The sequence below is a fragment of the Arachis stenosperma genome, chromosome 4 (genome assembly GCF_014773155.1).
Source record: "Arachis stenosperma cultivar V10309 chromosome 4, arast.V10309.gnm1.PFL2, whole genome shotgun sequence".
Lineage (NCBI taxonomy): Eukaryota > Viridiplantae > Streptophyta > Magnoliopsida > Fabales > Fabaceae > Arachis > Arachis stenosperma.
The window spans coordinates 9,813,317-9,884,556 of record NC_080380.1 but is presented as its reverse complement, the minus strand read 5'-3'; the positions used below and the strand labels follow the sequence as shown (position 1 = coordinate 9,884,556).

The 71,240-nt window shown below is 34.3% G+C and overlaps 6 protein-coding genes and 1 long non-coding RNA gene across 14 annotated transcripts in view; 2 read left to right on the top strand and 5 right to left on the bottom strand.

The window, feature by feature from the left end:
- Nucleotides 1-72: 72 nt before the first annotated feature.
- On the bottom strand, nucleotides 73-3,952 carry LOC130976379 (LOB domain-containing protein 4). The gene is made up of 2 exons (XM_057901228.1): nucleotides 3,625-3,952; nucleotides 73-792 (listed from the first exon to the last, which is right to left on the bottom strand). The coding sequence occupies exons 1-2, from the start codon at nucleotides 3,811-3,813 to the stop codon at nucleotides 460-462; spliced, it is 522 nt and encodes a 173-aa protein (XP_057757211.1). The 5' UTR covers nucleotides 3,814-3,952; the 3' UTR covers nucleotides 73-459.
- Nucleotides 3,953-10,810: 6,858 nt separating this feature from the next.
- Nucleotides 10,811-13,517, bottom strand: LOC130976380 (uncharacterized). Its single transcript, XM_057901229.1, has 2 exons — nucleotides 13,241-13,517; nucleotides 10,811-11,327 (listed from the first exon to the last, which is right to left on the bottom strand). The coding sequence occupies exon 2, from the start codon at nucleotides 11,318-11,320 to the stop codon at nucleotides 11,045-11,047; it is 276 nt and encodes a 91-aa protein (XP_057757212.1). The 5' UTR covers nucleotides 11,321-11,327; nucleotides 13,241-13,517; the 3' UTR covers nucleotides 10,811-11,044.
- A 2,347-nt stretch (nucleotides 13,518-15,864) lies between these two features.
- LOC130973148 (pentatricopeptide repeat-containing protein At1g02060, chloroplastic-like) lies at nucleotides 15,865-22,891 on the bottom strand. Of its 7 annotated transcripts, XM_057897566.1 has the most exons (6): nucleotides 21,571-22,028; nucleotides 19,696-19,837; nucleotides 18,856-18,996; nucleotides 16,695-18,773; nucleotides 16,461-16,572; nucleotides 15,865-16,300 (listed from the first exon to the last, which is right to left on the bottom strand). In XM_057897566.1, exons 3-4 carry the CDS (start codon nucleotides 18,987-18,989, stop codon nucleotides 16,700-16,702), a joined length of 2,208 nt encoding a protein of 735 aa, XP_057753549.1. In that variant the 5' UTR covers nucleotides 18,990-18,996; nucleotides 19,696-19,837; nucleotides 21,571-22,028; the 3' UTR covers nucleotides 15,865-16,300; nucleotides 16,461-16,572; nucleotides 16,695-16,699. The 7 variants fall into 7 exon arrangements, with proteins under 7 accessions (XP_057753549.1, XP_057753548.1, XP_057753552.1 ...); XM_057897565.1 differs by lacking the exons at nucleotides 19,696-19,837; nucleotides 21,571-22,028 and adding an exon at nucleotides 22,612-22,891; XM_057897569.1 differs by lacking the exons at nucleotides 19,696-19,837; nucleotides 21,571-22,028 and adding an exon at nucleotides 22,631-22,891.
- A 7,405-nt stretch (nucleotides 22,892-30,296) lies between these two features.
- LOC130974569 (uncharacterized) lies at nucleotides 30,297-32,038 on the top strand. Its single transcript, XM_057899440.1, has 3 exons — nucleotides 30,297-30,815; nucleotides 30,969-31,833; nucleotides 31,923-32,038. Exons 1-3 carry the CDS (start codon nucleotides 30,297-30,299, stop codon nucleotides 32,036-32,038), a joined length of 1,500 nt encoding a protein of 499 aa, XP_057755423.1.
- Nucleotides 32,039-35,869: 3,831 nt separating this feature from the next.
- LOC130973515 (CBBY-like protein) lies at nucleotides 35,870-40,407 on the top strand. 2 transcript variants are annotated; one of them, XM_057898077.1, is made up of 12 exons: nucleotides 35,870-36,217; nucleotides 36,329-36,378; nucleotides 36,523-36,586; nucleotides 36,797-36,845; nucleotides 36,971-37,039; nucleotides 37,531-37,592; nucleotides 38,285-38,365; nucleotides 38,899-39,053; nucleotides 39,134-39,218; nucleotides 39,522-39,665; nucleotides 39,757-39,875; nucleotides 39,966-40,407. In XM_057898077.1, exons 1-11 carry the CDS (start codon nucleotides 35,943-35,945, stop codon nucleotides 39,866-39,868), a joined length of 1,146 nt encoding a protein of 381 aa, XP_057754060.1. In that variant the 5' UTR covers nucleotides 35,870-35,942; the 3' UTR covers nucleotides 39,869-39,875; nucleotides 39,966-40,407. The 2 variants fall into 2 exon arrangements, 1 of the variants encoding a protein (XP_057754060.1); XR_009084163.1 differs by lacking the exon at nucleotides 39,966-40,407 and having other exon boundaries at nucleotides 39,527-39,665; nucleotides 39,757-39,833.
- Nucleotides 40,408-47,327: 6,920 nt separating this feature from the next.
- Nucleotides 47,328-48,594, bottom strand: LOC130973186 (uncharacterized). Its single transcript, XR_009084047.1, has 4 exons — nucleotides 48,478-48,594; nucleotides 47,954-48,050; nucleotides 47,677-47,845; nucleotides 47,328-47,591 (listed from the first exon to the last, which is right to left on the bottom strand). It is a non-coding gene; the product is annotated as an uncharacterized LOC130973186 (long non-coding RNA).
- A 21,263-nt stretch (nucleotides 48,595-69,857) lies between these two features.
- Nucleotides 69,858-71,240, bottom strand: part of LOC130974184 (protein ROOT HAIR DEFECTIVE 3 homolog 2-like) — a 9,431-nt gene continuing 8,048 nt past the window's right edge. The window contains exons 20-22 of the mRNA XM_057898956.1: nucleotides 70,940-71,034; nucleotides 70,683-70,779; nucleotides 69,858-70,455 (exon numbers count right to left, since the gene is read on the bottom strand). Coding sequence (XP_057754939.1) covers nucleotides 70,168-70,455; nucleotides 70,683-70,779; nucleotides 70,940-71,034 — 480 coding nt within the window. The 3' untranslated portion in view covers nucleotides 69,858-70,167. The remainder of the gene's footprint in view (nucleotides 70,456-70,682; nucleotides 70,780-70,939; nucleotides 71,035-71,240) is intronic.

Below are 71,240 nucleotides of genomic sequence, written 5' to 3'. Positions count from 1 at the left end.
AAAGGCTCAAATATTTATAAATCAATGTTATGCAAGTTGGTGTATCATTCACTTTGCTAAAGGCAAATCCATCAAGGAGCAACTCAACAATTCCAAACAAGACAATCACACCATAAATTTGTCTTTCATATAATGTCAAGTGATAGTATTAATATTTACACAAAATGTGGCCAATGAAGAAACCACTTTAATTTCTCCGGATCAAACTAATTCAAGCGGGCGAACGGCCTCCGCCACAGCTCCTCCACAACTGCAGTACCCCGGTCGCAGCCGCCACAACTAACCCTAACCGCCACAAAAATATAAAAAGCCAATTTTTTTTTTCTTTTTCTTTCTCCTCCTAATGCCTCAACTATATAGATACCATAAGAAAATTTTCAAATAACATTTGAGATTCTTCCCATACTATAAACTATAGACTATATAATATGTAATTGCAATATCATAAATGAGCAAGAATTATGACCACATTGAATCATCATAGCTGGTCTGGTCCACCACCATGTCCATGCCAAAAATAGGCTTGGCCTGTGAGTCCATAACTTTGGATGGTGGGGACCCACTATTGGTTGGGCTATTGGGGCCCATTCCATTAGAAATGTAATTGGGTTGGCGCATCTTAAGGTGGACCACCTCAGCTTGGGCTATGGCCAATTGGGCTTGTAGCACATCAATTTGTTGTTGAAGAGAAGAAATTGCACCTACACAACCATAAACAGGGTCTCGGACTCTAGCATTGGCCTCATACACCATGCTACTCACTGCATCCCTTCTTTGATGCATTGGAAGGTCCTGCAAAGCATTGTGAAAAATTTTGAAATTTTAAGTAAATTAAACGCATAAAATATAAAATCGTAATTAGGTTTAAATGATAAAATTATATGATTTAGTAGAAATTTTTAAAATTTGATTGATTCGTTTAAAATTATAATATAAAATAATTTTAAGAATTAAATTGAAATTCTATCACGTTGTAAAATCTACTATGGTGATTTAATGTGAAAATACAAAGTGATTAATAAAAAAAAGGTAAATATGGATACTCTATAGTTCTTATGTCTTCCTAGAAGAGAGATGTTAATGACATATTCTATGAATTACTTATAAGTAGTAATTATATAACAAAAATCCAAAACAAGTTATTGTATAGTTTTACAATTAGAACCACATTATTGAGACTATTTTCAATTGTAGCTACCAAGCTCCAAAGATTCCACTTAATCTCTTATAATTTTTTTAAGTAACCACTAAATTAGTATTTTAATTTGATTATCCATACTGAATTACAACGATGGTTAAACTCATTTATATACCTAATCCATAATTAATATCAACTACCTAATGGACTTATTAATGGTGAGTCTATAATAATATCACATAATTATTAAAAAGTTAATCTAATTTACTTTGAGGGAAAAATAAAGAAAGAAAAGTAGGGTAGCAAAGAAAAAAAGGACAAGAAGATTGAATTGATTAATCCAACATGTTTTTTGATAAGGAAGTAAGCAATTTCATTTACAAATTGCTGTTTATTTTAATCTAGATTAGATATATTGAAATGATTTGAGAGACAGGTTCACGTGGTGTATCAAGGGGGATGTAAACTCAAATTTCTTTTCTTTAATGATGATAGAAAGTGAAGACTAAATCTTTTTTAATTTGGTGCACGATGATGTGAATTACAAAATATAAGTTGGTTGATATGTCATATTTGGGGTTCATTATAAATTTACAATTGGTGCTTGATCTTGACTTTGGATACGAAAATCACATGTTCAAGGTCTCATTGGCTAATCCAAATGACTATTTATATGGTGATGAAATAAATTGTTATTTTAAGATAATAGGTTAATCTACTTTATATAATTTAACGTGTTACACGTATTACATATCTTGGGTGACACGTATTACTATCATATCATTACATTTGACAAAACAAAAATTGGGAATACCCTCAAAATAAAAAATGTGAAGTGATAAAGGCAAATACAATGAATAATAGTGACCTTTGTTGAAATATGAGAAAAATACAAACAAATTAATAAAGAGATGAAGATGTATGATAAACCATCATGAAATCTTCTCTGTCTTTACAAAGTTTTCAACCGTTGCTTAGAAAAAAAGTCACCTGGTTGTGACACTTGCTCCATTGAGATGAGAATTTTGTAAGATAAATATATTATTATTATTTATTATTACTACTACTTATCTTTTGTGTATTTACTTTGTATTTATTGTTTAATTATTATAAGATTTTTTTAACTTTTAATATGAGTAATATTCTTTTAGACAATAATTAAATTTTTATTATAGTGGCAGGACAATATTGGTTAATCTTTTGTGTATGTTATTTAAATATGAAATTTCATATTCAATTTTTTTTGTTCTCTCTTAATAATACATAATAATAATAAAAAAAAAATTCTAGCTTTACTATTTTACCCTTTTTTTTTAAAAAAAGGCCAATGTTTAATTATAAAAATATTCTGGTCAATAATAATATGACATGTTATTACTATTCTTGCAAAAGTACTTGCTTATGTATAAGACCCCTACAAGGTTGTTTATATTTTACCATTAAATATTTAAAGTTGTATGTCGTGTTCAAGAACTAGATGTAGTAAAAAGCACCACGCGTTGTTGATATTATATTGTCCAAAACAATTAGCACTCAATTTCACCTCTTATTTGATGTGTGCCCTGAACAGAGTTTTACTTTTTCTGAGAAAGCGACTTCAAATAAATAATCAATGTTTGTAAGAACTAAGAAGTAACAGCCCTTTGTAAAGTGGAGGTGGAAAAGAAAAATTAAGGTTAATGTGTTAATAAATAAGATTGAAGAAATTTATAGTTCAATCCACAATGTCTGAAAATTAAAGTTCTATTCTTTGTGTTGAAGCATATTATTAAAAAGACTTAGTAGTATCAACATAATTAATCAACATATATACATACATAAATAAACATTACAAACCAACCAAGTAAATAATAAACACTACTAAATCCTTCTGAAGAGTCACTATACTAACTCCGATCCTTTTTTTTAATAGTCATAAAATTTGCAAGAGTATACTTGCCAAAATTACATGACATACTAAAATTTGATATGATCAGTTTATAATCTTTCAGATCATATTTAGGTCTATAGTCATATACCAAAAAAAAAAGAAAAAAGAAAAAGAAAAAAGAAACCAGGTTAAGCAAGTTCAATCCAGAGGTGAAAAGTTATTAGAACAAGTTCAGAATATACAGCAAAAATAGAAAACTCAGATGATAACTAAGATCTATTAGATGATAATTTAATCAAACTTATTAAATTATTTAACGACTCTTAATTATTAACTTCACATAAAGTTAACTGTACATGTGTTTAATTTCTACCGTAACAAAATAACAAACACATTATTCTACCCTATAATAATGTTAACATCTACTTGAAGACATAATTGGGAAGAAGATTAAAAGAGTAGTGAAGGATTTAGCTAATATATCCACGAAATTTTAGATTCAAATAATCATAACTAAGGGAAGTATTAAGGGGTAACATTTTGAGTGTAAAAAGGTGGAAATTGACTAGAATGGATTAAAATATAAAGGAAAAAAAGGTTGTTAGCAGTTACTTACCTGAAGCATCTTGTTGACATTGCTGGCACCAAAGACTCTATGAACATTAGCAAACTTGTGGGGTTCATCAGCTGGGAAATAGGGAGCAAATACACAATCTTGTGCACACCTTCTCCTTAGAAGCTTGCATGCTGCACATGGTGATGCTGCACCCTGCTTCCTCCCTCCACCACCACCTTGTTCCTTCATCAATTCTCAATTAAGGGGGGTTCTTGTTTTTGGAGGGAAATTTGAGAAGAATAATAATGGCTATATATATGTGAAGATGCAATAATAAAAGATATATGGAACTTGGAAGAAGAAAAACACTACTTAAGAAAGAAAAAAAAGTGAGAAGCATGTGGGGAAGGAAGGAGGGGTGGCCTGCATTATAATAATAAATAATAATAATTATGTTAATATAATAAAATTTATTATAAGGTAATGCCAAAACAGCATAGAGCCAAAGGGCAAAAGCAAAGAGCACGAATATGGTACAAAATATATTAATATACACAAATATTTAAGTAAGACTATTCTTTAGAAAAATATATGCTTATAGACAAAAGTAGATATTGTATGAGGATTTTCTTCTTACCAAAATAATGATAGCCGTTGAAGTTAATTGTAATTTTCTTCTTACCAAAATAATGATAGCCGTTGAAGTTAATTATAATTTACAATACAGTTAAAATTTTTTATTAAAAATCCACTTTATTTTTTATTATTTGAGCTCCATTTAAGAATCTGTTTCTGACTAATAAGTTGTTGTATGTACAAAATGAAATTTAAACTTTCAAAAGCGGACAAATGAACTAACCATTTGACCAACTCAAGTTGATTAACAACTCACTTTATTTAGTTCTACTATTGTGTCTTCTTTCTGTACAAAAATCTCTCTAACCTCTATCAACTTTCTTTTATGAGGTGACATTTAGGGTGTCATTACATTTTATAATTTTTTTTTGGGGTAGAACTTAGGAATGTGCTTTACAAATTAAAAAAAATAGAAATATGCTTGTTTGAATTTATTCTTTAAAATAGAAATCCTAAATTTTTATTTACCGTTAGTTATACCTACCAAGTACCAACATAACAAACTTAAGCACATTGTTATATCTTAAGTCAACTCGGGGGTGTACTATAGTAGTTACACTTAGTCAATAACTATATATATGCTTTAGGGTTGACAAAATAAATGACTTGACTTTAGGGACACCAACTATAATAAGATTTGAGTACCCTGATTTAGGGACATGCATCCCCCCAAACCCTTATATATTTAACGGTTTATCTATCTTTTCATATCCTTAAGAAATTGATATGTGAATAGAGTCATAAGGAGACAACATTATTGAAATGGCATATATTCATTATTCACCGAGAGACAATAGATTTTTGCAAAAGCTAACTAATGATATTTATTTATTTAAATAAAGTTTCTCAAAATCTTTATTTGAAGTTGAGGTTAGTAGTGTGAAATGGGTGAGTGTTTTGTTGTTGAAATAATGAGAGGACAATAATGTAATGCTTTTGTTCAAAGGAGAGGAGGTTAGGATGCTATTTGAAGCAACCTACCATCAATAATGAAGAGTGGCATTGAACGAATGGAATGATTGCAAGCCTTGTGAACTTTAAAGGGACCAAAAGGAATTCTTAGGCAGCTGAGTTAGGTAAAGCAATGATTTCCCAATTCTGATTTGATATAGAGAGATAATGAATTTAGTGTATAATGTGTAGAATAAAATTGAAATTAAGATAAGTTAATAATTAAATTAATTAATTTTTAATGATTTCTAATTTTAAATTTAAAAAAATAAGAATTTAGAACAACGGCAGTTACGTGCACACTCTCTTCTACGCACTAAAAATTTCATCAAAATTTTTCACTCACCACTGTCTATTTTGACGCTGTAGCAACCCCCTTCCGACCATTTAAGGTTGCCGCCGCATGTTGTCGGATGTTGTCTCGCCGGCGTTATTTTTTGTGACTGCTAACTTTCTATCTTTCTTTTTTCTTTTTTAATTGGCAGAGCACAGTAACTCACAAAATGCAATGGCAAGCGGAAGCGGCGATGCCATTTCTGTTTCTGCATCTTCTTCCTTCTCGAGTTTTAGCACATATCTACACACGCTCTCTCACACTCTTTCTCGCTTTGCAACCCGTGCTGTCTTAATCTCCACCTCTTACGGCGAGATGACCCACCTCCACACCCGATCCGTCTCCCACATGCACCACACTCTCCGCTGGTACGACCTGGTCGCCCTCGGCGTTGGCGGCATGGTCGACGTCAGCGTCTTCATCACCACCGGACGCGCCGCTCATCTCTACGCTGGTCCTGCCGTTGTCCTCTCCTATGCAATTGCAAGTTTCTGTGCTCTTCTCTCCACCATCCTGCGCTTGACAACTCCCGCAACATGGGAATCAAATACAAAAGTGAAAGCCTTTTTTTTTATGCAGATGTTCTACATTAGGTCGGCGGATGGTTATTTTTATGTCTAGTGCGGATGATTATTTATGTAAGTATAATTAAAATAATTTGAATGTTCAATGTAGGAGATATGCATATGATTGTTTTAATGAGCATTTGGATGATTAGTTTATTGGATTTGGTTGAAGCATACAGACTTAACATTTTCAGGGTGATCAGTTTTATATGTAATCGGATGGTTATTTTAATTGGGGGAGTCACAACGCTGTTTGGACTGCTGGGGTGAAAGAGCCTAGCAGCGGAAACAACACAAATATCCAACACAAGAACAATATGGAAGCACTCACAACACAATATGAAAGCAACTATGAACAAGCAAATAAAGCAAGTAAAGCAATAATAAAAACACATCGAGATTTTAACATGGCAAACCCCCTCAATGTGAGAGGTAAAAACCACGAATCGTCCAAATGAATGAAATAGCTCCACTATAATTAAAAACCATGAATCGTCCAAACCAAAGCAAAAAAACGTGCATATAACCAGCCAAAATATCAAAGCACCAAAGCTTACAGATGAAAAGCAAGAAGATGAAAAATACCCAAAAAATAGAGCTGCTGTTTAAAGCCTATTTCTCTCTCTACAGACCTCCAATTAAAATCTCCACCGTTCATAATAAAGAACAAGATAAGAAGAATCTACAGTATAAATTTCACGTCGATCCAACGGTGAAAGAATGAGAAATTGCTGTTCAAAGAATGTTGCTCTGTGTAAAATCGGAAACCTATTTTCTCTCTTGCGAAGTCAATTTCTCTCACTGCAGACTTTCAATCAACATTTTCACTGTCCAGAATGAAGAGCAAAAAGTTCAAATTTCAAGTCGATCAAACGGCGAACGAATGAGAAAATACCATTTGAAATTTATTGCTTTGCATGAAAATGAGAATCCTGTTTTTTCCTCTTCTCTTTCACTTTGTGGCTACACTTTCTACCTCTCAATGACCCCCAAAATCTGAATTAGGGTTGTGACACAATGGGTATAAAAGAGATACCAAAAAATTGGGCTTACACCTCACAAAGGAGAGAAAAAAGTCCAACAGGGATGGATGACGGCGCTGCTAGGGTTGCTAGAGGGGTGGTCACAACGTTGTTGGGGTTGCTGAAGGGGTCAGACGCTGCTAGGGTTTGGTAGTGGAAAGGCGATGGTTTAAATTTGAAATTGAGGGGTAAAAGTTGCTTGTTACTAGAGTTTAGGGAGTGTTTCTTATTCTTTAATCCACCGTGGACCAATAAACTAGTCCATTGTACACATTGTCAAGATTTTTTATTGTCTTTCTAACGAAATTCTTCTACTTTTTCTCAAAGATGTGGTATATCCATATATATAAAAATAAATTAGAGGTACTAGATTAATATATATCTCATGAGATACAATATAGATTTAGAATAAATAGATAAAAATACACATGAAAGAGTTTAGAATGAACAAAGATATATAGTAAAAATTCGTAAATATTAAAATACACATCAATTTTTTTTTTGGACAAAAATGTTATATCATTAATAAGGAATTTGATATTGACAAATCTTTAATGTATATTTTTATTCATCAAAAACAATCTCTAAAATGCATTTTGATATTTATAAATCTTAATATGTATTTTTTCCATTCTAAATTCTTTTATGTATGTTTATGCGCATTTACTCTTCTAAAATGAACTATGTAACATAACAATTCTAACTCATTTAGAACTCATATGCAATATCTACCATTAAAATGAGTAACACCTCTTTTTAATTATTTTTAGTAGCCATAAAGCTTATCTTGAGGATTTAATTTTGTATATGCACAATTCTACTACTTTACATTACACGCACTAAAAGAAAAGTGAAGAGTACTAACTTTATTTAAGATATGTTTATGTATTTGTTTGTTTTCACTAATTTTTTTATGTATAAATATTTCTATGTAGAATTTGCTACATTCAGTCAAGAACTTTTTGTATATCAAGAAGTGTTTCAAAAAAGAATAATTTCACATATTTTTTCAATATAAATTATTGTCTACAATTAATTTAATAATAAATAAGATGTGGATCAATTTAGTGTCTTACACTCATTATATAGCATAATATTTTTTTTGTTAAGAAGCCTTGGTGCAGGACAAAGTGATTGGGAGTAATTTATGAGGTCAAGGGAAATGGGATCAAGTTGATGTGGAAATGAAGCACCTCTTCATTATCATGTAAGCATACAAAGTGGCAATTTGATGGTCAAATAAAAGAAGGGCAATGCTCAAGACCGTTTGAGAGAAAAAGCACAGCTTTATTTTTTCTTTCGGTTGTTTTGATTTGATATATTTCAGAAAAACAAAAGTTTGAAAACAGAAAGAGCAAATACCAAATTCAAAGCAAAGGGGGCCCATTTTGGGAAGATGTCATCAATTTTTTTGTCCCCAAAATATATACTTTGCACCTTTGGTATCTCTTACTTTTGGTAAATTTTTGTTAGAAACGAGGGATTAATCGGTGCAGAGTTTATGTCACATAATTAGCATTGTCTTTCAAATGATAGTAGCATTCAAAGAGAGTAGTTAATAAGTTAGTCAAAGAAATACCAACAAATGTTAAAAGTGTAGTGCTAAACGACTTACACTTAGAAGGCATTATTAAGAGAGTTTCTTAGTTTTAACCATGATCAAGGGTAAATTTAGTAATAAAAATTTAATCTATTCAATAGTAATTTTCTGTGTTAAAGGAAGTCATCCTATTTTTTTATCCTCTTCCTAGCTTCGATTTGTAAAGGGCTAAAACAGAAGCAAAGCATTTTATGTAATATATATTCAACCTTAGATCTAAGCAGTCAATAAAGAAGTTTTTTTTTTTTTTTTTTCTTGGTAAAGAAGCTTTGTGACGCTTAACTAAGGATCCTAAACGCATCAATGGAGTATTAACCAACAAAATGAAGACAATTTGTAGTATATATAATCATGACCCTGTCAAATCATAATTTCTCAATGTACTTTATTTTCATGCTCGTTCTTAGAGAGGTTGGGCGGCATGAAGGGATAACTATGCTGATGGGGAACATGATTTTGACTTTTGGGAAATCTGATATTGCCCAAGGACATAGAGAAACGGTTTATTGAAAAATAATAAAAAAAATAAAAAGAAAAAGAAAGGAGATCTTACACAGTTCACGGCCATTGATGAGAGAAAGAAAGATGAGAAGGGGAAAAAAGAAAAATAGTGGTAATTAAAATTTTATATATATCAATAGTAAATATTCAAAACATATAAGGGTGGAAATTTAACGTAAGTACTTTTCGAATCCAAAAGGTTGTTCTAATCTACAAAATCTAGTATACTTTTTATATTAAGAAAAAAGTTTGACAAGAAAAAACTAATTGGTCCTGGTAAGAAGGAACAACAGTAATTGATTAGTAGTCCCTTTACTTTCAAAAATAATTCCTAGCTAGACTATCTTTTAACTTGTTGAAGCAAAGTGAATTCGGTCGTGTTGGAAAGATAACTATCGAAGAAATTTAAGGTTGTGTTTAGTCTGTGCTTTCATTTTCGTTTTTTTTTTTTTTTGAATTTATTGTTTTACAGTTTTTTTCCTTCACAAATCCTAAAAACAGAAGATATTAAAAATAAAAAACAAAAAATAAAAACGCAAACCAAACGCATTTAATTTTCACAACCGAAATGATTTGCTTATAGTAGGAGAAAAAAAGCAGAGGAGGGATTCACAATAAATAGGAATAACAATCAATTGCTAAAGGTCTCAGATTTGTTTGCACATAAAAGGTGCAATTGGTGGGCATTTACAAAGTAATGCAGAGTGACTTTTATCTTGATTACATTGTCATGCATGAGGGTCCCTATTATGCCTTTTTGCTAGGCCCTTAACAGAACAAACAAACAAAGCATGGCCAGCAAGTAGGTCAAGTTTTTGTCACCAAGGACCACGGGGAAGGGAGAGGAAGCGTGTTTGTGAGATAGCATACTCAATGAACAATCTAGGAATAATGTGCCAAAAAATAAATACACTATATAAAAAGAGCCAGAGCAGATGTAATAAGGTTGTCAGCAACACAAAACAGAGCAGTATGTAGCAACTAAAACTAGAAGCATACAACTACTAATTGAAACTCCCTGTCTATCTTCTGCATGTTCCAGTTGAAAATGTTTCCTATAGATCCAGCCATGGCAGCAAACCCCCTATTTACAACGATGATTCATCACTCTAGACACCGGTGTCATGGGGACTCTAGAAAGTCTCAGGCACAAGTTTGTTTGAACTGATCAAAGCCTCATTGTGAAGATTATCCACTTTCCATAATTACCATGATTTGAATGATGGATAAAACCTACTACCTGGTTTATCATTGTTTGAGGATATGTTAAATCATAGGTGCACCTTCATAGTCCTTGGAGATAAAAACAACCTACTTGCTGGCCATGCTTTGTTTCTTGTTCAGTTAAGGTCCCCTAGCAAATGAAAAAGATGATCCAACCTCTAAATCCACATCCCCACTAAGTAGACAATTGTGAATACTACCTCAGAAATTGAGAGAATTGTTTTCAAGTAGATAGTCAACAATTTAGTTAAGTGCAAATCCAAATCCTTCTCCAGCAACAAAAATGTCAGATAATAAGACACATTTGTACCTATTATTAGACATTTAGACCGTAGCCAGTAAGCTATATTTGGTGGTTTATATATTGCTTATAGTAGTTGTCACTGTGAAAATACACTTTGCACCCCAGAAAAGAGAGAAAAGCTTAAGCTAACTTGGCTTTGCTAGATTGACTTTGAAACTGCAATCAACAGAATAATAGTCCTCCAACTCAAGGGCCAGCCTAGAATTCTAAGTCATGACAGGGACTAGGAAATTCTTAATTAACTATCACATGATCATTGAGCAATATATCCTTTTTAGTTCCCAACTACTTTGCACAATAACAAATGCATAACAAATAAATTGCAAAAAAGGAAAAAAAACATTAGGTGATGTAGCGAGGAGGAAGCTCGCCTTTCTTGAGAAAGGAAAGAGAGTACTCTGCGGCATCAATGAGGTCAGCAATATTGTGCAATGAGCGCTCGTCCGAACCTACCCAGAACATTGCACGAACCTCTGCTTTCTTCGCTAATCTAGCTGCAAATGTGAGTGGCAACTTTGGCGAGTTAAGGCTTCGCAGTATCTGACGGTACAGTGACAAGACTCGCCCTCTGTTCTTAGCTAAATCCTCAGCTGTAGCCCATATCAGACCACTTCTCATTTTTTTGCTGTAACAACACAAGACAATCATAATGAGCAATGAAACTAAATCCAAACTATTGAACTTTGTACATAAGTATGTTTCCTTTTTTTTTACTTTGCTAAATGGTAATTTTAATGCTTCCAAAGTATTCACAATGCATTGAAAACTTAGGTTTGCATTTTCAAATGAAATTTTTTCCGCTCCTTAACAAGTGCTGCAAGAGTTCTCATTAGCACCCCCCACCCAAAAAGAAAACCCTCATACACACCCTTTTTTTTTTTTAAACTTATTCCATATCCAAAATATTAAAGAGTTGAGCAAATCAGATTCAAATACTTAGGCATAAAAGAAAGTCAAGCACCCCTTAAAAAACCAGCATGTTATATATAGTCTAACTGCAGTAACTAGCGTTTCATATGATAACCGAATAATCAAGATTATCCATGGGAATACATAAATTCCTGTCAGCAAATCCAAATATTGTGATGTAACAACCAAAATTTTATATGATAAGTGAGGAAATATCACCTTCAACATGATAGAAGACACAAATACAATGCATAGGAGCACCAACCAGCAATTCCACACACAAAAATTGCAGCAAACAAAATCGATGAAGACAAAACTAGAACTAATTCAAAATGGAGATTAACACAAACCAAACAACAACAAAAAAATAGTAGCAAATGACATAATAAAAAGGAGGGGGATGCTCCTCCAGAGCGTGGAATTCACTAACCATGAAAGGAAAGAGATATACAGAAAACGCCAGAGAAGAAATCGACAAATTCGCTGCTGCTTTCGTAATATTTCTTTGGGTTTTAGGAGGCTTATCATTTGGAGAATATAGCGATCGTTTCCCTTCTTAAAGCAATACGCTTGTTTTTATTGAGAATAAATACCAAATTATACTTAAGAAGTTCATAACTAAAAGAAAGATCAAAATGGACATAAATCATAGCGTAAATGCTAAATCCACCCCCAAATTCATAGAGTTCCACCACCAAATGAAACAAGGTAAAGGATTCGACGGTACCATAGTGTTTGAACTATTAAATGGTCACAGTAACAAAATATCATAGTTATCAAAACCAAACCGGTAATCAATCCAGTTATACGACCAAGTCACCGGGTCACTGGTTCAACCAGTGAGTCACTTGTTTACCCAGTTGACCCGGTCATAATTAAATAAAAATATAAAATTATAAAAATAAAAGCAAAGCAAAGTTTCTTGGTAGAATATATGTATTCAAATTGAGGTACATTTTGCATAAATGAACAGAGAGCTTATCTCATACAACATTTTGAGTATATTTGTCATTCTAAAATGAAACATTCAAATGTTTTTAAAGCAACACAACCCATCAAATGTAGGCAAAATTGGTCTTGCTATGGATATCATCAGAGGACTTGAAACAATTCATTTAAACATCCTTCTAATTTTAAGTTTGAGAATGCCTATTAGATCCAACTGAGTTGCAGGCTCAAAATGCAATTTTTCCATGTTGCTTAATTCCAAATTTTACACTATAACAATGTTTAATAATGAAGTGCAAGATGTAATCACAGAACTCCCACAGAATTCAGAGTTTTGTTTATATTCAGGCCTAAAAAAGCTTTCACCTGCAATAGAATCCACCAAGGATTCTGCATAGTATATTTCCTCTATTATCCAGCAAATTCAACTACAAATTCAACTATGCAAGTATTCAACTCTGTTATCCAGCAACAAAATTAAACTCAATGATGTTATCCAGCAACAAAAAAATTTGCTCAGGTTCAGCAACAATTCTAAAAAACCAAATACAACAGCAAGAACCACCAGATTCAACAACAATTCTAATTAAAATTTGCTCAGGTTCAACAACAATTCTAATTTCACCGAAATTGACACTGAACTAGTGAAAGAACAGGGTCGAAAACTCGAAGGGAGCTCACCTGGTTGACTGGTTCCGAGAGGGCGACGAAACAAGAAGACGACCACAACCACCACCCAAAGGAGCAGATGCTGCTTGATTGGTTCCGTCTGCTTCTGCCGCCGACGAAGCGAACGCAGGGGCACGAGATTGCGACGACGACCTTCAGTCTCAGATGAGTGCGAGACCGAGAGTGATGAGGTGATGAGGCCGTGAGAGACTGAGAGTGACGATTGACGAGGTGAGGGGAGAGACGAGAGAGTGAGGGACTGTCGAGAGCGGAGAGACGAGGCTGGGGGTTGGGGGGTTCCATTCAACAGAGAACCCGGGAGGACCAATGAACCGTGTTAAATGAACCGGCTGAATCACCAGTTTTACTGAAAAACGGCTGGATTGAACCGGTTTCCACAAGGTCCAATGCTTGTCCTGTTTGATGAATGGCTCGGCCCGACCAAATAACCGAGTTTTCGGTCGAACTGATCGGATCGAGTAAGATTTGATAACTATGCAAAATATGTTTTTTAAATTTTTTTATAATTACTAATTAATCCTTATTTAATTTTAATTTTAATTATAAATTAATTCTTTATATATTATTTAATTATAAAATATATTTTTTATTTTATAAATTAATATTTTATTATTTATCTATCATGTTTATTAACAATTAGAAATAAAAACAACAACAAAATAAATCTTCCATTAATCATGACCTCCATAAATATTTTGACAATGCGAATCAATGAGTTTTTTATCCCTTCGTTACTTCCGTAAAAATTAGGGAAATCGTATTTGTTGGTAATTCAATCAATTGGAAGTACAACCAATCGAGTGAATTTCTCATGACAATATGGATTTTTCAAAATTTAATCGATTAAACAAATTGTATTTGTTGAAAGAACATTGTTAGTGCCTATGAGCATCTCAAGGAAGGGCTTCATTGGAATATTGGGATGTCCACAAATCAGTTTGGTATGATGAGTTGACTCCTTTTGGTAAGCTTTGTAACCTTGCTCCTTATGTACATATTTTTGAATCAGATTTCATAGTGGCTGACTTGTGGAAAGGGGTGTCTTGGGAGGTTGATAGTCTTACCACGCCTATTTCGCATGAGATTAAACAGTTTATTTGTGGTCTGAGATATCCTAGTTCGACTGAGTTGGAGCCACAGTGGAAGTAGTGGCCTGCAACAAAAAAGTATAGTGCAAGGGAGGGTTATAGATGATTATTAGAAAAACATTAAATTGGAATGCTAATAATAACTGGAACTGGTTGTGGAATACAAACATTCCGGAGAAGTTCAAATTTACTATGTGGCTTGGTTTACATGATACTCTACCAACTGAGACCTCTCGATTCAAGCGGCATTTAGTTTCTTCAGATATGTGTAAGAGATGTAACAAGGCGCAGGAGACTATGAAGCATTGCCTTAGAGACTGTGAATGATCAAAGGCAATTTGGCATATGTTGGACCCTAGTATCCTGGACTAGACGGCTGGTACTGCTCTTGAAGAGTGGTTTCGGAAGGCCTTGGCTAACAATGAGGCGTCTTTTGGTGCAGGACTTTGGTGGGTATGGAGACATAGGTGCAATGACATATTCAATACTGACAACCCTTGGACAGACCACAAGGTTGTTGCCTTGGCCAGAATTACCGCCAAAGACTTACAGGTTTACAGGAATCGAAACAATGCCTTTAGGTCTCTCCGAAATTGCCTGTGTTGGGAACCACCGGTAGGCAACAGTTTTAAAGTTAATTGTGATGCAAGCTTGTATATGGATTCAAATTTAGCGAAATTTGGGTGTATTATTAGAGATTCTAAGGGAGATTGGATCTCGGGCTGCTTTGGAAGCATTCCCCCTTATCTATCATCAGATGTGAATTATTTGCTGCTTGGAGGGGGCTAGTTTTAGCTTGGAATTGAGGTTTGAGAGATATTATATGTGAAACAGATTGCCTTGACATTTTGCCCATCATGCATGAGCTTACAAGTGGGTATTTATCTGAAGTAACAGATTTAGTTTACAAAATTCAGGAGTTTTTATCTCGTCCTTGGCTTGTTCACGTTGAGTGGGTGTCCTGAGAAGCAAATAGAGCTGCGGATTGGATGACTAGATATGGTGTCAAGAGTAATTCTAATCATGTTATTTGGTCTGAACCTTGTGTTGATCTCCAACAAATCATCCGCTTGGATATAGGATAGTATTTGCATTATTTCTTTCCATATTTACTTATTTAGACACTAAAAAAAAATTGTATTTGTTGATACTTGATTGAAAGTACAACTAATCAAGTGAATTTCACATGACAATATGGATTTTTTCAAAATGCAATCAATTAAAAGTATTACACAATGAATTTTTTCATATCAATCGATTAAATTTCGTACGATATGCATTTTGAATCAAAATGCATTTTGAATCAAAATTCAATCGATTGGAAGTATGCACTGCGCTATATATTATTACGCCATTATAATTTGGCTCCAATACTTTTGCCTGTTTCCAATTAAGTAGTTAAATATTAAAACAAAACTATCAGCAAATAAACCAGCTTAAAAAAAAGCTTCGTTGGCCTTCTTAGTATATTAATAACACGTTCACGATGAAAAATTTTATCATCAATATAGGTGTCCAAATGATAGATTGTGCGATTGGAGATTACCTGTATAATATGGATCTACTACTACTAGAGCATGAAGCCCTGAAATCAGCAACTAAACCTGAACTAGCCTTAACAACCAATAATTTTCTATTTTCTATTTTGATCAATTTGAAGGCCAACTCATCTTTAGTTAGCAAACGGGTCAATTATATAGATAAAAAAAATGTAGTTACTTTCTATTATATACAAGTCATATTTACAAAAAATTAAATAAGTCCTTTCTTAGGTTTATGTGTACAGGTCTTATTCCTGCTGAATACCAGTTAACTTCACCAAATTATGGGAAATAAGTACATCTTGTTCTACTTCAATCTTGAAGAGAATATCACCTTAACCCTTTCGGCTTTCAGCAGAAACGGGCAGACATGGCTTCTTCTCACAAAGAAAAAGGTCCTACCACTATGTACTTTAGAAGACCTGTAAACACAACAGGGGAAATGGAGTAAGTTTTCAACAAATTGGATATGTTTTAAAACTTTAATATCTGCCACAAACTTGGCTTGATTACAACAATTAACATGAACAGGTTAATCAAGAAAAAGAAACAGAATAATGCGTAAAGTATAGTGTTACTTGCCATTACAATTGATCTATTGGACACTGGGCTTATCTGCTTCTGCGCAAAAGCTTCTCCGATCTATATTCACTCAGAAACTACCATCCACAAATAACTGTCCCTAGCATCTTATCTGTCGAATGTTTTAAATCAATTTTGTGTCAAACAAAAATATTCTAAAGATGAAACAGAGATAACTATGCAGCATCAGAAGCTTATTATGCTATCAATATATGAAAAAGAAGTGAATTTAACTCGCTTTAGGTCTGGACTCTTGGCATTCTCTTCGATATAAATGCAGCTTCCTTTAATCTCCCTCCTGCCTCTAGAGCTGCTATCAGATCATTTAGGCATGTCAGTTCCTGATGTAAACCTTTCTCCGCTAATTCATAGCATAAATTAAATGCTTCTGAAACCTTGTTAATTTTACAAAGGCCCTCAATAACTGAATTACACAAGTCAATATCAATATTTCTATGATGTTCCATACTAAACAACAACAGCTTGCATGCTTCTGGTAGCTTTCCTCTTTGGCAAAGGAATTGAACCACTTCTTCTATTTTAACACGGTATCCATTCTTATAGTGCAACTCAATAATCTGAAATGCTTTATCTCGCAGTCCAGAGCCAAAAAGGAGCAGTAAATTCTCAGTTGACAGGTTTATATTTTGTCTAATATTTCTCTCCAGCATCATGACAATAAGGGAGGTAGACTCATGAACACAACCTTTTTCCAAAAGTCTTGACAATATAGAATGCAAGGTAGATGTTTTAGGTTTATAGGAGCTCTTTAGCATTTTCTCTAGAGTCTCCTTTGCAAGAAGAGGCTTATCCTTCAGAAGAAAACCATCAATCAAACAATCATATATCTCAAAATCAGGAACAAAATCTCTTCTTAGCATCCATACCAAAATCCCATAACCATTTTCATATGCGCCTTCTTTACAGTGCCCCATAATCACGGTCTTATATGATAGGTGATCTTGTGTTCCCCTTTTCATTAGCTGTCTAAGTAACTTCTCAGCCTTCTTAGTTTTCCCATGTTCACACAAATATTGAAAAATAGGACTATATGAGGCAGCAATCGGCTTGGAACCATAATTACTTAACAAGGTTTCATTCTCATATAATTCATCAAACAGCTTCTCTGCTGCATCATAGTCACCTCTCTGACACAAACTCCGAATCAGAACACTGTACGAGGCTGAATCTGCTGGGACTTGAAGGTTTTTCATGTTTTCAAACACCTTAAATGCTTCATCCAGGTTTCCTGCAGAACAATGTGCATGAATTAATATATTGAAGGTATATGTATCCGGTACGAAAGTCCCATCTCCCATCATTTGGCCCAAAATATCCTTTACCTTGTCCAACTTTTGTCCCTCACATAATCCTTTTATCAGAGTATTGTACGTAATTACATTTGGCTTTAGCCCCCTACTAGTCATCTCTTCAAGAAGAAACAATGCTTTATCTACTTCTTGTTTCATACAATACCCTCTAATCAAAGTTGTGTAAGTCACAATATCAGAATTCAATTCTTTGCATTTCTTATTCATACCATTCACTAAGTTATGCGCTATACTAACCTTCCCTGCTTTACACAAGCCATCAACGAGTGTATTATATGTAACAACATCCGGATCGCAATCAGAGCTCGTCATCTCTTTAAAGAACCAAAACCCTTCTTCAATGTAGGAATTCTTGCAAAACCCTCTGATCAAAATATTGTATGTGTACACATCTGGAGTGACACCGTATGTCCCAAGCATTTCGTCGTACACAGCTCTTGCCATATTGGTCCGGCCCCGCCTTAGCAATATAGACAAAACACTGTTGAATGTGACCACAGATGGTGATACACCAATTGACTTCATAGTCTCAAAAAGCTTAATGGATTCTTTGAAGAGGCCGGCTGCACCATAACTTCTAATTAAGCTATTGAAGAACCTATCCTCAAGCTTGACTTCTCCATTGGACTTTTTCTCAATGGAAAACAGAAAATTCCTAGCAACATTGAGATTCCTCTGACGACCAAGGATTTCCAACATCATGAAGTAGGATTGAGCATTGTGCGGGAAACCCATTTCATGTGCCCACTTGAAGAACTGAAAGGCCTTGGAAGGTTCCTTGATATGGCGTAAAGTCTGAAGCACATTGGTTTTGGAAAGAAGGGTAGTGAATGAAGACAGCAACTGATTTGACCAACGTTTGTAATTGATGAGATTAGCCATGTCTTTGGCTCTTTTACACGAATTCCTTGATCTGGGTTTCTCATTTTGGTGGAGCTCTTGAACCCTAGTATGATTATCTGTCTTCTCAGACCATAACTTCCTGAATTAAATAGATTATGAGAATATGAACAAAACAGGGACACACAAAAGTAGTTTTTAAAAAATTGTATTGGGAACAGCACCTGAGAACAGCACAGGGATTAGAGCTGAAGTTGGAGATTGTAATGAAACGCTCCTTGGTAAATACTTGTGATGAGAGACTCTGAGGGCCACTGTTTAAATCCTCAGCTGTAGCCCTTCTCAGACCACTTCTCATTTTTTTGCTGTAACAACACAAGACAATCATAATGTGCAATGAAACTAAATCCAAACTATTGAACTTTGTACGATTGAAGCATAAGTTTTTTTTTTTTTTTTTACTTTGCTAAATGGTAATTTTGATGCTTCCAAAGTATTCAATGCATTGAAAACTTGGTGGTGTTTAGTTTGAGGAAATGTTTTCTGTTTTCATTTTCAATTTTCATTTTCTAAAAATTGTTTTTGTTTTCAAATTTTCAGATTTTAGAAATATATTTGTTTTGATCATTGTTTTCAATTTTCAAAAAAATGAAAACATTGAAAACATGTTTGGTTTGATTGTTTTCAATATATTAAAAATCTTTAAAATAATATTATATGAACAAATTAAATAGTCATGCATAATGTCATGGTCATTAAAAATTCATTCTTCTTAAAAGGTCAGAGTCATGTATAAATTCATTCTTCTTAAAATGTCATAGTCATGCATAAATCCATTTCATTCTTCTTAAACTTCATGTAGTTCTTTTGTAAGTATAAATACAATTAACAAATAAACTAGAACTTTGACACAAAAAATGCAAACAATTTTCTAAGCTAGTATAAATACTAATAAAATAGCCAAAACACAATTGTAGATTATACTTTCCCTTTAGCCTAGCTACACCGTAATGTTCCCCAACAATTGTAACCAGTTCATTATTTATTTCTTCCCAAAATGCTACCTTAAATGTTGAACATTGCAGCTGCCTATTCTTCATTGGCTCACATAGTATGCCAATAAAAGCCTTTGTATTTTTATTGGACCATTCTTTGCTATCATCAGTTTCAGATTTTCTCCCATCTTATGCTAATAAATATCAACTACTATAAAATATGAGACGCAACAAAAGAAAGAGATATCAACAATGTTACATGTAACTGTTAGCAAATGGTAGTGGAAGTAAAACAAAACCTAGCTTCTTAACAAAAATCAACACAATGCTAAAAAAATTGGTAGAAACCAAAATCTCCAAAATGGCAATTTGAAAACAGAAGCGCATAGAAAAAAATAATGTTTCATTTTTTTCCGAAATAATGTTTCCTTGTTTTCACCTTATTTTAAAAAAGAGTATATACTCACTTTGGTCCTTAAACAATTTCAGACTGGACACTTTAGTCCCCAACTAAAATTAATTACTCGATTGGTTCCTAACAATTAATTACATCAGTCACTTAGGTCATTTATTCCCGTTAACTCTAACGGGAGACAAAATAGTTCCAGACAACTCTAACAGAGTCCCTGATAACTCTAACAAGGAACAAAACGATCTCTAACTCCTTTATTCGAAAACGACACTGTTCTTTCCCAATTTTTATCATATCTCGCATAACACTAACATTCATACTCTCCTTCTTCACCTTCGCAGTCCTTTTTCCCATCTTTTCCTTCCTCATCTTTAGTTCCAAAATTAAGTCATGGTGTAATTGTCACATGTGTCGCACCTACCTCGACATGTCATGGACCACACACTTCCTAAATCTTTGTGACTAGGACATCCACCTCCTCTGCACTTTACCCACCAAAAGCATCAACTTCCACGTCGATAACATCACATCCACAACATCCTCAAGACCAAGTTCCACAACTACTCCAAGGGTACGCCTTTCTCCACTCTCCGACAAGCAATATAGATTGTTGAACATTAGGACATCATAAGAAGATTCTCATTCGACATCATATGCAAATTCTCATTTGAAATAGACACCGAGTGCTTCATTCCTTCTTTTCCAGAGTCCAAGTTGGCAGACAGCTTCAACCTCGCATCCAAGCTATTAGTACAACGCGCAATGTCGCCGTTGCCGAATATATGGAAACTGAAGCGATTACTGAACATTGGTTCGGAAAAGAAGCTGAAGGAGGCGATTGGAGTGGTGGACAATGTGATCATGGAGATGATAGGGCAGAGGAGGAGGGAGATGGCAACGACAACGACGGATCTTAACAAATCAGACTTGTCTAGATTTATGGGATCCATCAAAGACGATAACTAGTTGAGAAACATAGGCATTAGTTTTCTGAGTATGAATTGGTTGAGAACAAGTTGAGAATTTTTTTCTTGTGAACATTAAATTTATAGAGTGTGCATTGTGTAGTTTGAAGTTACAGTGTTAGACTGCTAGTGTTATGCGAGATATGATGGAAATTGGGAGAGAACAGTGTCGTTTCCGAACAGAGGAGATCAGGGACCATTTTGTCCTTAGGGACTATTTTGTCCTCCGTTAAAGTCAACGGAATAAAGGACCTAAGTGACTGACGGAATTAATTGTTAGGGACCAATCGAGTAATTAATTTTAGTTAAGGACTAAAGTGTCCAGTCTGAAATTCTTTAAGGACAAAAATGGGTATATACTCTTTAAAAAACATTTCTATAGAAACAATTTTTATTAAAATCAAACAAACATGTTTTCATCTTAATTTTTCATTTTAAGTGAAAATGAAAATTTGTTAACTTATTCCATACCCAAAGAGCGGAGCAAATCAGTCTAACTCAAATAAGTGAGGAAATATCACCTTCAACATAATAGAAGACACAAATACAATAGATAGGAGCACCAACCAGCAATTCCAAAAGAGCAATGTTAGGGGGCCAGTAATTTTTGTGATTAGTAACCATCAAATAGCCATCAATGATGATTTAATGGTGTGAGATTTCATCTAATGGCTCACCTTTCTCTGCTGGTTACATGCTGGCCAAAATTCAATAAAATTGCTTGCCCCTAGACTTTTCCATTCCAAAAATTGCAGCAAACAACATCGATGAAGACACAACTAGAACTAATTCAAAATGGAGATGAACACAGACCAATCAACAACAAAAGAAACAGCAGAAAATGACATAAATAAAAAGGAGCGCGTGGGATTTACTGACCATGAAAGAAAAGAGATATCCAGAAATCGACAGAGAAGAGATAGGTGAAGATCCCAGAGAAGAAATCGACATAAATAATCTTTTTGGGTTTTAGGAGGCTTATTATTTGGAGAATAAAGCTATCCATTTCCCTTATTAAAGCAATAAGCTTGTTTTTATTTAGATTAAATACCAAATTGTACCTAAGAAGTTCATCACTAAAAGAAAAATCAAAATGCAAATAGATCATAGCATAAATGCTAAGTCCAGCCCAAATTCATAAGGTTCCACCATCAAATGAAACAATTACAAACAAGTTTATAATTTAAAAGAAAGACATCAGTCATAAAAAAAACTTGTGAATATTGATTGTTGATCACTGTTAACAACTTTGATGCTTTAACCGTTTAACAAGAACACATTATAGGATCATTCAACAGAACCACAACGAAAACTGTGTTACGTCATCAAGTGCAATGAGATTAAAACACTGACCAATGAGTGACAAGTAGAATACCAAACACTTCGACACGAAATGAACGCAGGAAAAAAGAGAAGCTTTGAGATACAGACTCATTTAGTAGAAACTAACATAGAACAACAATCAAAAATCAACCATGAACAAAATCATATTACTAATGTTATTATTAATTTTATTTTAGATATTTGTCCATGAATATATTTATTTGAGTTTAACATATAATTTAAAAAAGCAAAATAAATTAAATCATAAAAAAGGTGAAAAAAAACCTGGGAAGAAAGCACTGACGAAGTGAGAGGGGAGAAGCGCTTATCGTCGACAACGTCACTCGGCGGAGACCGGAGAAGCAATTAAGGACGGAGTAACGGCGATTTGGGTACCGACAGAGACGGAGTAGCACTGTGGCGGTAGCAAGTAGCAACGCATGAGAGGTGAGAATGGAGCAGCGACACCGGCTGCAACAACGCCGGCGACTGGGACGCTGGTGGAGCTGGCAGACGGAGACCAGAGGGAGGAAGGTGACTGGCTGCTGCAGCTTAGGTGGGTGGGTGTGGGTGACGAGGAAATGAATCCTCCAGTATTTTTAACACTTAACAATATAATCTCTCATTTTTTATTCTTGAAGTGGAATCAAAAATAAATAAAAGAGAATGTAATAAATATTTAGATTAAACATCGTATATTATCCAATTTTTTCACTGAAAAAAATCCACTCCGATCACTAGATCAATTTTATCCTTTACCTTTTTTTTTTCTTTTTAGCCTTGAAACGGCATCGTTTTTATTATTTTTTTTTGAATAATTATCTAAATTCATCTCTAATATTTAAATTTTTTATTTAATAGACATACAAAACAAATGCATTAAAAATTTAGCATATCTTTAATTTGTATTTTTATTTGTATTTTTTGTTTTTATTTCAGTATTTTTTATTTTTTAAATTTTATAAAAAAAATAAAAATAAAAAATTATTATTTTTATTTTTTCTTTCATAAAATTTAAAAAATAAAAAATACTAAAAATAAAAAAAATAAAAACACAGACTAGGTGCTCCCTTAAACTAATTTTATTTTTAATAAAAAAAATTTTAATTTATAATCTTAACATATATATTTTTAAAACACATAATAAATAAACTCAATTTTTAATATCTAACGTTTTAGATTTTTAATTTTTAAAATATACAAAATAATCTTCAACTATTTACCTCTATAAGTAAAGACAATAGTCTCTTTTCAAATTTGCATTTTCAAAAATTTTAAAACACTCCTTCACATATTACTATTAGAATAGTTTATTTGCTTCAGAATTCTTATTATTATTTTATTTATATAGAAAAATAAAAACAAAATAAAAAATAAGAGCCTACAAACTCAAATAGCCAGAGGTGAAAATAGGTTCGACGGTCTGTCAGTGATGAACAATTTAACGTGTGTTTAGCCTTATTTGACCTATTATAAAATAGACACAAATTTAAATTTTTGTAAAATTTTTAATATATTAATAAGTCAGATTCAGAATTATTAATTAGTCTTATTGAACTATTAAACTTACTTGATTCTGTTAATACATAATTAAATATATAAATAATTTTTTTATTATTAACAAAATTATGAGATATTTTAAATTTATTATATTTTATTATAAATATTTTTATATATTTTAAATATTTTAAAAATTTAAAATTTTTTATAAATATTAAATATAACTTATTACATATAAATATTTTTATTAAAAAATAAATTTTTTATATAATATTTTTATTTTTGTAAAAAAAATTATCAAATTTTTTAACAAATTTTAGATCAGGCCAAACTGAATAACAGACCAAATAGTTTAAAAAAATTTACAACTGATCGTATAGACTAGACTCAAATCAATTAACTACATAATATACCACCAGATCTATTAAAAAAAAGTCTAGCCTGTCCTTGATTTGTTTCCACCCTTAAATTAGCCACCCACTTGTAATCTACAATATTCATCATGGTTTATATTAGTTTGTGTTTGCTGTTTATAGCACATTGCAACATGAAATTTATCAATTTTTAGTCTCTTTAGAAATAGAGTTTACAAGCATTTCAGACTTTAGAGTACCGTCTTTGTTATAAGAACAGCAACATTTAACTTAGAAATTAGAATACCACTCATTTATATTTACGTCAAACTTATATTTTGTTGTATGTTTGTAGTACAGAACATAATGTGGGTATCTGAAATTTATTATTTATAACAATTATTGTCATAATTGTTCATTATATTTATATTTGTGATAATTGTCTACCGATTTAGAATATTAAAACTTGTAATTATTATTCACACATTTAGAATTATTGTCAAAATTAGTGGTTGTGACAATTGTTTACTTGCTAGCATTTGTGATGAATGTTTAATTTAGAGTTGGAATCAAATTGGCAATGTCAAGGGTTTTGATTATTGTTCACTGAATCACTATATTAAAACTTGACAATGCAAATAAAAGGACTAATTTTTATTGAAAAGTAACAACAAAATAAATTAAAAAAGAGAAAACAAAAAATAAGAAATTACTTAAGAAATAAGATAGTTCTGTTGAATGCTATTCTTAAATTCTTTTTAAGATAATGTTGAATGCTATTCTTAAATTCTTTTCAAGATAAGAACTCCACTTGATGAGTATGAGTCTTTATCGATGTTTTTGTCATAATATTTGCTACTTTATTTGCATTTCTCAAATAACATCTCTTTATCCCAAGCATAGTTATCAAAATCGGATCGGACCGGCTGGTTCAACTGAAAAACCAGTGAACCGGACTTAATACCGGTCCGGTCCAATCTTCGGACTGCTTAAGACATTAACCCGGTTGGGAGTGCTGCCAAGTGTCAAACTATCTAACGGCTCTCAAATATCAACTTCATGTGAAGTCGACAAGCTTATACCACCAGGCTAACACAAATCTTGTTAATATATATACATATTATAATACATATACAAAGTTTTTATTTTATTTATATTCAATTTATTTTATTTTAAAGCCACTCATTTTAAATCAATTATATTTTATTTAACTATAAATTTTTATTAAATATATCAAATTAAAAATATAAACAAAAAATTTATTAATCATAATTATTTTTTCTTTTCATGATTATATGATATCTATTAATATTATTTTTTCAATAAATACTTTTAGTATATAATAATAGGTAAAGACTCACATGCAGAGTTGTCTTCATATGAAGTTGATAGTTGAAATTTCTTAGATGATATTTAGTCAAACTTGTCAAATCATCTAACGGTTCTTAAATATCAACTTCACATGAAAACAACTGTATGTGAGTTTTTACCTATAATAATAAATAAATATATATACCGGGTTGACCGGTTCAACCAGTGACCCACCGGTTGAACCAGTGACTCAGTGACCCAGTAACCTGACCGGTTCGATCACCGGTTCGGTTCTGATAACTATGATCCCAAGTCTAAAGCTAGAAGATATTCTCTCCAAATAGCAAACAACTCTTCTTGTAGAATTGACAACTTCCATTCCAATCTCTGCTAACACAGGCAAAACCAACACGATCACCAATACTAGGATACTTACATCACAATTAATCTTAAAAATACCAACCAAGGGAGGAATCCATGAGCCACTAATTATAGAGAGGATAGAAACTCGTTGCAATTCAAAAACATTCCGAAGCTCTTGTTCCAAAGACAAAGTCATACTAGTCACCTTATTAAGGGGGCAAAACTCGTACAGATGAAAGATCTCATTATTCCTAGAACGCCAAATTCACCACAAACCAGGAAAGAATCTAAAAGGACTCTATTTGCTATGAAACAAGAACCAGTTCATCAAACCCAAGGGTTGATAAAAAATCTCCAAAGTCTGTCAAACTTGCTGAGTTTTCGGACAATCTCGAATACAATGAACAACCGATTCCTGACCAGAAAAACATCATGAAAAACTATCCATTGATGAGATGCCCCTTTTAAAACGAAAAGCAGTAGTGGATAAAGCCTTCCTAAGACAAAGTCAGGCCAAGAATTTATGTTTTTCCAAAACAAGATGAAGCCAAAGTCAAAGCCAATTCTCCACAAAACTTATGTGAAAGAGTTGTGTAACCGTAGTTCTTGTCCAAGATCTTGATCAATAAGGCATTTTTATAAGGTTCTGCCAAGTAGAGATTTGCCTCTTTTGTGAAGTTAGCACACGGAAATTGGGAATCTCTCTATTTGCTTACAACCGTTGCTATACCATTCTAGAAAGAGATTCTACAAGTGCAAAGACCTCAGATTTATCTGCACCAATAACTTTATCTCTAAAGAAGACCTTTAAAGCCTTTGAAAAACCATCCTTTAAAAAATACTCCAATGCTGGATGCACACCCACCTTCACTCTTCCCCCTTATCTCTTTCCGATGGCATGGCTGCCATCCTCCCGCTCTCTCCTTCCTCATTTTTTCCCCTATATGATACTTCATTTCCACTCCTTGCTTACATTTTGGATATTTTGTTATCAAAAGAAATTATTTTGAAACTTTTAAATTTTTTAAAAATTGTTTTGAGATTTTTTAAATTTGTTGAAAAATGTATATTTCACTTTGAGGATTAATTTGATCAGTTTGAATACGTAGTGGTTAAGTGTGTGAGTTAATGTTTCATGTTAGTAGTCATCATTAGTAACTAACAGACCAAATTAAAAGAAATTGTATTGTCTAATAAAAATAAACATTAAAGACTCTTTTGTGTATTTTGAAATCCAAAAAACTAAAATCTTTAATATAAAAAACCTGGCACTGGATTCGATGGTTCGAGAACGTTTGGATCATTAAATGGTCTCATAACAAAATATATTTTTTTTAGTTTTTTTAATAACTGCTAAATAGTTCTTTTCTAATTTTAATTACAAATTAACCTCATATATTTTATTTAATTATAAAAACTATTTTTATTTTATAAATTATTATTTTATCATTCATCTATTATGTTTATTAACAATCAAAATAAAAAATAATAACGAATTAGATCTTCCATTTGTCGTAATAAATTTTTTGGCCATTCCAATCGATTAAAAATTTATATTTGATCTGTGACGTTCGTCCAAGGCTGTGAAATCGTATTTATTTGAAAATCAATCGATTGAATTATCAAAACAATCGATTGAATTTCAGATTTTCCATAACTCAATCGATTGGACTACAGGTTATCACAAAACAATCGATTGATAATTGTAAGACGGCGTGATTTTCGCAAAAATCAATCAATTGGTCATATTACCCAATTGATTGAACGATGACTAAAATGTTGATTTTTTAAAATTCAATCGATTTCTTATACTACCCAATCGATTGAATGCTCCAAAGCAATTTGAGGTCTCACAATTCAATCGACTGGTTATGTTATTCAATCGATTGAAGTCATCAAAGCAATATGGATTTGCCCAATTCAATCGATTGGTTGTGTTACCCAATCGATTGAATTGTGTACTACGCAGTTTTCAATTTTCTTATCGTTTTTATAAATTATTATCTTATTATTCATCTATCTTAACTTTAAAATTCTATCTTCAATTTTTAAGACTTTATTTTGATTTAGATACTCTAATCTTATCTTTTCTTTAATATTAACATTATAAATTGGTGAATAATCTATCACCAATTATTCAATCCCACCATTGGAATTGTGTATCAATCTCTTTATGTATCATGAGAGAGTGGTGCAGGCTTATGACTCGATGCCTGGGTAGTTATAATGTCTCTTGACTTACCCTTTTTTAAAATAATGTATTGGCTAGTAATGAATGTTCTTATTTTTGATAGGAAATTCGTTGCTGGAAATGTTCCTCCTTTTCGAGAGATTTGGATCCTCTAAAATTTGAATTTCACTTTAGAGAGTAAAGTGTGATCTCTCGCCATTTATTTCATAGGTGGGACCAAGAATAAATATGAAAGAGAAATAATTCAGATCACACTTTACTCTCTAAAGTAAAATTCAAACTTTAGAGGATCCAAATCCCTTTTTGAGAAATTCATATCAAACACCCCCAACTGGAAATACCGTTGGTGCAGGGGATATCGGTGGTGTAGGAGATATTCAATATTCCCTGGTTTTAACTACTTTTTATGTCTTCTCAAATTTTTTGTATTGAAATCCAATTATCCTTCTGTGCTCTTCATCGTGTAGAATGGCGAATTGTCGAGTGATGCTGGTGTCATCCCCGGAGCTGGGAAACAGATGTTCGAAATATTGGAGGCTCAGAATGCAGAGCACAACATGAAAGTAACGTTATTAGAGCTTTACAATGAGGAAATAACGGATCGTGTGCCTCCTGAGAAAACTGTAAAATCTGAAAATGATAAGTCTAAAAGTCCTATCGCTCTAATGGAGGATTGGAAAGGGGGCTTCCATTGTTAATCTAGGAAGAATTGATTAAAAATTTGTAATATATATACTTCATATATGTCTTAGCAATATATGAATAAATTATTAAAATGCTTTGATATATATTGTATGGTATTTTTTTCTAGTCAATATTCAATAGAGAGGTCAAATCTTGAAAAATGAAAAGAACAAAATAGCATGGTTCTAAAAACCGGATCAGACCAGTCGGTTCAACCAGAATAACCGGGAACCGGTTACCTAGCCGATCCAGGTAACGTCGAAAACTGCCTGGCAAAAAACCGGTGGAAAAACCGGTCAAACCGGAAGAACTGTTCGGCCTTTGGCGGTTTAGTGGTTTGCAACTTCAGATACTAAACGATGTCGTTTTGGCATTTTTTTAAAAAAAAAAAAAGAGAAAGGCATACGCGAAAGTCCTAAGCTCCTAACCTAACCCACTATGCCACTAACCCTAATTTGAGTAATCTCCCCTTTCTTCCCCTTTCCAAGTGCATTCGGCGCCAGCCTCCGTTCACCCACCAAGGCCACCATTGCCACCCACAGCCATCCATAGCAGTCGCGACCACCACCAGTAGAGCCCGCCTCCTTGTCGCCGAATGTCACCTAGCCCGCCTCCTCATTCGCCACCCACAACCATCTACAGTAGTTGCGACCACCACCGGCCAAGCCCGCCTCCTTCTGAATTCGGTAAGACTCTGTTCTTGTCTTCTTGATTTTGAACTGCTTCCTTCTGAATTCTGATTATGATTTATGAGTTCTATGCTTATTGATTTTGATTTTCTGAGGTTCTGATCTTGATTTATGAGCTCGCCTGTTCTATGCTACCTTCTTGATTTTGGATTTTGATTTTCTGAGGTTCTGTGAGCTCGCCTGTTCTATGCTGCCTTCTTGATTTATGTTTTTGATTTTCTGAGGTTATTTTGATTGTTGTTTCATTATTTTCATGATTGATGTTTTTTATGTTGAATATGTTTTGCTGCTTCTGTTTGCTGCTTCATGAATCATGATGAATATTTTTTGCTGCTTCTTATTTTGATTGCTGTTTCATTATTTTCATGATTGCTTTTTTTTTTATTTTGAATATGTTTTGCTACTTCTGTTAGCTGCTTCATGAATCATGATGAATATTTTTTGCTACTTCTAATATGTTTGCTATTTCATTATTTTCATCATTACTGTTTTTGATTTTGAATATGTTTTGCTGCTTCTGTTTGTTGCTTCATGATGAATATTTTTTGCTGCTTCTGAATATGCTTGCTGTTTCATTATTTTCATGGTTTTCTGAAGTTGTTTTCTAGTCTTTGATTTTTTTATTGTTATAGATGGAATAATCACAAAGTAACTCACAACCACAAGATAATGCTGTTCAAGATTCTCAAACTGGTTCATCCAGAGGTAAATCTGATCCAGCTTGGCAGTATTTTACAGTGAAGTATGACAAAAATAACAAGGCTCAATATACATGTATTTTCTACTTGAATACTTACAATGGAGGAGGAATATATAGAATGAAATATCATCTTGCAAAAATCCCTGGACAAATTAAAGTTTGTAACAAAGTAACTGAAGATGTTGAACTTCAATTCAAAAGGCTTTTGGAGGAAAACAAAAAAAAATAAGGCAGAAAAAAGAAAATATACAGCTGATTGTTATGATGTGGAGAGTGAAACACAAGCAGAAGAAGAGGGTGAAGTGCCTAATCCTGTACAATCTCCGGCTCCTGCAACAATGGGAGACAAAGGAAAGAGAAGAGCGATTGCTGCAACTCCAATTGGAAGTTATTTTAAGGAAAGGACTACGACAGGCTCTCAACCAACTTTGAAAAGTGTCTTGGCCAGTAAACAAGTTAAACACAAGGTTAAGTTGGGGCTTGCAAGATGGATCATTGATGCACGAATTCCATTCAATGCAATTCAATCGCCTTACTTTCAACCTGCCTTGGATGGCGTTGCTGCAATTGGACTTGGTTTCAAGGGACCGTCGTATGATGAAATGAGAGTTCATTTGCTGGCCGATCTTAAGAAGGAGTGTCAGTTGCTTGTTGAAGGTTATAGAAGCTCGTGGAAAAGGACTGGTTGTACATTGATGGCAGATGGCTGGACTGATACAAGGCAGCGTACATTAATTAATTTTCTAGTTTATTATCCTGCTGGTATGTCATTTGTTAAGTCTGTTGATGCTTCTGATATGATAAAAACTGCCGATACCTTGTTTAAATTGTTTACTGAGGTTATTGAGTAGGTTGGGTCTAGTAACATTGTGCATGTGGTTACTGATAATGCTGCGAATTATGTATCTGCTGGAAAACTCATTCATGAAAAGTATCCAAATATTTTTTGGTCTCCTTGTGCTGCTCATTACATCAATCTTATCTTGAAAGACATAGCAAGTCTTCCTCACATAGCTGACCTTGCCTCTCGTGCTTCAAAAGTGACTGCCTTTGTTTACAATTATATGATTTTCTTGTCATGGCTTAGAAAAAGAAAAGAGTGGAAAGAAATTGTTCGACCAGGAGTAACACGTTTTGCTACTGTTTTTATTACTTTGAAAAGTATATATGATCATAAAGAAGATTTGCAATCATTGGTGATTGACAAATATTTCACTTCTCATAAATTATCCAAGAGTGTCAATGGGAAGATGGTTAGTTCAATTATCTTGGATAGTAAGTTTTGGGAGGATTGTTTTACTACTGTTATGCTTGTTGGTCCTCTAATTAAGTTATTGAGGCTTGTTGATGCTGATGAGAAACCTTCTCTGGATACCGTGTATGCGGGCATGCAAAGAGCCAAAATTAATATCAAGACAATGTTTAGAAATAAAAAATCTGCATACACACCTTATACAAGTAACTTGAAAATGCGGTGGGATAAGCATTTGAAGCGTGACCTCCATGCAGCAGCATACTTTTTGAATCCAGATTACTTCTATAGTGAGGGATTTGTTGAGAAGGCAAATATCTTGAGGTCTTTGCTTAATTTATTTGATATTGAAACTCTTTGCGATGACTCGGTTGCCGCAATGCAAGAGATGCAGTTGTATCGAGATCGAAAAGGAAGTTTTGGAAGGGAAAGTGCATTGAAAGCAATTAAGAGACTTGAACCTGGTAAGTATTTATATTTCTATGTTCAATTTACTTTGAATGTTTTTTAAATATTGAATGAGAATTGATGGTTGAATTTCATATCCTGGTAGGTGAATGGTGGAGGCTACACGGTGGGAGTGCTCCTAACTTGCAAAAAAATGGCAATTCGTCTTCTTCATCAAATATCTTCATCATCCGGCTGCGAGAGGAACTAGAGCCTCTTTGAACAAATTCATTCAAAGAGGAGGAACTGATTAGAGCATCAAAGGCTAAGTGACATTGTTTATGTCACTTATAATCTACGCCTTCAATCTAGAATGCATCGCAAGAAGAAGAATTATGATCCAATTGACATTGAAAGTATTGACACAGTAGATTTTTGGGTAATGCCGGATGAAGATGATTCTGAATTTACTCATGGAGACATCGAAGGCATTGAAAATTTAATTTATACGGATAATGCTATGCCTTCATATCCTAAAGGTGATTGAAATAGCAAAACTTGTTTCATTTCCTCTCAATATCTGATGTAAAGTTGTAACTTTAATTTTTTCTTGGTTTTCTATTTTATTTTATTAGATGGAGGAGATGTGAAACTTGATGTGGATTTCCCTAATGTTGCTGATTCTTCAAATACAGCTTCTTTTGGTGGTACTTCTGATGATGGTGGCTTTGGATTACCTGTTTATGATGGAGATGTTGGAACACTTAATGATAATTATGATTTTTGATGAGTTGCACCTTTGATTAGTTGAAAACTTGTTAGTAATTGTATCTTTTGAATGTAGAACATTATGGGTTTGTCATTATGTACGTTTTTTTTTGTTTAGTTATAAACTTTGATGTTTGAAGTTGTTTGTGAACCTCTAATATTAAGTAATGGATAATTTATTATGTGAAATATTAAATTTTATTAAGTTAGAAATTATTGAATTTATATACTTAAGATTATTTTAAGTTTTTTAATAATTTTATTTAATATTTAATTAAACCGGTTGAATCTCGGTTGAACCCCGGTCGAACCAATGAACTATTGAACCAGTGACCTCACTAGTTTATTGACCGGTCTGGTTCTCGCAACCTTACAAAATAGAATGCAAACAAATAAAAAGATATGAAATTTTTTTACATAAATTAATTATATAAAATAAAATATAATTCACAAGACATAAAATTTGTATGGCAGAAATAATAAATGAAAATGACATTACTTCATCATAAAAATATGAGTTTTTTAAACTAAAATATCTTTATAGTGCATAGAAATAGAGAAAAATTGTAAAAGCTTTCAATCGATTGAATTGGACAAATCCATATTGTTTTGATGACTTCAATCGATTGGGTAACACAACCAATCGATTGAATTGTGAGACCTCGGGTTGTTTTGAAGCATTCAATCGATTGGGTAGTATAAGCAATCGATTGAATTTTAAAAAACCAACGTTTTAGTCATCGTTCAATCGATTGGGTAATATGACCAATCGATTGATTTTTGCGAAAACCATACTGCCTTACAATTTTCAATCGATTGTTTTGTGATAACCTATAGTCCAATCGATTGAGTTATGGAAACTTGAAATTCAATCGATTGTTTTGATAATCCAATCGATTGATTTTCAAAGAAACACGATTTGACAGCCTGGACGAACGTCACGGATCAAATATAAACTTTTAATCGATTGGAATGGCCAAAAAATTTATTACGATTAATGGAAGATCTAATTCGTTATTGTTTTTTATTTTGATTGTTAATAAAAATAATAGATAAATGATAAAATAATAATTTATAAAATAAAAAATAGTTTTTATAATTAAATAAAATATATGGAGTTAATTTGTAATTAAAATTAAAAAAGAACTATTTAACAATTATTAAAAAAACTTAAAAAACATATTTTATTATGGGACCATTTAATAGTCCAAATATTGTGGGACCATCAAATCCTTAGCCAAAAAACCTCAAGACAGGTTTTGCTAATTACTTTTTTATTAAAAAAACTAACTCGAGCAAACTATTGGTTCAATCAATTTACTGATTTATCGTTAGTTTAACTATTTTTTTCTCTTATAAATAGGTTTTTCAATAGAACTGAACTAGTCAGAGAATTTGTTTTCATTTAATCGGTCGAATAGGTTGATTTGATTCAATTTTAAAATTTATTATCTAACACATAATAAAGTTTTGATTAAAAATTACGGATAAAAAAACTAATTTTTCTAATAAAAATAATTCTAAAAAACTTTTTAAAAATAAAAATTTATTATAAATTAAAATACCCGACCCATTAGCAACATAGAGCTGATCATAAACAATATATGAGGCTGAGATGATGCTTGAAGAGTCAATTGTTAGGTGATGAGTGACACCAAAATCTGAGAACCATGATTGTTCAGAAGCAGAATTGGATGAAGCTGTAAAAAATTGAGGTTGATGAAAAGCTAATGATAGTGGAGGAGGTCGTCTATTTATTGAAGAAGTTAAAAAAACAGTTTGGAAAGATTGATTTTGAGAAAAACCTCCTTGATAGAATTGATTAAAACGAAAAAAACATTGTAAGGCAGTGTGACCAAGTCTTCCACAGACTTGGCAGCTTTGTCTGTTGCTAATTTGCCAAGATTTTCTTCCTCCACGCATGAATCTTCCACCAAGATATCCTCTTCTGCCTCCACAGCCTCGACCAGCAAATCTTGAGTTTGAATTGCCTCGTTGAACAAGATTAACCTGAGCCGTGCTCAACGATAGTTGTTTAAATTTTTCCATTGTGTCCTCATATGAGATGAGTAAATTACTAAATTCTCAATCTCAACAATACTGAATAACTTAGATTTAGCCTGAGTTAATGTTTATGCAACTTGAGAATTCGTTAGGAAAGCCTTCACAGATAACTTCGATGTAATCCTCATTTAAAAGAGAATAACCAACAGCAGATAAAGCTTCAACTAGTTCCTTGACTTGTGACAGACATACTGCTATAGAAAGATTCTTCTTGAGATTCTTGAGTTGTTTTGTCTTTATTTTGATTGATTCAGCAAAATGAGTTTGTAGTATGTTCCATATTTCAAATGCAGAAGCACATGGAACAATTTTGTTCTTGAAAGATGCATCAACTGAAGTCAAGATCCATGAGCTGAGATTGAAGTCTTGAAGCATCCACTCAGAATATTTTGTAGATTTAGTACCTGCTATTTTGGCGGTGTCAGATTTAAATTAAGGAGGTTGTTTTACATTTTTGTATATGATCTTCAAGCTTCTGGTGTTGTTGCCAAGTTATGAAGTTCTTGTCATCAAGTTTATTTAAGATTGGAGCCAGAAAAATCTTGAAATTAATAGAGGAAAGCGTGATAGCCATGAATGATCAAGAAGGCTCTTGATATCAAGTGAACTTAGTTGTAAAAGTGCTGCAGAATCATGAACTTAGCTCAGCAATGTTCAGTTTCTTTTATGCTAAGAAAGATAGAAAAAAAGAGTAGTATAGAGAGAAGAGAGTAAATTATGTTTTTTTGAAAATTGAAATTGTGATTATTTTATTCTATTGATACAAAGAGAATATATGGTATTTATAGAGCTATACCATTGAGAATAAGTAAGTTACACTATTAATAGTTTAATACAGCTTAACTTTAAGAAGTGCTAGGACCAACAATTTTTGTGATTTGTAGTTATCAATAATATTTTTAATAATGTGAGATTTCATCTAATAGTGTGAAATTATACATGCTGACCAGAATTTAATAAAGTTACTGTCCCTAGACTTTTTCTCTCAATAGTAACAAAAAAACTAAAATATAACTTAAAAATAATGTTGTTAATATCATATTATTCATTCTATTAACTATTCGTCTATTTTTATAAATTAAATGATAATAATATAATATAATATTAAATCTATTTAAATTTTTTTAAAAAATTATAAGACATTAACAAAGTAGAATTTTCCCACACATTTGAGAGCCAAATAATACTTTACCCAAAAAGTAAATTTGTATACCTAAAGTATTTCTAAACTACAAACCTTCTTAAATATGATTCTTTCTACTCGTTTCTAAAAATAGAATGGAATAAATAAAGAAAAGAAAAGAAAAGAAAACTACAAAACCCAGGCGAAGCCGTAACGTGCCGGCGTGCTGCCATGGAAGCAACGGTACTGAGTTCGACTCTGCAGACGCGGACACTGCGTCTTCCGTGCACATTCAGTTACAATAACTGCTATCTTCCCTCAACCTTCTCCCGTCGATGCTCCTCCACTCATCCTCGCCCTCATTATCGTCATAATCATCACCTTATTCAACTTCCAGCCTTCAATTCAAAGCCTTCGCGCTTTGCTCGTTTATCTCCGCTATGCTCCTTATCCAGCGAGCACTCTCAGGAATCTTCTGACCTCGCTGTTCTTCTCGAAGTCGACGGGTGAGTCTTCTTCAGCTTCGTTTTTATTTGTTTGCTTGTGGCATTTGAATTTTGTTTAAGCTGTTCTATTGCTTTATATGCTTGTTTACTTGAATTTCCTTGCTGTGTTAGGGTTCTTATGGACGCATACCGAGTGGGTAATAGATTAGCATTCAATAAAGGTATGCGAAATTCAGCTTTGCATCGTGTATGTATAATGTATAAGGTGTAATTAATTAATTAATGCGAAATTGAGCTTTGCATTGTGTATTATGTGCAATCGAGAGTGTGATTAATTATTATTATGAAACTCTGTGATGGTGCAGCATTTGAGAAGCTTGGGCTTGACTGTGCAAACTGGACTGAACCTATCTATGCAGATCTTTTAAGGTTTGTGAATTGTGAGTGTGTCTGCACCATGTGCGCTTGTGTATAATGGATTTTGGATTAGATTGTTCTCTTGCTTATTGAAGTGACTGAATTTGCATTTAGTTCAGACTCTTTGCTTTGTTAATTATTGGAAAAGCTTGATCTTTAGTGCTGCAAGTCAAGGTCTATGTACTTATGTTGCTTGTTAACCATGCTGCAAATACTCTCCAGGAGAAGTGCGGGAGATGAAGAGAAGATGATAATTCTGTATTTTAATCGAGTAAGTTGTTCATCTTTTGTCTGCATTAGGAATTTTCTTTTAAGCAAAAGGAACTGGTAAATTTCAGTGATGTTCCTAGAAATGTAACCCAAGCTATATTCTTCTGTAACTAAATCTGAATGCAGATTGGTTGGCCAACTTCATTGCCCACAAATGAGAAGGGACAGTTCACAAAAAGTGTTTTACAGGAAAAGGTATTGAACAAACTTGATTAATGATAAATCACATACTGCTAATTAATATACTTTAAATTTGGTGTATGAGGAGAGTGTGTTGTTTGATGAAACTTAAAATCTTCAGGAATCCTACATAAATTGTCCTAACTCCTGGGGCCATCTCTTTATATTGAAAGATCTATTATTGCCCTCCAATGTAATACATAAGTTCAAGCAGCATATCATATCTCCATGCAATTCTGCTAATTAAGAAAAAATTGAGAGCAAGTTCTCCAAGGAGAAAGGGTTTTTTTTTCTACAAAAAGAAAAAAAAGAAAAAACTGGTTTAATATGACCTCTGATGGCAAAGAAAGTACTCAAGGAATTGGGTTGTTATTGTATAGCCTAGAAAGGTGAAAATATGTCCCCAAATGGTGAAATGGTTTTCTAATCTGCTGATTTGCATGTATTGATATTAAAGTGTTCAGAATTTGTAGAGCTTCCTGTTTAACTCTTGGGTATATTGGCAGGAAAAGGCAATGGAAGAGTTTGTGATGTCAAAAGACCTACCTTTGCGACCTGGAGTTGAACAGTTAGTTATCTCCTATTCATTTCATATGACTGTGGATGCATGTTTCTTGGATATATGTTTTCATTTTTGAATAGCAACCCTGCAGGGGAGCTACCTTTTTGTACTATAGTTGAGGAAATCAATATGTACATTAGTTAAGGATGCTTCCATTATCATACTGATGCATTTTTTCCACATTAAGTTGTTTTCTGAGTCAATTTAGTCATTCTTACAGTTGTAAGGCACATAATCTTTTTAGGGAGATTTCTCTCTCAGATATGTTTTGGGCTGGAAAGCTTTATTTCATAGATTTTTTTTTTTTCAAATAGAGTCTCTTTTCCTCTTCATCTTAATAAAATTCTTTAAGAAAAACATATGGCTGATTTGTTGGTCAACATATTTGAAGTGGGAATGAGTTAAGTTATTGTCTAGCAATTTTCCCTTTTGAATTTAGTTTGTTTTCCACTAATTAGGAGTTCATTGGGTTTTCAACTGAATTCGTGTGTTTCAACTAAGGCAATTTGTGCACGTCCTTAGATGTGTACATTCCATGTTTACTTTCCTGATGAGATTACGGCTGGTAGTTGGTAATTTATTCATTATTAGACGTATTCATGACAGGGAAGTCTCAATTCATAATGTTTCTCCTTGGAATTCCGGAACTCTAGCGTTTTTTGTCTATCTTAACATAGAATAATTGTCTCCATTGTCAGGTTTATTGATGATGCGTATAGTGAACGAATTCCAGTAATAATACTTACAGCCTACAGTAAAAGCGGTGACAATATTGGCAGGTAACTTAATGAAATTTTTGTCCTCCTTTTGGGGGGGGGGGGGGGGGGGGAGGGGGGAAAGGGTTCCAAACCTATATAGTGGTACTAAGTAATATGATATTAAGATTATCAGTAAAATATGTGCTATTTGTCATTATGCTGAATATTCTCAATCACGTATATTGGACTTCCGATTTGCTTACCAAATCTTCCTTTAGGTGTGCAAGGGTGAGGGTGAGGGTGAGCTTTGCTGGGGTTTGTTTTATTTGAAAGTTAAAGCACACATGGAATTGTGGAATATAATTATTATTTGCACACTAAATGTTTAGTAAAGGTGCATTTAACTGCTAGTACAGATTTGAATAGTATTCTATTTTAATATAATGTATATTTTATCACCTCCATTGAACTTATATTGTTGGGGGGCCGTGAGGTTCACAAGCTCTTTGATCCTTGCTCTATGCTTGTTTAGCATCCATAATTTCTTTTCCTTCCAAAACAACGTGAACAAACTAATATTTCCTTTCTTTTGCCTTGTGCTTACTAAAATTTAGGACCGTAAAAGAAAAGCTTGGTAATGATCGAAGCATAAAGGTAATCACTGTGGGGAATTCAGAGGTTGAGCAAAGTTTATATGGCCAACTAGTCTCAGGAAAGGTAATTTCTTCTGGTGTGGATGAAGAACTTGCCAAGGAAGCCAAAAGAGCAGGTATATTACTTCCTCTCTCTCATGCATGTATCTTTAGTGTGCAACATTGTTTGTCTTTCTGAGATGCTACTTTTGGCTAGTCTCTGCTGAGAAACAAAGGTTAGCAAAGGAGGTTGCATCCATGCTGAAGTTGAGTGTCGAGATTGATACCACCTTATCTGAAAGGTCAGTTCATTTATTTCCATCTCTTCTAGTTTTATTTGATTTTTTATGGACACCAATACCTAGGGATCAATGCTTAGTCTCTGGGAAAAGAAACTTGAAAATCCATAAGGTAAGAGTCAATTTCACAATAAACTTAAAAAGTACAGACTCCATAATATTACTTACATACATATGTTAGCGTTTGATTGCTTCTCAATTTCAAATTAGTTATTGATGTGGGTTTAAGACTTTCAGTTACATTGTTAAATAATAAATACTAACATTGTTGTCAATTATCATTTAATTTTTTGATAATCTGTTCAGTATAGATAAGATTGTAGCTGCTCTACGTGCGGGAGCCGAATATGCTGGGTTACCTGTCTGCAACTGTGTACTTGTTGCAGGAAGCCAAACTGGAGTAGCTGGAGCTAATCGGGTGGGCATGCCGTGTGTTGTTTTAAGGAGCAGGTCTAAACTAATGCATGGTCTTACTTACAGTTCCTTAGTATATCATTATGGTGCATATTAGAACTGTTGCTTAGTTGATCGCTTCCTGCAGCTTGACATCTAGGGCTGAGTTCCCATTGGCAAATGCTACAATGGATGGTTTTGGAGGTCCAGATCTAACAATCTCTAAATTACGCAATATATGCAAGAAAAAACAGCCATGATTGGAAAGTAAGTTCTTAGCTACAAGAGAGTATCGTTTACATGAATTTAACTAGTGATTGTGCTGAAAAGTTTTCAATACTGATTTTCCTCTGCCAGAGTTGATATTGGTTTACCTTATCCAAGAAATTCATCATAACCACACTTGCTCTAGATTTGAAGCTTTTCGTTGGCAGGAAAAGAGTATGGACCTCTAGATGGAGTGTTTATGAGTCTCGTGTCTGAAAGCATGTTTGTTGGTACATGACAGAATATTCATTTAATGGTGATGCTAAACACCTTAGTTAACAAATTCATAGTGGAAGATCAGACAAATTATACTAATAATACATGCGGGTTTGGATAAAGATAATGTAACAAATTCAATACTAATGTCATGTCTCTCAGCAGCACAAGGAAAGGGAGATAAATATTGTAATTATCATTCTATCAGTACTTGTTTAGTGTGAAACGTATTTTACCTGAATGAAAATAAAATGCTTCCTGCGCAGTGTAGATACAAGATGATTATGTATTTTTCTTTAGAAGAGGCACCTTTGAACTTGATGAATTAGAAATGTCTCCACTCTCCATGACAGATATAGTGGTCAAATTGCATTCGGCAGTTGACACTTACCGCGTTAGCTCCTCCACTTGTTATTCTTCATTGGTAGCGAATAGCCAAGTAGATGTACCTTTTTTGTGGGATCTAAAGTCAATTCAAGTGATCTTTAACCATTTTTAAATTTATAGTTAGTTACTCTAAACTTTGGAGGAATTAGATTCTTCTATCTATTAGAGCGTTTAGTGCACCACATTTGTGGTCTTGTATTACTAATTTAGCGACATTAATATATGAGTATGTTTTTTCTTTTTATTCTAAAATTTTGCAAGCTTTAGTTTCTCAATTTAGTAGAAACTAGTGCAGCGCACGGAAATAATAAAAAAAATATTAGGTATATATGAATAAAAAAAGTAAGGTATAAAAATAATATTCAATTAGCTTAAATACACATAGATTAAAATCTGACAAAAAAAAATATAAGTACACAATAGATCAATTTATTTATAAGATCCAGGATTTAATATAGCATCATAGAATAGTTACGGTCATAACTCATAAGCATGCTAATTTATGCGAATGGAATTGAAGAAATAAAAATTGAATTCTACACGTTTATTATAAAATTTTTTGTTTTTGGGTCAGAATTCCATATAAGTTTAATTCATAGTTATTAGAATCAGACCGAATCAATTAGTTCGATCAATAAACCAGTAAATTAGACATTAATTCGATCGGATTTAATGTTGTAACCATTTAAAAAATAAATTGAATTAAACCGATAAAAATCGGTAAAACCAGCACAAATTAGTCAGAATCGACATTCGACAGTCAATCTACACCGTCAACAATCAATGGGTTAGGTTTGAGAAATTTTTAAAAATATTGCAATATAGGAAAGTTGAAGTGGGTCTTATAAAGACCAACCTAACAACCACTAGGCTAATCTCGTTTTCAACTTTTCATTATTTTTAATGCTTTTTAAAGTATATATTTCATTTTAACATGATATCTTAATTAATACACATGATATTCTAAGTATATATTTTATTATTATTTTAGTTATAAACTCACTCATTCTTAAATTAATTATATTTTTATTTAATAATAATTATAAAATTTACTTATTTTTTTCGTAATTATATGATATCTATTAATATTATTTCTCTAATAAATACTTATAGTATAATAGGTATAAATTAATTAATAAATTATTAAAATTTGAAAATAATAGCTATTTTAATATAAAAACAAAATAAAAATACTTATGATAGAATAAATAATAAAATGCTTATTGTTCTTGTTCCATATTATTTTAGAATAATTTGATTATTTTTAAAATGTTAGCGAATATATATATTTTAAATTTTAATTTTAAATTTTTTATAATTTTATATTTTTATTTATGTAAAATCATGTTAATCGGTTCAATCGATAATTCACTACCAGTTAAACCAATAATTCAGTGATCCAATAACTTAATTAGTTTGATCATCGGTTCAATTCTGACAACCATAGTTTAATTACCCATGTAAATAATAACGTTCTAGATCGACATAATGACATCTTTTTATGGGTATAAATATATAAAATTATTAATGATTTATTTTAACGACTAATAACAAAGTTTGATTGACATCGTACATTATAAAACACAATGAGTAATTATTTGAAATATTAATTATTCTCTTAATATTTAAACAAAAATAATAATTTAAATATATATTATTTTTGAAATTATTAAAAAGATTTAATGCTTTCTCATTTAAAAATTAAGCTGAAGAATTAAGATTTTCAAATTTTCTCTTGAATGTATCACTATCACATATCAATTGTGATATAAAGATAAGTAGTAAAAAACGAAATGCATTCATAAATTATATAAATAAAATAATGAAATATAATTTTTTTTATTAATTATACAAATAAATTTTTGTTCTGTATGACTTATAGTAGAATTAGTTAGTAACTTAAAATTAAAAAATAAAATACAATAATATATATGTAAAACACTTAAAATAATGAAACTGTTTAAAAATTTTAACTATTATTATAATTTATCATATTTTTTGTTGTTATCTAAAGTATTTTATTATGTGATTGTATATAACATTCAAAATCTTATATAATTTGAAAGTGTATTATAAATTTATAATTAATTTTAGAGGGACAATTATAAATAAAAAAATAATGCGAGAAATAAATAAATTTAAAGATAAAATAATCATGATATAAATATATCAAGCATGAATGTATTGTAATATATTATCTTCAACCATTTTATTTTCAAGATAATAAAACTAAAATGCATAAAAAAACCAATGAGTATAAACAATCTCAAAAACACAACTTCTACAATACATTATCACCACGATTTGACACCGTATGGATCCAATGAGTATAAATTCTCCAAACCAACTGGAATTCAAAACCATTAAGTTTAACCTTTTGTCTTTCTATAATCAAAATTAACATGAACACAGAAAATCATAGTTTTTTAATGCCTCAAAGTTGAGATCTACTCAGTGCAATAATTTCACCAAAGAAAATAGAAAAAATGCAATTAGTCAAATAAGAACAAAAATTACAGAGCATTATCCATGAGATGATTTTCGTTTATAAATGCACTTAAAAAATTTTGTAAAAAAATATGAGTTTTCTTATATTATTATTACATGATAAAGGTAAATTACTTGTAATTAATCCTATTTTCTCATTTTCTGAGTACAATTCAGATCTCAAGATATAACGTGATCAAAGAAAATAAAATTATAAAAAATTACCTCTATTATTATTCAAGCAAATCATAAGGCAATGAAAATTATAGACAATCAGAAGGTAGAGATAGGATATTAAAGAGAAATCATAAGCATGATGCTCATTAATGAAAATATTTTGATAACTAAGGATTTGTCTTGGTTGGTGGTAGTCAAAATTATAAACAAAATAATATTGACAAAAATATTTATCTATAAAATAGATGATATTCATATATCTACACAGATTTAGCTTGAAAAATAAAAAGTTTAAAATTTTTCATCATAACCTAATGAAATCTAAATTAAAATATCATCCATCATAACTCTTAAACTACTATAAAGACTATAAGAATAAAAGAAGGACAATATAGTCAATGCAATTATCACTCGTCATTGAAGATATATTTAATCATCTTACCTGGGCATCACTTTCGGGAAATAATTTTTCCTCAAATTCAATTATATTCGTAGTTCAAATCTCTCTGGAAATTCGGCTGCTAACCAATTTCAAATGTTTTAGCCAATAAATTGAATGATAATAAGAAGAAAAAAAATCTGAATGTAATAATATAAGAGGAAGAAGAAGATTTTGTAATACAAGTTAGAACCAACTTTGCCCTCTATAGATATTAATCCTGAAAATTGGCATTAATGGCACATCCCCTTTGATTTTTATATTTGACAATAAGTAATCATTTGTATAGCAACTTTCATGGATCAACATCAAGCACCTTATTTAGATGTTAATCTCAGTTACAAATTGCTAAAGAAGAGGGTGGCTTTGGTGAACCATGGAGCATTAAGAACAGATGTAGAACACAAAATGATTGAAATTTGTAAACTTTATTTAAAGTTCGGTAAAAATTGATCAACAACCACTTTTATATAAAGAGTATCAAACTTATAACATAAAGATAATGACCACAACAAATTTAAAAGAAAGGAAAAATCACAATTTATTATACTCAAGAATTAAATAAAAAAGCTATAAGCATTCCAGAGTACTTGGATAAATAAGGTACGTATTCTTGCCCTTTTCTCTTTTCTCTGTGAATGATTTTCCTTTTAATCATGCCTCTATTCACACTCACAGTACTATCCAACTTAAATTTCATGCTCAATATATATTAAAAGAGAAATATTAAAACACTTGTTTTTGATAAACCGAGAAAAACAGCACAACCACAAATTAAAAAAATGAAAGCAATGGATGCATTAAGTAAACTACAACGAATTCAAACTAACTAATTCTTTTACAAAATATTTTGAAACAATTAAATACCCTTAGATAATGAGAATGAGCACCTATTTCATGGTATTTAGAAATTAGAACGTAATAGGGAGTAAATAGAGAGAATGGGTTTTACTGAGAAGAATTCAAACCAACAATTAAAAAATTAGAAGAATTCAAATCTATTGAGACTTCACACCTAATTTTTTTTTTTAAAACAAAAAAAACTACTCTTCAGAAAGTAAAGGATAAATTGCTCTTATTGTACACATTAAATATAATAATAGTATTGAACAGTGGATATGATGAACATATGTGGCCAACAACAACTGCATTGTGCCTATGCATTTTCTTGAATCTTTTTCTCAAAAAACAATGAGCAAATATTTGTATTTTATGATAAGCATAGTTAAGAATTATATTAGATATGTAAAACTTTGTGTTAGCTTACATTTTTATTTCTCTTTCTTTTTCTTACGCACACATAATTTGCGTGTTTAACTTGTACTAATAACTACATATCATAAGGCAACAAAATTAAAAAGCACTATTCTTTTATAGTTATAAAAAAATGACTTGACACATTCTATATGTAAAGAAGCAAATAACTTTTAAATTGCATGAGTTTAATCAATAACAATGTAAAAATAAAATCAGAGTAATATAGTTTTAAGAAAAGCACCAATAAAAGATAGTTTGATCAGATGTGGAGTATTTCACTATTTAATAAGCTACTACCAAATTATATAATACTAAAAATAAATGAATACTCATTAATAAAAATAGTCTTGTAAGTATGCAAACTATGATGCACTTACATGTAAAGCCTTAAAATAATTAGAAGTGCCTAAATCTGAATCATCTATTGTCAAGACTAACCACATTATATCAAGAGTAGTAATTTCTCACAATCAGAATGGATAAATTGAAATTTGAGAAGACAAACTTAACATGATATAAACCAAATTAAAGCTAATTTTTATAAATATCTTTATCATGCTACTTTACAACACTAAATTAATTATTAATAGCTCACAACTAAAAACACTTACCAGTTCAGTGTCCAATAGATTTCAAATTACATCAAAACCTAAATACAGAACCCTCTTAGGTAGAAAATAAAGTTTTTAAAAAGAAATATCACTATTAAAATTCTAGCATGCTCAACGAATGAAGAACAATTAAAATTTAGATATAAAGTAGCTTCAAATTATGGCATATGAAACAGATCTTAATTAAAGAAAATATACTTAATGGAAATTGGGAAACCAAGTTTAACATGAGAATAAATAGAGAATTGATATAGAGGATCTAAGGTGAAGAAGAATTGAACATTAGGGGAGCTATCATAGAGAATTTTAAAATTCGTCTAAAAAGATTGGGGATTGGTTGTATGTGGTATCTACTTAGCTAAACTATGATACTTTAACCTGTGGAGTGAAAGATCGATAATGAATCTTCGATAAAAATAGAATATAACATGCTTCAACTATAAAATTCATTTTCAGTGAAGTCTTTCTTTTTGATAAATTCATTTACAACTGACTGAGACTATATAACTGAATTTTTGTAGTGTGTAAAAACTTTTCATGCACATCACCATCCCTTATGTTAACTTTTCTCTTGATTAGATAAAACGAAAATGAAGGTTGGGAAAGCAATAATGCATGGTTATATTCCTTTTGACTTGTAATGATCAACAGCAGCAGGACTTGGTGATCACTATGATGCTAAAACTATGTTGTGCTTTAGTCATTGGTTAATTATTTCTAAAGCTGAGGATGCTAAATTGTGTTACAGTTGAAGGAAATGGTGCAAGGACCTCTAGAAGGACATAGAGCAAATGCTGATACCCTAGCAACTTCCTATGTTGAAACCACTAATAACATTCGAGATCTATCCTTATATGAGATCTATCCTTATATGAGAGCCATGCAACAAACACTATAAAGGAATCCAACAGAAATACAACAAATAGAACATTACCCAACGATGCCAAAGCACAAAGTAAAAAGGCAGAGAGGGTGGTGCAGGATGAACCAGGCGTATAGTTGCTACTTACTGTCCATAGGTAAACTTAACTCCTTTCAATTTATTCTGATCAGATTCACCTTGAACGAAAACAACAGTAGATATAATTTAGTTTCTATCATGTCAAACACTGCTAGTTAATTAAATCATAATGTATTTATGCTAAATTTTTCTCAGTCTAATTTTTATTAATTTTCAAAAAGTTTTTTTCACAGTAAAAGATTGTTTATACAGGGAGAAGAAGAATATAATATATTAGCTACAATGCAATATTAATTCAAACCAAGATGCATGCAATATTAAGCACAAAAAGAAGAACAGAATCATGTAGTAGAGTTAACATAAAAAAAAATTAATAGAAACACGATAGAGTGGATACAAACCTCCATAGTAGTTGCAGAAAGATCTTCTTTTACCTTAGTTCCTAAATTATTTTGAAATTACAGAAACCAAATCAAAGAAAAAACAAACAATTCATGCTGCATTACTTAGAAATATCACTTGCTCTTATTGATGCAAAATTGAAGATAAAAAAAAATAGGGTAATACCTTTTGGTGAAGGGCAATTAGAATCCTGGCAAGAATAATACGGTTCTGGATTTTCTGCATCAATGGAGAAAGACGCCTCTGCACAACAACAACAACAACAACAACAACAACAGTACAGACATATCACATCAAATAGCAAGGAACACACACAACTCATCATCGCAAACCATTATGAATCTGTCATTGGAAAAAGAAAAAAGAAATACCCTTAGGTGGGAGCGCGTCTTTTGAGAGTGATCTGGTGCTGCTACCTGCTATGAAGACACAATTTAAATAAACAAAAATAATATTTAAAAAAAAGAGTAGTATGAGTAGGGTATTAAAATCTTATACTTTCATTTTCTCATAGAGCTTGTTGGGCGGTCTGCTGCAAAATGCCCAGAAATGCCTATAGTTGTAGTAGCTTCCGCCGGCACAAACGCCGCCGAACCTGCCTCTGCATCCGCCGCCTCCCTAGTTGCAATCCTTGACCCATTCCACCACGGCTGTAGCATGCAAGACCGTCATCACATCCTCCACCTTACCCACCACCACTACGAACTCCACCGCGACCACTGGTGTCTCCACAAGGACTTGTACTGCACTGGAGTGATAAGTGTGTCTTTTGGGTGAACCTACATTTTATAATAGATGCTCAGAAATAATAGCTTTCTCTACAACATTAACAGGAATACCACAAATATTCACATATAGTAGTACCTCCTCCCACGTGCTTGAAGCCAGTGGATCTGTAGGCCCTTCAATTCTATTTTGGAAAGATATTGCACTAGCAGGTCTCAATGAAAGATGAATGAAGTACATTTTCAATGCGATCTGGCTTCTCATCCTCCAAGCGTATAGCAGCCATATCTGATAGAAGCTTCAGCGACTGATACAAGGCAGAAAAAACATTAAATGGTGCTAAATGAAGTGATTTTTAACATACTTGCAAGTATAGGCAAGCTAAAAATTTATCATCAAATTGGCTATTAATTACTGCAGATCGAGCATCCCTAGTAATAGCTCTGATATATTCTTTCCCAGTCCACACTCTAGGGAGTGAATCAGCATCATGATTGAACACAGTAGAGAATCTGCAAAGTACAATAATACCAGTAAGCTTCCAGATAAATACTATACTACAGGCATCCTTCAAAAACAAAAACAAATGGGGACAAAAGAAAATAACAACAGGACTTATCCTGCTAGGTTAGGATTCACTGCCAATGAAACGAGCAAGTTTTATTTTTAATAATTTATCCTCATTTCTTGTCCTGAAAAATTTTGGCACTGACAATAACATCTTCTTGCTTGAAAAAAATTCTGGCACTCCTATATCATTCAAGAACTTCACAAATACATAGCAAAGCATCATGACTAGTTTCAATCCTTACAACTATCCAATTTCCAAACTCCAAAAATCAATCAGTTTATAAAATAACTCTTGCAAATTGCAACACAGACACATGATTGGTACATAGATTAAAGAATTGACGAGATTTATATTTAGAATATTGTTACCTATCCTTCATGCGAATCAGAATCTTCCCTGACTCTTCTTTTGCTTTATTTTCCACTATTTGTTTCACATAGTCCCTTAAGCTATGTTGCATTCTTTCAACTGTTTCTTCATCCAATCCAAAACCAGAAATACAAGCTGAAAGTTCTGATACGGCAGCTTTAGTCTCACGTTTAAGAAGCTTCCTTATTCAAAACCAGAAATACAAGCTTCCTTATTGGAAATTTTAATTATGTTGTTATTTCTGATAACTTTGTGTCACGCACAGATGAAGCATGTGACTCATTATCCCGATGCAATTTGTCTCTAACTTTTGATGCACTCCAACTAGCCTGTCTCACAGCAGCATCTGGAAAGTACAAACAAAATTACAAAAGCACCAAATAGAAGTGAGCAGTTCACCAGCAATATGAAAGTTTTACATGATTACCAAGAAGGAAAGAGATTTCAAATAAATACATATGAGAGAATACGTATCTTTAATGTGAGAAAATATGATCATAAGATGCTAATGTAACTCATTTGAGAAAATAGGAACATAAAAAAGTATCTATCATTAATGATTCATGCACGTCCTTGACACAATGACAAGGAAACTGATACCATCCAAATCTTTAAAGAACTTGATATAAATCAAACAATGTTATTGCTTATCGCTTTTTTTTCCATTTAAAGTACTTGAATTCTCCATATGTGTGGAGTGATGTATTATTAACTATCGGTGGGAAACATAGCGTTTGAGATTTGGCAATAAATTCCAGAATATGCAAATAAAGTTACAGGTGACAATGCATATGCAAAGAAGGCATTCTATCAGCAGATCCTTTTTTCAAACTCTAGCATAATAGACTCAGTCCACATGTGAACAGATGAAGCAAATCCTTTTCCATTGTACCGTGATTTCTTTAGCTTTGCCTTAAAATCATCTACAGCTTTAGAACGTAGGTGCCCCAGCAATGTTGTATAAGCAGGGTATACAAACGGAAAAGTTGAGCAAAAAAATGTCATATAAATTGTGTATCAGACACAATATGGACACTCTGTCCGTCTTCAGACGCCCTTAACAATTTTTCAGCACAGTCCATCATTTTCACTAATTTTCTGATAAATAACCAAGTGCACTTGTGTATATTAAAGAATGTTGCTGCAATGTTACTTTTATAAGATTGAACTCAATTGCTTTGCTTCAGATTTTAGATTACTGGGTTATAGAATCATTCAGACAACCCATATTGCCAGTATTGAAGTTTAGTATAAATGAATAGAAATAAATCAATAAAGACAAAAAGTGTTACCCTAGTTTTAGAATTAACAATTTATTTAAACCAAGGTTGCGAGAACAGGACCGGTTAATAAACCGGTGAGGTCACTGTTTCAATGGTTCACTGGTTCGACCGGGGTTCAACTGGGTTCCAACCGGTTTAATTAAACATTAAACAACAACAACAACAACAAAGCCTTGTCCCACTAAGTGGGGTCGACTATATGAATCAAATGACGCCATTGTGCTATGTCATGTATCATGTCTACAGAGAGACCGTTTACATGTAGATCTCGTTTGACCACCTCATGGATGGTCTTCTTAGGTCTTCCTCTGTCTTTTGCCCTTTGTCCATCTTCCATCTCATCCACCCTCCTGACTGGATATTCTATCGGTCTTCTTCTCACATGTCCAAACCACCTGAGACGCGATTCATCCATCTTTTCTACAATGGGTGCTACTCCAACTCTCTCCCTTATATCTTCATTCTTTATTTTATCCAATCGTGTATGACCACTCATCCATCTCAACATCTTCATCTCTGCCACACTCAGCTTATGTTCGTGCTTCCCTTTAGCCGCCCAACACTCCGTACCATGCAGCATAGCCGGTCTTATAGCGGTGCGATAAAATTTACCTTTAAGTTTTAAAGGCACTTTTTTGTCGCATATAAAACCAGATGCACTCCGCCATTTTGACCAACTTGCTTGGATCCTATGATTTACATCATGTTCAATATCTCCATTATCTTGTATGATGCACCCAAGATACTTAAAACTTTTAATTTTTCGTAGGATTTTTTCTCCAATCTTCACCTCTATATTGGGGTTTTTCCTTCTCAGATTGAATTTACATTCCATATATTCCGTCTTGCTACGGCTTATGCGCAGACCATACACTTCTAAAGCTTCTCTCCAGAACTCCAAATTCTTATTTAGGTCTTCCCTTGACTCTTCCATAAGGACGATATCATCGGCAAAAAGCATACACCATGGCACAGGCTTTTGGATGTGCTCTGTGAGTACTTCCAAGACTAATGTGAAAAGGTATGGACTTAAGGATGATCCCTGGTGTAATCCTATACCAATAGAGAATTCCTTTGTCACACCACCTTGAGTCTTCATACTAGTTGTGGCCCCATCATACATGTCTTTAATTGCCCGAATATATACGATCCTTACTCTCCTCTTTTCTAAAATCTTCCATAAGACCTCCCTTGGTACCCTATCATACGCTTTTTCCAAATCAATAAACACCATATGTAGATCCCTTTTATTACTACGATACCTCTCCATCATCCTTCTTAATAGGTATATCGCTTCAGTGGTAGATCTGCCTAGCATAAATCCAAATTGGTTCTCTGTTACTTGTGTCTCTTTTCTCAACCTCCATTCTATCACCCTTTCCCATAACTTCATAGTATGACTCATAAGCTTAATCCCTCTATAGTTTCTGCAACTTTGTATATCCCCCTTATTCTTGTAGATAGGTACCAAGGTGCTCTTTCTCCACTCATCAGGCATATTCTTTGACCTTAAAATCTCATTAAAAAGTTTGGTTAACCAGTTGATGCCTTTTTCTCCAAGACCCTGCCAAACCTCAATCGGGATATTATCAAGTCCTACTGCCCTGCCATTTTTCATCTGCTTTAGAACCTCTTTTACCTCGAAGTCTCGAATCCTTCGATAGTAGTCAAAGTTTTGATCTTCTTCCCTTGTGAATAATCGACCAAGGCTCGAAAGAGTCTTCTGTCCCTCATTAAATAACTCGTAGAAGTAGCTCTTCCACCTTTCATTAATCTTCTCTTCTTGAGCCAACACCTCTCCATCTTTATCCTTTATGCACTTAACCTGATCCAAATCTCTCGTTCTTCTTTCCCGGCTCTTTGCGATTCTATATATACCTTTTTCTCCTTCTTTCGTGCCCAAAGACTGGTAGAGACCCTTATATGCTCTTGTTCTTGCTTCACTTATAGCCACTTTTGTCTCTTTCTTAGCCGCCTTATATTTTTTTCCAGTTATCTGCATTGCGACATAAAGACCACTCTTTAAAGCATTCCCTTTTTATCTTTATCTTTTCTTGTATACTCGTATTCTACCACCAGGACTCCTTGTCTCTTGGTCCTATTCCTTTAGATTCACCAAAACTTTCTTTTGCTGTTCTTCTAATAACTTCTGCCATCTCCCTCCACATCTCTTCGGCGCTTCCATTCCCATCCCACTTTGCCCCTTCTCCTACCCATTTTAGGAAGCTTCTTTGTTCCTCACCTTTCATCCACCACCACCTCGTCCTTGGGTTCTTCGTATGATGTCTTTTTCTCAACTTTTGCTCAATGCAAAAATCCATGACGAGCACCCTATGTTGTGTTGTCAAACTCTCTCCCGGGATAATTTTACAGTTAATGCAAAATTTCTGGTCGACTCTCCTCAACAAGAAGAAGTCGATTTGAGAGCTTGTCATGCCACTCTTATAGGTTATAAGATGTTCATCTCTCTTTATAAAACATGTATTTGTGATGAGAAGATCAAAGGTTGAGGAAAAGTCCAAAATAGTTTTACCCTCGGCATTGATCACCCCGAAACCATGGCCTCCGTGAATACTCCCATATCCAGTCACTTCTCTCCCAACATGGCCATTTAAATCTCCTCCTAAGAAAATCATATCTCCCAAAGGTATGCCTTGAACCAAACTCTCTAGATCCTCCCAAAACCTTATCTTGTGTTGTTCGTCTGAACCCACTTGCGGTGCATAGGCACTAATCACATGGAAAGCACCTCCCTCCACCACAAGTTTGATAGAGATGATCCGATCTCCCACCCTCTTGACATCTACTACGTCCTTCTTCCACTGCTTATCCATAATTATTCCAACCCCATTCCTATTCTTCACTTTTCCTGTATACCAAAGTTTGAAATCAGAAGTATCCAACTCCATAGCCTTTGCACCAACCCATTTCATTTCTTGTAGGCACATAATGTTAATCTTCCTCCTTGTCATGGTGTCCACCACCTCCATGGACTTTCCTGTTAGAGTGCCTATATTCCATGTCCCAAATCTCAACCTTCTGTTGCTTCGACCTTTACCTTTTACTTTGTGAACTAGCTTATTTACCTTCGTCCGTTCACGAAAATGCGAGAACCCTTACTCATTTAACACTACATCCGGGCACCGATGCAGCGGCTCTTGCTTTGACACCGTACTCGAGCCATACGGCGCGTTGCTTCCGGGTAACGACCTAACTTTAGCACAATAATGTCTTTGATTCATGTCATGTGTTCGGCTATAATTTTATGTTGGTTGCCGAAGACCTAACACAACCCTCCTCCTTTATCCGGACTTGGGACCAGCTATGTACCGCTAGTGTAACATAGGCGGAGTTGGTTTAATTAAATATTAAATAAAATTATTTAAAAACCTATATATAATTTTGAATATATAAATTTAATAATTTCTAACTTAATCAAATTTAAAATTTCATAATTTCACATCATAAATTATCCATAATTTAATATTAAAAGTTCACAACCAACTTCAATCATCAAAGTACATAACAAAAAACAACCATTTCCCCAAGGCATGACCCAAATTGCTTCCATTTACACAACAACACGCAACAATCATATCAATCAAAATAAAAATCAAAGTTTTATTACTCAGCGAGAAGCATAGTTCACTTGAGCTGCAATTATTCATAACTAAATATGCATTAACAAACATGTTGAATAATGTGAAGCGCATGTGAAGGATCATCAGGAATAATAATAATAATAATCATAAGGAGCAGCATGTGAAGAGGATCAAGAAAGGGTTAGAGAGAACAAGGTCAGCTACTATTAGAATTAGACCAATGATTAATGTTCCAATTTGCACCCAGGTCAAAGGCAGTGCCTTGCCACCTCTTTTTCCACTCAAGAAAGGAAGATTAGAGAGGTAAAAAATAAAAGAGATTTTGGAGTATTCATAAGTTTGTTTAGTTTGATCCTCCTTATTAGTCCTCAGAGTTCTTCTCAAATAAATTTTCTTATTTGTTTTTATGATCAAATTATGCTTTCATGCTTATTATGCTTTCAGGCTTATTTGATTGTATGATCAAATTATCCTCAGAATTCCTCAAATAAGTGGGTCCCACATGGCTGTTTGATCCATCAGCCTCAAAGATCTGATCAATCTACACAATATTAATGAGTGAGTGGTGCAACAATTCAGTTTCAAGAAAAAAGCATAGTTGAATAAAATTCAGCTCAGACTTACAGTAACACCTAAGTTCCATCGAGAAGCGCAGGTTCCTCAATAAACAATAACCTCAGGAAAAAATCATGAACAGAAAATTAGATTCCAATATAAAAAATACCAAAATCATGAACAGGTACCAAAATCATGAATCCAAAATAACCTCAGAAAATCATGAACAAATATCAAAATCATGTAGTCCAGTAAATCAAAAAATCATGAACAGATACCAAAATTATGAAGTCCAGCAAATCAGAAAATCATGAACAGATACCAAAATCATGAAGTCCAGCAAATCAGAAAATCATGAACAGAAAATCAGAAGGCAGCGAGGAGGAATAACATGGTATTACTTACCGGGCGAGCAACGGCGTCGACAGAGGAGGCGAGGTCGGCGATGACAAGGACGCGGTGGAGGCTGCGGTGGTCAAATCCGTCGCTGCTGTGGCTGCAGGACGCGGTGGCTGCGGGACGTAGTGACGGTGGGCTGCTTGATTGGTGGTGGTGGCTGCAATGGTTCTCAGAGAAGAGAGGAGAGATGAGTGTGAATCAAGGTTCTAAAAACTGAACCGGTCATTGAACCGCTCTAACTACTGGTTCACTGGTTTATAGGTTCAACCGGTTCGACCGTAGTTGAACCGAAAAAACCGTTTTATAATAAAAAATAAATAAAATATAATTATAATCTAATATAAACTTTAAAATATCATCCAAATTAAAAGTACTACATAAACCCGAATGTTAAAATCTCATTCAAATACTTTCATATTGTACCTTTTGCTTTCTTTTTTGTCTTTTCGTCCTAACAAATTAAATACAATATATGATAAGCCTAGTATTACATTTAACTACACAAAATCTAATTGTTATTGAGTGTTGAACCTAGGAACTATCCCAAAGCTCCATTGTTGATACTTAATCAATAGCCCAAGCTATTAGAGGCCATCAAACAATTTAAGTCTACTTTTTCAATGTCACAAAAGAGTAATTTAACTGTGCAAATTAATATACCCTGGAACAAAAAAAATACAGATTAATATGATAGTAGTGAAAAATTAGTGAAAAAAGTAATTATTTATTCGGAAAAAGAAAAAGGGACAAATAAAGGGAATGTTCACCTCTCTGGAGCAATATTAAAAAGCTTATCAACTTCTGCAGGGCATAGTGATCAATCCTAGAAAGTGTCAAGTTTTGAAGCACCAAAGAATAGAAAGTATAAATTAAAATGAGCATGGAAGCTAACTAAATGGAGGTGCATATTGGAGTGGATAAAAAATGTTGTTACATACTTTATCTATATCCAACAATCGAAAGGTACCATTCAAAAACTCTATAGCTTCACTTGTTAGCTCCAAACTCTATCATTATGCATAAGAGTCTGATCTGAATAATAACAGCAGCAAACTTCAACCAAAACATAGTCAAAATTCAACCAATAACAGCAGCAAAATTCAACAATTATTCAACTAATAACAGCATCAAAACTCACAGAATAATTAACAATTATTCAACCCATAACAAGTTTATAGATTATAGAGGGGGAATCGGTGAACAAAACTAACCAGTGCAACCGAGTTGACGCCGGCGACAGTGGAAGAGAAGTGTACGACGGAGGCAAGAGGCGAGTCCGGCGACGGTCCTTCCAGAGCTGAAACGGCGACGATGGTGGAGAGCTGCACGATCGCGACTATAATCTTCGAGGCTCTAACTTGTGACAGCGGCGGGAGCAGTCCAGCAGTTAGACGGAAGTGACGGAGACAACTCGCTGTCAGTGAGAGGAAGGACGAGCTCGAGGGTGAGGGTGAGGGTGAGGGAAGGAGAGGGAGAGCTGCGCCGTTTGTCTTGTGTGGAGCAAGGGTTAGTGGAATGGGTTACTGAATTAGGGACTTAGGGTTGCTGGGTTAAATGAGAGGGACCAAACGGCCGTGTTTTGGTCAAATTTAAAAAACTGGCCGGTTCATGGTTCGGTTCGACCGACCGGTTCCCGGCCGATTTTGTGGTTCGACATCGGTTTTCTAATTCTGCGGTTTTGCCATTAGTTCGAACCGGAAATTCTATCGGTTCGCAGTTCAATCGGTTCGAGCCGATTTTCAGAACATTGGTGTGAATTGGTGATTAGGTTCAGTCGTTCAGACTTCAGCACTTCAGCGTTTAGTTTTTTTATAGGCTAAACGACGGCGTTTCAGAGGATGTATTTCCGAACCAAAAATTCTCTAAAAAACCAGACGGTTTATCGATTCACCGGTTAACTACCGGTTCAACCGATTTTTTCACCGATATTTTACCAAACAATTTATAAATTTACTCGAACTGGTTAGGTGATCAGTTTTCAATTAATCCGGTTGAATCGACTAGTCTGGTTCAATTTTCAGAACCATGATTTAAACTTAATACGCGGCCTACAATGCTAACCAATGAGATGGGAATCTTCAGCATAAATTCCTTTGGTGCCTTCAGTTTTTGAAAGAGGTAATAAGAAAGAGGTGATGACGCATCCCTGTTTTTAGATTTCTCTGGCAATATAAACCTCTCTGGTAAAACAAGAATCTGTTCTTCATCTTCAAATAGTAGATACTATGCAATTGGCTGAAATTATATTAAAATAATATTTTAAAATGTAATATAAAATATAAAATAATTAAATTTTAATTTATATTACTTGATAAATAATTAGATTATTATATTCAATACTTATTAACTAACTATTTTTATTACAAATGTTATTATATAATATATTTTTTATCAAATATTTGTTAAAATAAAATTTATTTAAAATATTATATATAATATATAAAATAGAATTTTTTATTTTTTTTAAAAAAATTGAATAAATAATATATATCAACTATATAAATTTGTTTTTTATAAAATAAATCTTAATTATTTTATATTTTAATAATAAGTAGTGTTCACCGTCAAAGAGAAATATATAATAAAGTTAAGCTTTTACTTAATTATTATTGACAATAAATTTAGCAGATAATATGCTGGTATATTTTTTCATAATAAAATTAGTAGCTAACTTTTGTTAAGGGCGTAAAGGGTGATTGTTGTGAACTTGTGATGAAGAGGGTCAGGTCCCGTTGGGACTTTTCTTGTTGAATCTTCTACTACTCTTCCAACACTAGGATCAACTCCATTCCCAAATCTTCCATAACCTAAATCTTTATTTTATCTTTATAATGTTAAAAGTAGAATAGCAAAACAGTGATATAAACCTATATTGTCTGATACATTGACACGTGCTTATCAATAAGGTTAGGGGTGCACATGCCTGGCCCAACCTGAAGGTCCGGTCCGGTTCCGAACACTTTAGGGACTAATTTGGTGTGATTTCATTAGGTTTAGGGTCGGGTAAGGGTCTCAAAAATAGACCTGGTCATTATTTCAGGTCGAATCCGAGCTATAACTCGAGTCACCCGAAGTCGGTCCGATGGCCCGGTCATCATACACAATTAATATTTTATGTTATTAGTGATGGATCATGACTACTCTTATGTGAAATTTAAGTATTGTAAACTCTAATATTTTATATTATTAGTCATTATAAGACTATAATTAAGTTAATGTTTTATGTTTAGAATGCATAATATTATGTTATTTGTATTGATTTAAATATTTGGTATTATTAGACAATATTAGTATTGATTGTGGTTATGTTTTAGTATTGATTGTGATTATGCTTTAATTTTGAAGGAGGGTTGGTTCTTGTTATATTTTTCTAAGTAAATTTTACCATGTTAAATAATGGTTGGAGTCTTGGAAATTTGGATATTTTTACATGCTAGCTTACAAGAATGTATCAACGTAATATAATATTAACGGCTCGGTTTTCACCCGGTATAATTGTGGCCCGAAAGTATATTTGTTTTATCGGATTTAAGACCGGGTTCGAATCTAATAAATAGACCCGGTCTATATTTCGGACTGGGTCTGGACCACATAAAACCCGGTTTCACCCTACCTATGTGCAGCCTAAGTAAGGTGACAAGGCTTACTCACCAATTTGGTTACCGGTATATAGCATTTGGTTACTCTCCCAACTTTTTTATTCTCGGTCACCAATTTGGTTTCAGCAATCTCAAGGTATGCAATAAACTTAACTCTCTGTTTTCTCATTTATTGATAAGTAATGGAGCATACTGCAATAATTTGAGGGGAGTGGATCCTCTCAAGTGAAAAAAAAATTGGATGGTGTCCAGTGAAAGATCTCACCATTCAATACATTCTCTTTCTTATTTATTGCTTGTCCCACTTATAGAATTAAAAGTAGGAGATTACACTTTATTCTCTCCAGTGACAAAAAAAATGGAGAGGATCTATTTCCTAATTTGAGCGAGCAAATTTTGGGCACAGTTCTTCAAAAATTTTCAAATTTCAATCATTTTTCCTATATTTCTCTCTCCTTTACCCACAGAAATCAGAATCACTCTCTTCTCTTCGACCCTCTTTCTCTTTTTCTCTCCTCTGATCGTCCTCCTCGTTTTTATCTTCATCTCACCATCTGGGAATTGTGTTTCAAGTCAACAGACACCGCTGGGCATTCGCTCATCAAAATAGAGCTAGAAGTTGCAAATGTCATCGCCTATGGAAGTGCAGATGAAGCCTTTCTTTGCCTCCACTGATCAGCAGTGGAGGCAGCAGAAGCTTGCCGGAAAACCCGCAAGTTCGTCGTTAGCACTTGCACTCAAGTAGATAACAGAGCCTCATTAAAGAGCTCATCAACAATGTCCAATCCTCCTCTTTCTCTTTCTCTCACCAACTGTAGCCTTATTTTTTCCTGATAGCTTTCATTTTTGGCCTCAAGGAGCAGTTAATTGAAAATAGAGTCCTTGAAATTTTTTATGACTTTACGTTTTTTAACAGTGTTTATGTACATGTATTCTTATTAAACTGTGTATTTATGTTCTTATTAAGCTTCATGTTTTGTTGTTCATAGCAACAAACAAAGCACAGAGCAGAGTTTGAGGAAATATGAGTTTGGGGTTCATTGGAAGCTTGGAATCGAGGAGGGGGGTGAAGCCTCAGGTGTACAATGAAGAGCATGAGAACAAGGATCTTCAACGTGTCGCCGCAGCAAGAAACAGAGATTGGAGAACTGGCTGTCGGAAAAATAGAACGGCGATAGAATCTGTTGCACGTCACGCGCCTAAAAGCAAGACGAGATTCTTTCTTTCTTCTTCTTCTTCGTCCAAATGCATATTGTTTCTACTGTTAGTTATCTATTCTAAAATGGGGCTAACACTATTGGGCTTCACTTTTCAACATTAGAGATCTTTTCTTTTGCTGATTGCTTCAAGTATTAATTTTTTTTGTCGCTTTTCTCTTGCTGTTTAGGTTTCACACATATACAAATGAGTTGCATAGGTAAGCATAGGATTCTTGCAGAACTTAAGCGCCTCGATCATGACAACAACTTACTTCGGCTTCTTTCTTTCTTTCTTATAATTTTGATTTGCTTACTAGGTAAGTGGAATCTAATTTTGTTGCAACCAAATCCTTTGCAAATTCTGAAATGTCTGTTATCCGTCAGAATTTCTTACAAACTTTATTGCTATTCATTTTTCTTTTAAATTCACTTGCTGTGTTTTCTTAAACTATGCAGGAAAAATTGGAAGAGCTTGAGATAGCAGATAATGGGTCAGTCATATGCAGAGAGTAAGCATTTCTTTGGGTAAAGAAGAAATCAGTAATTGCTGATATATGATATAAGAAGAATGGTGAAATTGATTATGAGATCTACTGATTATTGTCTCAATTAGAAGTTCATGTGGTTCTTATTCTTATTCTTAAGAATAATTTGGTTTTGGACATTCTATAACAGATAATTATGGAGCAATGAAGATCATCAATAATGCAAAGAAAAAAATCTGTAAGAAAAAACTTTTTCAAGGTTTTGTGTTTGTGTTGTACAACTAATTTAAAATTATTGTGTAGCTGATCAGTTTTTCATCTTTTAAATTTGTTTTCATTTGGTCCAAATTTGTTCTCCTACAGATCGCGCATACCCTACCAGTTTCACTTAATAACATTGGAGGTGTATTCATGGGAGCATGTTCTGTATTAATGGGAAACTTTTGGGATGCTCATACTACTGAAACTATGTTGGAGTCTGGGTAGCAGATATATTGGTGGGATTGTCTATTGACAATCTGTTATTTTCAGCGGCAATTTAATTTTTTTAGTTTAAGCCATCATTGACTTACTTCTTGGTCTCATATATGTGTTAGGTGTAGGTAGCATTGTGTTAATTAGCAATTTTGGTTAGCTGAGCTAAATTATTCATTATACTATGTTTGGGTCTTGGTGATGACTAATGCGATACAGTTGGTTTAGGATGTTCTCTAGCTGTTGTTACAAAAAAAAAGGCCCTTTGGATTTTTGTGCTGAAAGAAGAGAAGAGAAGAAAAAATGCTTAGTACACAGATGGAGGCACTTGGTTTAGGCAGTGACTTGACCACTCCCTGATCGCTCGGTTGAGGTTACATGAATCTTCAGTAAGTATGGATGATTTTTGTGTGAACTACTTTTGTAAGAGCAATGCCTTGAGATAAAGACTAATTCTTTTTGTTTTTATGTGTTTGAATTAAGAAACAACAGGTTGAAAGCAATCTTTTCTTATAGGAATTGTCCATGATTCCTTTAAAAGAAGAGGTTAGTTTAGTAATTTTATCTCTGGTGTTTTCCAAGTTTGGTAGTTTTAATGGAATTATTGATGCTCTTAATGCTTCGTTGCAAAGGCTTATGATTTAGAATTTTCTAGATAGAAATGTATTTAGAATTGCATATCAATTCTCATATCAATTATGTTTATTAGACCAGACTATTCTTTTATTTGTATTTACTTGATAGAGAAATATTAATCTTTCTTAAAAAAGTTTCAGTATATATTTTACTCTATCATAGTTGTACCAATAAGATGTGGGCTGGGAGGATGATTTTCTTTTCTTTTATCTGAAACAGTATGTTGAGCTTTTTCATTGTGATCCTATGTTTCATGGATTACAGCATTAGCTTGCTCTTTTTTCTTCTTCCTTTTAGATGCTCAGCTAGGGATTCCATATATTAATATTTTGTTGAGCCTCTTAATTCTTATACATGCAATTTCATTGAACTTTGGTTTTCACAATGAATAATTGTTGGCTTCACACTAACTTCAGTATTGGCCTTGATGGTTAAAAAGGTGTTATCTGTTCCTGGATGTGGCAAATTTGATAACGATTTAAAAGCTTGCAACATCGATGTTAACAAACTCACGACATTGATGTTAGGCAAATACTCTTTGAAAAATTGAAACTCTTCAACAATGGATATGATTCTTGGCTAAAATATAGCTGATTATGGCCTGATTATTTTGTTGTGTTTTATTATCCTCCTTCCTACAGGTTCCAAGTGGAGCTGGCCCAAGTGCTCCAAACGTTGCACCAGGTCCAGCAATAGTTACAAGATCAACACTTGTTCTTATAGCACCACCAGGGCCAACGGTCCCTCAAGGCAGGCCAACTGCCCCAACTTCAAGCCGCCCATTTAATCCCCTAGGAAATGCTCCATCCATGGTTACTGGCACAGCTCGACCTAAATCATCAAAGTTCAGACCAAAGCAGAAGATTTTCAGACCACCTGCTCCACTTGGTCAACGGCCAACACCATCTAACACACAGCAGCAAGCACCAGTTCATGAAACCTCCCAAGGACCAACTCCATCTAGCACACAACCTGCTGCACAGGATCACGAGGCTCCACTACCAACTGGACCAAATGTGTCAGCATCTATGGACTCCAAGGAATGAAGCGTCATGCCATTATGTTATTTTGTGATAAATGTGTGCTGTTGTGACTCTTTATGGCAAATTTCAGATACAACTACCCTTTTTTTGGCTTAGCTGATTTTTTGGTTAGCCATCGGTGGTTAAGTAAAAACTTGTTAATGGTAGCATGCCATACATGTGCACACATTACTAGCAAACTGGTCGTCTTTTTTTTTTTTTTTTGTTCTCAGTTACAATGATCAATGTTTACGTTCATAGCTTTAATGTCAGTTCTTGAATGTTTGATTATCTGTAATTTTGCCAGCTTTCATTTCAATCATACATTGCAATAGACAGGCTAAAAACTGATATATTTCTAAAAAGGACATGTTCAATTTTTTCTGGTACCAAATAACCACATTTATCATTTTCAATAATCGATTAGCTCTTACAACTTAAAACAGCAACAATCAGGACAATTAAAATCACACATATACACCACCTTGTTGGTTTTTTTCAACTCTAAAGCTACTATCCTCTTCTCCAAAAAATTGATCCTATTTTTCATGTCTTCCTTCCATTGATGCTCTTCAACGTCACCAAATTTCTTCTCTCTCCGGTCCCTTGAATAACTCAACCCAAGCCTTGCAATGTGCTCATCCAACCATAAAAAGAACTTGCAATGGAGTTGTCTTACCTACACAAAATCAGTCCACAGAACTCACGAAAAAAACTAGTTTCGAGAAAACACCCTAGCACAAACAAAGTTTTACACAGTTGCTATACATACCTTATAAAACGGACATCTAAAAAATAATCTGTTTTCGACATGAACAGGATGGCGTGTTCTCCACAGAAGCACTTTGGTGAGACGCCATCTTAGTCATCTTTCTCCTTAGGACCCGAGCCTTCAGCAAATTGCTCTTCTCTTCCTCCACCTCCACTTCTTCTCGAGCTAGATGATACCCCATCGGATGCCATGCTCCCTTTCGTCATTCACCCACTTCACCCTTTCTGTGCATTCGAGGGATTAGGGTTCAAGAATTTGAAAGATTGGGGGTGGGGGAGAAACGGTGTTGTTTGGAGTGTGGGGACTAATACGTCCTCTTTTCAGAAGGTATAGCCCACGTGTCATCCTGTAACGGCCAGGTCAGCGCCACGAGAGCCACGTCAGCATTTTCTGACGGGGCAAACGGACTAAGTTTAACGAGGGGATAGATTTGTCCACATTTTAAAGGGATCAGGGATATGAATGTATTTTCCATTCTTCGAGGACAAAAATGTCCGCAGAAAAAAAGATTAGAGACCTATTTGTTCTTTTCTCTTTATAAATGTTACTTTAAAATTGTGCTAATTACAAAAGGACCAACTGAATTTATAAGTAATAAATTAATGATTTGGACCGTATTAGTTGAAGATCAATTATAATTTAAAAAAAAAACATTTTTTAACATTATATTTAAAAAATATTAAAATACCCTTTATGTAAAAATTTAAAATTATTAGAATATTTTTATAAGAATAATTAATTAAAAAATATTAGATAAATAAATTAATTTTATATCCAAATTTCACCAAATATTTTTTTTCTTTCTTCTTACTGTTTCTTCCTTCTTCTCCGTGTTTCTCCCTTCTTCTCCAACTGATTTTTATACACTAGCAATAAACTATTGAATCAATTTTGGTTGAACTTGATTACTAAAATGACTTGGTTAGGTATCATTTTTATAATCAAGTCCAACAAAATTGGTGCAACTCAACAAAAAAATACATGCATCAATCTCCACTTCTCTTTTTTAGTGCTTTCTATATCATACAAATTTTTATTAGAAAATACAAAAATTTATTGATATAATATATAAATTTTTTAAACATAGGACAAAAAAAATTTCATATAACACAAACTTATTAATATAGTATAAAAATTTTAACATATAACACAAATTTTGTATAAAACAATTTTTTTTACGAATATATTTAGTTAATTGTATGAGTCAATATTCTGATCGGTAAAGAATATAATTAAAAAGATATCATTTAGTCTCACTACATGCGAGATTTTTGGATAGAGAACAAGATTGAACAGATATCATTTTTCACGGTAATATGTATCATAAGGATAGTAACAATAATACCTGTTACGGTGGGTAACCGGAGATTGATGGATTGGATGGTGTTGGTTGGCCCAATTGCTTGAAAGAGGAAACCTTCGAGTGGGACTACACCTCGGGGGCCTCTGTCCGACTTGTTCGTATGAGGAGATGGGGGTGGTACCTGCAAAGACACTCCAATGCCTAAGTTAGCAAGGGTGTGAACAGGTCTAGAGAGTATTGGACTTAGAGATACCTGAGGGGTGTCAGTGTATTTATAGTGGTGAACCAATAAACACCGTTGGAGTAGTGCCATATTTTTAGGGTGTTAACCGTCCCATTATCTTAGGAAGGTTAGGATATGGCTCGTGGAAGTGGTTAGAGAGATTCTAGGGGCAGTTACTCATTTGAATGAGTGTTTATCCGCCAGCTAACCCTCGTGCCCGACTTCTTTAAAACAAGTCGTGGTGAGTACCGACTTCGTAGGATGAAGATTGGTACTGGTGAGGCCCAACCCTTTGGATTAGGTCTTTTGCTTGATCATGGGCCTTCATTATTGGGCCAGGGTATGAATAGTGCCCCTGCTCGAGCCCAATTTTTTCAAGATTTGGGTTCGAGTATTCTACTCAGGGTCGTAGCCGACTTGTAGGAGGACCGACGTGATGGTCTGAAACCGACGTGACTTTTCGTAGCCTTTTGGTTTTGACGGTTACGTCTAATCAAGCGTCGTGTCCGTTAGGGATGTGCGTAGGGATTGATGGTCTTGGTAACGGTGCATTCTTATTAATGACTGCCCCGCTTTTACCATTGTGCCCCTAACGTACTTATAAATACTTTCCCTCTCTCTCATTGTTTTGTTTCTGCAATTTTTCAAATCTCCTCTTCATTGGTTCGTGCTGCACTCTTGTGTTCCGAAGATTTTCGCTTCTTCCAACCTTCATTTTCAGATAAAGGTTAGCTTTTTCTTCTTCTGTAACATGCCTTATATTTGCATGCTTTTATTTTGTAGATAGATAGGTTGGTTTGTAGACTTTAGTTCCGTATTCCCTCCCTTTAGAGACCGTGTTTTTGATTTTCCTTTTCTTTTCCCTTGTAGGTTTTTTGTCACCCTTTTTAAGAAAAGAAATGGCTTCCGTAGATGTTCTTTCTCAGTGGATTGATGTCACGGTCCTAGGGGGAACCCTTGGTCGATACTGAGTTTATCACCCACCTTCGTACTCGCCACAGAATTTGTACTTCTGAGGAGGACGAGCCGAAGTATGAGTTGGTGGTCCCAGGTCCAGAATACCGGGTTTGTTTTGGGAGGGGCGACGAGGCGGCCCCTCATTTTTTCTTTATGTATGAATGTATGATCACTCATTTGGGTGTTTTTCTTCCTTTTTCGAATTTTGAGATGTCTGTTTTGCACCACTGTCGAGTTGCCCCTACCCAGCTTCACCCCAACTCTTGGGGTTTTTTGAAAATTTATCAATTTATTAGCCAGGCTTTGGAGTTCTCGACCTCTTTGAGGATTTTTTTTCTATCTTTTCCATATGACCAAACCCTTTAGTGGGCTAAACAATAAGCAACAGTGGGTGTCTTTCCGAGCCATACAAGGTTGGAGAGTTTTCACCCTTTTTGATGAATCTTTCCATAACTTCAAAAATTATTTTTTCAAAGTGCAAGCTATAGAGGGTCACCACCCCTTTTTTCTGGATGATAATTCTTCTTCCCGCTTTCCTTTATACTGGCTGGAGGCCTCCCCCTGCGAGAAATATGGTCTGGACGACCTGGATGAGGTAGAAGCAGTCATTGTGGGGTTCCTCCGAGAAGCGTGGGGGAGGGCCCCATATTTAGACACTAAAAAGTTTCTCCAGGGGTCTCCGACCTTTGTCCAGGCACAGCTAGGTAGCTCTCATTTGTTTGTTAGATTTCCGACTTGTCTGATCAACTTTTCTGACTTTGTCTTAATCTATTATCTATTGTTTTTTCAGAGATGGCGAAGACAAATGCTCAGGAGTCTTATCAGAGAGTCCAGGAGGCCAGAGCAAGGTTCCGCGCCAGGACTGGTGGCGCCAGGGCGGTTATCTCTCCTCCTCTCCTCCTCGGAATGTTGGGACTCCTTCCCAGCCCATTGTGATTTCTTCTTCGGTTTCCTCTCAGCCGCCCCCCCTCCGTCCGACCTTCTCCTGAGCCAGAGAAGAAGAAGCGCAAGACCTTAGAGTCTGGCTCTTCTGAGGTTAAGGCGGATGCTCTTGCATTCGTCCAAAAGAACATCTACCCCCATGTTCGCATAAGTATGGATGATGTTTCTGTTCGGAGCCACCTTACCACTCTGGTTGAGGAGAGTCTCAAGGCGGCGGGGGTTTGCGGCAAACTCTTAGATATTTTTGAGAAGGTTCCCCTCAGCTCTTTGGGAATGACCTCGAAGGTCGAAGAGCTGGAAGGGAGGCTTCTTATGTTTCAAGAGCATGAGAGGGAGTTGAAGGAGGAAGTCGCCAAGTTGAAGGAGGAGAGAGATAACCTCCGGGAAAAAGAGAGGAAGTTGCATGCCCGATACAACATGGAGATGGACTTGAGGAAAACAGCACAGGCCAGCTATCAAAGTTTATTTGAAGATCTTGTGTCTGTGAAGAATGATTTGCTGAATTCTCGGAAGGCCTATACCGAGTTGGAGGACTCTATTGCTGATGGGGCCGAGGAGGCTTGGAAGATTTTTAAGGAGCAAGTCGGAGTCATTGCTCCTGACTTGGATCTTTCTCCTTTGGATCCTGACAAAGTTGTTATTGATGGTGCCATTGTGGATCCTCCTGCCTCCGTGATCGTTTCTGAGTCAGAATTGAAGACTCGGGGACAGAGGATCATCGAGTCCCCTCCTCGCCCTAAGGACGCTCCGAGCTCTTCTATCGTTCCTCCGACTTCCTCTTCATCTCCTATGGATGCCTCTCTTCCCGGTCCTAGTGGCGCTCTTCCTGACTCTGGTGGTGGTGATCCGTCTACTCCTCTTCCAAAAAAGTAAATTTTATTGGCTATTTGGGGGCCCGGCCTGTGGGTCCCCTTTTTTTTAAACTCTTTATTTGTGTTGGCAGTGATGTGTTGAACGATTTTTTGGCCTTTTAAGGCCGTAAACAAAACACTTTATAATACCCTTTTTAATAAGGGTTTTAAATAACTACCCTTTTTTGGATAAGGGTTTAAGTTACCTTTATGCGTGCATGCTTTTCTGGTTTCGGAAGTTTCCTTAATCTCTTCTGAAAACTCTTGGCTTGTCTGTCTTTTTAAACCTTTTTGTTTTCTAGGATTTTTAGGACAACTTTTAAGCTTTTCTTGGGTTTTTTGATCTCTTTTGTTATTCCTAGTACTCAATTTTGATTTATTGAGTTTACATGACTTAGGCTACTTTCGTGATTCATTTTCGTTTTACTCGGTTTTCCATTTTGACTTATGAGTCGGAATGTTTCCGAGTTCCTCATGATCAACTTCTATAACCTCTTTACACCGACTTGTACCTCGTCGTTTTATCCTGACGACCCTCTAGGTCGGTTCATGGGATTTTCACGTTTTGTCGAGCTTAAGTCGGCGCGTTTCGTAGAAAGAGAAAACAAAAGAGGAATTTAAGAGATGTTTGCAAGATGAAAAAGATCTTTATTAATTAGGGAGATACTTTATTGCTACTAAGGATTTTTGACAGTCTATTTCCCTTAGCCCCTACTATGATGCCTCGTTAAAAACCCTCCTCCAGAAAAAACCCTCCTCAGTGGTTTTATTGGCGTATCCCCTAGTCCGTATAAGGTGTCGGGGTAGGCTTTTAATTCTTGCTCATCCAACCCTAGTTTGTTGAAAGCGGGCTTAAAAAGGATGTCCGTTGAGCTTCCTTGGTCTACTAGGGTTCTGTGGAGATGGGCATTTGCCAGGATCATAGTTATTACCACTGGATCATCGTGTCCAGGGATTATTCCTTGCCCATCTTCTTTTGTGAATGAAATGGTAGGGAGGTCGGATGACTCCTCTCCGACCTGGTAGACTCTTTTGAGATGTCTTTTGCGAGAGAATTTGGTGAGTCCCCCTCCCGCGAACCCCCCTGAGATCATATGGATATGTCTCTCCGGAGTCTGCGGTGGTGGGTCTCTTCTATCCATATCATCTCGCTTTCTCTTTTCATGACTGTCCGACCTTTCTATGAGATACCTGTCAAGCCGACCTTCTCTAGCCAGCTTTTCTATCACATTTTTAAGGTTGTAGCAGTCATTTGTGGAGTGACCATATATTTTATGGTACTCACAGTAGTCGCTACGGCTCCCCCCTTTTTTATTTTTAATGGGTCTAGGGGGCGGCAGCCTTTTAGTATTACAAATCTCTCTGTATACATCCACTATAGAAACTTTCAGAGGAGTATAAGAGTGGTATTTTCTTGGCTTCTCGAGACCGATTTCTTCCTTTTTCTTGGTTTTTCTCTCCCTCTCTTTTGTTGAGGGAGGGTGCCCAGGTTGCCAACTCAAGTCTCTCAGCTTAGCATTTTCCTCCATATTGATGTACTTTTCAGCTCTTTCCTGTACATCACTTAGAGAGACGGGGTGTCTTTTAGATATGGACTGTGAGAAGGGACCTTTTCTAAGTCCATTGACTAACCCCATTATGACTGCCTCTGTGGGCAGGTCTTGAATCTCTAAACATGCTTTGTTGAACCTTTCCATATAGGCTCGTAAGGATTCTCCGACCTCCTGTTTTATTCCCAGGAGGCTCGGTGCATGTTTCACTTTGTCTTTCTGGATAGAGAACCTCATTAAAAACTTCCTTGATAGGTCTTCAAAACTGGTGACCGACCTCGGGGAGAGGCTGTCGAACCACTTCATCGCTGCTTTCGATAGAGTGGTCGGGAAGACTTTGCATCGCGTAGCGTCGGAAGCATCAGCTAGGTACATCCGACTTTTGAAGTTGCTTAAGTGATGCTTCGGATCCGTCGTTCCATCGTAGAGGTCCATATCGGGGCTTTTGAAGTTCCTCGGAACTTTTGCCCTCATTATGTCCTCACTGAAAGGATCCTCCCCTTCTATGGGTGGTTCTTCTTGCTCGTCACGGGAGTTTCGGCCTTTGAGGGATGATTCTAACTTTAAGAGTTTTCTTTCTAACTCTTTTCGTCGTTCCATCTCCTCCTTTAGGTTCTTTTCGGTCTCCTTTTGTCGCTCCCGTTCTTGTTCTAACTGTTCCAGGCGACTGTGGACTAATCCCATGAGTTCAGTTGCATGGGATGGTCCCTCTTTCTCTGATTCGCGCCCTTCTGAAGAGTTTACCTTCGGATTTTTTACTCCGGAGGTACCTTCCCTGTGTTGATCATTAGTTCCCTGGTGGTGGGTCAAGTCTGCATCATTATTGCCTGTGTCCAGATTCTCTTGTTCAGAATCTGACTCCACATGACCCTCTTCGGGGGATCTGTCCGCCATCAGTGGTTGATCTCTCGGGTCCCCGGCAACGGCGCTAATGTTACAGTGGGTAACCGGAGATTGATGGATTGGATGGTGTTGGTTGGCCCAATTGCTTAAAAGAGGAAACCTTCGAGTGGGACTACACCTCGGGGGCCTCTGTCCGACTTGTTCGTATGAGGAGATGGGGGTGGTACCTGCAAAGACACTCTGATGCCTAAGTTAGCAAGGGTGTGAACAGGTCTAGAGAGTATTGGATTTAGAGATACCTGAGGGGTGTCAGTGTATTTATAGTGGTGAACCAATAACCACCGTTGGAGTAGTGCCATATTTTTAGGGTGTTAACCGTCCCATTATCTTAGGGAGGTTAGGATATGGCTCGTGGAAGTAGTTAGAGAGATTCTAGGGGCAGTTACTCATTTGAATAAGTGTTTATCCGCCAGCTAACCCTCATGCCCGACTTCTTTAGAACAAGTCGTGGTGAGTACCGACTTTGTATGATGAAGATTGATACTGGTAAGACCCAACCCTTTGGATTAAGTCTTTTGCTTGATCATGAGCCTTCATTATTGGGCCAGGTATGAACAATACCTAATGAAAATCTTGGCTCTCTGAATACTATTTAAACATATCTTCACTAATAGTAATAGCTAATAATTTTAACAAACTGAACGCTCGTATTATTTAATTATTTTTAACGGTCTCTGATATGACTTCCATATATTATTGAATAGTTGAACTTGAACCCCAATAGGGGTTCCTCCCCTTCATATATTTTCAGATAATTACAAGCTATAACGCATAAATATTAATAGAAAGGAAGAGTAACGTAGATAAAGTAAACAAAAAACTGATGCTGTATAGTGTATACCCAAAAAATAAAATAAAATAAAATGCAAAACTGATACTCGAAAGCAAACGTAACTGATACATGGATCCTATTTGAATGCTATAACCATAACCCTCAAGAAAATTCAGCTTCTGGAAGGTTTGTTCTTCGTCTTTGAGACAAGTTTGGTGATGAGTATTCTTGATCAACACCAGATGAGCCAACACTGGATACAGAAGAATTGGAGAGCGTGCTTGATGCTCTATCAGAATTTTGCATTTGATTTCTTGATACCGGAGCATTTGCATTTTGTGATTCTGACCCTCCAGGTGTCGAGTTCGCCTGAGCTTCTTCAGCGAGACGTTTAAGAATGTTCATAACTGTCGGCACAAACTTCGACGAAAGGGATAGAAGACCAGGAAGCTGCAAAGAAAACATGGTAACTGACATCATCTCACTAGCTCTCTCTTATGTTAGTTACTGCTTTTACAAATCATTTCCAACATTGCAAATTAAGACCAAAAAAAAAATTGGGGAACAAAGTTTGCGAGAAAATTCAAAACTCGCAAACACACCCTTCGAACAAAATATTAGAGAGAATAGAGAATCCCAATTCAGGAGGAGAGTTAAAAGAGGAAGTCCAATCATACCGCGCCATGCCGAAATTCGCCAGCTATGTCCATTTGTACCCAAAGGGCCTTCCCGATTAGATAGGCAACAAATATAATCATCAGGTAGAGAGGATTTCTGTTTCACGCGTAAAGTAAGAAAACTATTAAACAGAGGGAAATAGGTTCCAATCCATTCCACAATTATGAAGAGAATTGTCTCGGATAATCAGCTAATTAGATAAACTCTAATTATGATAACAACAAAGATACGAGCTCAGACTTAGGTGATGACTTACTTTAGGAGCAGCATAAATTCATTAAAACCAAGGATGACCATAGCCATTATTGCCCATGGAGGAGGTAGCCAATTGTTACTCCTCTTGTAGGCCTCCTGAACCCACAGCCAAAACAACCAAAAAAGGATTATAGATGTTACTCCAATAACTAATGCCAATTCAGCTTTATATAGGATTATTCAGTCCAGCAAAAGAAATTGTAGTCCAATATAATTTTGCACACTAAGTAAAAACCATCCCCTCTTTCTCAGTAACTAACACACAGCATGTACTTACCATGCAGACCCTAATTTTAGCCAAA

What these genes read in the sequence shown, in the direction of transcription:
- LOC130976380 (XM_057901229.1), bottom strand. Translation starts at nt 11,320, where the DNA reads ATGAGAAGTGGTCTGATATGGGCTACAGCTGAGGATTTAGCTAAGAAC.
- LOC130973515 (XM_057898077.1), top strand. Translation starts at nt 35,943, where the DNA reads ATGGAAGCAACGGTACTGAGTTCGACTCTGCAGACGCGGACACTGCGT. An exon ending in CAAGGAAGCCAAAAGAGCAG is followed by an intron (nt 39,054 to 39,133) that starts GTATATTACTTC and finishes ACTTTTGGCTAG; the next exon opens with TCTCTGCTGAGAAACAAAGG. An exon ending in GATACCACCTTATCTGAAAG is followed by an intron (nt 39,219 to 39,521) that starts GTCAGTTCATTT and finishes TAATCTGTTCAG; the next exon opens with TATAGATAAGATTGTAGCTG.
- LOC130973148 (XM_057897563.1), bottom strand. Translation starts at nt 19,019, where the DNA reads ATGATTGTCTTGTGTTGTTACAGCAAAAAAATGAGAAGTGGTCTGAGA. An exon ending in AATCCCTGTGCTGTTCTCAG is followed by an intron (nt 18,774 to 18,855) that starts GTGCTGTTCCCA and finishes TATTTAATTCAG; the next exon opens with GAAGTTATGGTCTGAGAAGA.
- LOC130976379 (XM_057901228.1), bottom strand. Translation starts at nt 3,813, where the DNA reads ATGAAGGAACAAGGTGGTGGTGGAGGGAGGAAGCAGGGTGCAGCATCA. An exon ending in ATGTCAACAAGATGCTTCAG is followed by an intron (nt 793 to 3,624) that starts GTAAGTAACTGC and finishes AATGCTTTGCAG; the next exon opens with GACCTTCCAATGCATCAAAG.
- LOC130974569 (XM_057899440.1), top strand. Translation starts at nt 30,297, where the DNA reads ATGTTGAACTTCAATTCAAAAGGCTTTTGGAGGAAAACAAAAAAAAAT. An exon ending in GGACTGGTTGTACATTGATG is followed by an intron (nt 30,816 to 30,968) that starts GCAGATGGCTGG and finishes GTTATTGAGTAG; the next exon opens with GTTGGGTCTAGTAACATTGT. An exon ending in AATTAAGAGACTTGAACCTG is followed by an intron (nt 31,834 to 31,922) that starts GTAAGTATTTAT and finishes ATATCCTGGTAG; the next exon opens with GTGAATGGTGGAGGCTACAC.